This window comes from Neolamprologus multifasciatus, chromosome 13, assembly GCF_963576455.1.
Source record: "Neolamprologus multifasciatus chromosome 13, fNeoMul1.2, whole genome shotgun sequence".
Classification (NCBI taxonomy): domain Eukaryota; kingdom Metazoa; phylum Chordata; class Actinopteri; order Cichliformes; family Cichlidae; genus Neolamprologus; species Neolamprologus multifasciatus.
Window position 1 is genome coordinate 22,540,877 of NC_140451.1, and position 72,089 is coordinate 22,612,965.

General features: G+C 40.6%; 2 protein-coding genes and 1 long non-coding RNA gene across 5 annotated transcripts; 2 read left to right on the forward strand and 1 right to left on the reverse strand.

Annotated features, from left to right (window-relative positions):
• Positions 1-551: 551 nt before the first annotated feature.
• On the forward strand, positions 552-23,015 carry dachc (dachshund c). 3 transcript variants are annotated; one of them, XM_085183021.1, is made up of 11 exons: positions 552-1,622; positions 8,640-8,749; positions 11,734-11,844; positions 14,977-15,155; positions 15,824-15,944; positions 16,083-16,217; positions 19,336-19,532; positions 20,030-20,180; positions 20,939-21,067; positions 21,260-21,331; positions 22,450-23,015. In XM_085183021.1, the coding sequence occupies exons 1-11, from the start codon at positions 1,039-1,041 to the stop codon at positions 22,485-22,487; spliced, it is 1,827 nt and encodes a 608-aa protein (XP_085039147.1). In that variant the 5' UTR covers positions 552-1,038; the 3' UTR covers positions 22,488-23,015. The 3 variants fall into 3 exon arrangements, with proteins under 3 accessions (XP_085039147.1, XP_085039145.1, XP_085039146.1); XM_085183019.1 differs by having other exon boundaries at positions 577-1,622; positions 21,221-21,331; XM_085183020.1 differs by having other exon boundaries at positions 579-1,622; positions 20,033-20,180; positions 21,221-21,331.
• LOC146505565 (uncharacterized) lies at positions 15,095-16,581 on the reverse strand. The gene is made up of 3 exons (XR_014877630.1): positions 16,365-16,581; positions 16,055-16,133; positions 15,095-15,208 (listed from the first exon to the last, which is right to left on the reverse strand). It is a non-coding gene; the product is annotated as an uncharacterized LOC146505565 (long non-coding RNA).
• Positions 23,016-25,935: 2,920 nt separating the features above from the next.
• ubac2 (UBA domain containing 2) lies at positions 25,936-34,317 on the forward strand. The gene is made up of 10 exons (XM_085183033.1): positions 25,936-26,153; positions 26,536-26,660; positions 27,670-27,789; positions 28,547-28,653; positions 28,966-29,089; positions 29,182-29,229; positions 30,957-31,065; positions 31,819-31,961; positions 32,439-32,585; positions 32,665-34,317. The coding sequence occupies exons 1-10, from the start codon at positions 26,123-26,125 to the stop codon at positions 32,770-32,772; spliced, it is 1,062 nt and encodes a 353-aa protein (XP_085039159.1). The 5' UTR covers positions 25,936-26,122; the 3' UTR covers positions 32,773-34,317.
• Positions 34,318-72,089: the final 37,772 nt, after the last annotated feature.

Genomic DNA, 72,089 nt, shown 5'->3' on the forward strand with positions numbered 1-72,089 from the left:
ATATGTAAATGATGGAAGTGTGTGTGTGTGTGTGTGAGTGTGTGGATAAGGAATCAGTTTGGGGTAAAGGGGTCAATTTGTCAAGCCAAGGTTACTGGCCCCTGTACGAGCTCTTGTACAGCCGCTTTGCATTTATAAGAGAGAGGAGGTGCAACACAAATTACCTTTAAAAAAAAGTTATGCCTTTTTTTAATTGATTTTTAAAATATTTTATGATTTTTTTTTTAATCCACCTGTGATAACACTATCAGATTCGACACTGGCGGGGTGGTATTTTTCCAAATATTTAATTTTATTGACAGATCTGCATAAATCTAAAATATGTCTTTTTTCATCAGCGCAATTAAAAAAAATAGACTGCACATAAAAGTCAAATACTACCACTTCTACATACTTATATATGATATATTAGAGTGAGGCGTTCAATACTTTATTTAAAGCACTCTGCTTGTCATAATCAGATTTTTAAAAGTCCATCTGATATCCATAAAGACTAGTATTTGGGCATAATACAAACATTTTCTCTCAGAAAAAGTCATTTACTTCTTTCCCCCCCGAGGATAAAATAATTATACCCAAATATGTTATAGGAAGATTACCCTAATATGGAGATTTAAATGTTATAAAGCTGGAGATTGCATTGCTACAGACATCAGAGGCGTTAATATTTAGGTGTCGTTTCGTTAGGCGTTCATAAATAGGCTTATCCAAAGTTTATGTAGGCTAATCTTTGCTCTCTCTCCCTCTCCTCTCTCTGATCGCGTCTCTCACTCTCTAAGAATAAGCCCAGGCTCCTCCTCTTTATGTTAATGTGACAGTAGCATCTCCAGCTCTGAGACAAGCCTCCGCTCATTCTGATTCAAGTATGTGATCTGTTTTTCCACACACGGACCCCGTCTACTCTTCTTTCATCCCCCTCTCTCCTCCTCGGCACGCTCCATGCGCAGTTCACACTCTCCAAAGTGTACGCGTGTGTTCGGCCAAGTTACTTTCTTAAATAGTTGACTTTGAAGTTTACTTATTCTCCAGTTCTTGGTCATGACCACTATGGCAACTCCTGCGCCTCCGGCTTTGCTGCCCGCAGCTCCACTCGGGCACCACCCGGCGCCAAGTTCCGTGTCTCCGGCCACAAACTCTCCGCCACCTGCGGCCACCTCCGCCGCTTCTTCCCCGGCTCCTCCGGTGGCGCACCCGGCGCTGCTTCACCAGTTCAGGGCGGACCTCTTACTGCCGAACGGGACCCCGTTAAAGAGCGGAGGAGCTCCGGTGTCCAGCAGCGCTAAGCCCGTGTACGCCACTGCGTCGCCCGTAGAGAGCACGCCGCAGAACAACGAGTGCAAACTGGTGGAGGTGAAAGGTGCCAAACTGGCGTCGTTCACAGTGAAAGACAAGGAGCTCATCTGTTTGCCTCAGGCTTTCGACGTGTTTCTCAAACACCTGGTCGGCGGGCTACACACCGTTTACACCAAGCTGAAACGGCTGGACATTACCCCGGTGGTGTGCAACGTGGAGCAGGTCCGGGTTCTTCGGGGACTCGGGGCCATCCAGCCCGGGGTGAACCGGTGCAAACTTATCTCCAGGCAGGACTTTGAGACGCTCTACAACGACTGTACCAATGCAAGGTGAGTCAGGGGTCCGGGGAGAGGAGAGCGAAGGGAAGGTGGGGAGGGTGGCAGTGTGATGGAGGGTTACCCAGCTCATTATTGAGGGAGGGGGAGTGCAGCAGGTGGGGTTAGCAGATAGCTACAAATATATCAAATTTGGGGGATCAAACAGTCAGCAGGTCATGAAAAGAGTCACAAAAATCATTATTATTAAATATTATTAATAATAATAATATTTTTAATAATATTATTAAAAACATTATTACTAATGACCTTGTGTTATTTTATATCTAATAGGGTATCTCTACAGAGTGTGTCTGTTATGTTTCAGAACTTGCCTACAAATAATTCCACTAATTTAAAAGCAAACTCAGTTTCCTTAAAGCTGCTGCATGAGGGAAAATACATTTTCCATATGTTTATTTATTTATTTTAGCTTTTATTGGAGTTCGTGTTTGATTTGATAACAACTGACTTGGGTCCAGTTAACCCCTTCTCATTTGCCACAGCACTGCTGCTGCTGGGGCTGTTACTAATTACCATTTTTATGGATGATAAACACTGTGATGGTGATTATGGTGTTGGCGATAATGAATTTTAGTAATCCTTATGAGAAAAACACTCTTAAAAGTTTCTCATGTTATCTGGGAGTCTGATCTCTCTCGCTGACATGCACGCACGCACTACTTCCCTTTCTCTCTGACACACTCACACTTGCACACATTGAATGTGACACTGTCATTCTGAGAAATTGATTCTTCACAGAAATTAATTAATTTTCATTTGGCCCCAAGCGGCAGCTTAAATCAGAACAAGCTCACTCACTCACTCACTGATCCCTTTACTCTCTCCCTCCTTCTCTTTGCCTCCCTCGCTCCATCCCTCTCTCTCTCTCTCCCTTCTTAATAACTTGCTGTCTTATCATATCAACACTCTTTAGCCCTGAGCATCAGAACAGAGGAGATGATTAAATGAATTCTCGGTATTTATGATGCGATTATGTAAATTAGCCTGTTTTGCAGAACTCTGATGGTGACCAGCTACATGGGTCATCAATCCAGTGTGCAGCAGATATGTTTGGATAAAGGGGCTAAATTGGCTGGGATTTGTGGTTTCCTGGTGCCTCAGTCTGCTGTTGTGCAGACCACATGCTCATAACAGCATGAGTTTGAATCCAGAGCAGTGTGGATTAGTCTTAGTTTGGGGAATTTATATTGTTTGATGGTTAATCCCAGCTCCTTGGAGCATGAATGATCCAATTTACACCTGCCATTAAATGGAGATGGAGAATGCATCTAGATGTGCGCTGATAAATGCCAAAATACAGATTCTGCAATGTTTAAATTACTTTTTTTTCCCCCAGTTCTTTATATTTACTGTTTGTAGGTAAGATCATTCCAGTGTTTTGATATGCCCTCATTTTATTTAATCTTTAAGCCGTTTTTGGTTTTTAAGTCAAAGTGTGGGATTTAAGACAAGCTTTGACTTGTTGAGCAAGCCCTGAAAAAAACTCCAAAAAGAAACATACTATTGTGAGAATCAGCTTCCAGCTTTACATGCGTGGATTAACACCTGCGCTTAAGCATTTGCGGCCCTCCAACCAAGACAAAATCCAGATGCATCTTCTGGCTGCTTGGGGATTTCTTCTATGTCTGGTGTTAATGGGAACGATGTTATACAACCCCCGAAAAATACACATCCTCTGCCGTCTCTAATTATCCACACAACACTCAAACAGCCTTTACTTAATGAGATCTTAAAACATCACTCGTCTGAAATCTTCAAACGACTTCTGTGATTCTTTGTCTGAAGGCTTCAAGTGTGCTGCGGTAGCCATTAGTATCAGCTCCACCTGCATTAGAAGTTTCTAAGTAATCCCCGGCGTGGACGGATCGACATACAATAGCAGGTAAAAAGTGAAACTCAAGATGGCTTTTGTTTAAAGATTTCTGACCAAAGCGAAAAGTTTCAAGAACATCTCAGAGATTTTGATGATACAGCTTTCCGACCACGTCAAGGCTGACTGAGGTTCCTGTTACTGATTAAGACAGCCATCACTTATTATTTTCCAGTTCACTACAGTGAGACAGGCTTGAAAAAAAAAATAGCAGCCTTGTCTGATAGTTTAACATGACTAACAAAATGCTTTACATGGCTTTCATCCTGCTAGTTATTCTTTGGGCTGTTTGTTTATTCATTGGTTCTTTTTTTTAAGATTAAAATGAAGTGGTTTTTTGAAGCAGTGTCCTCTGTTTACCGTTGTCTTTCCTTCTCCTCTTTGTCTCACTGTTAACTCCTGCTGTGCACACACACACACACTGACCACTGACTCATCAAACCATGAAGAAGGGCCGACTTCACCCTCACTCAAAGCCTAGTTATAATTCATGCATAGGTGACACACAAACACACTCTCTGTTAACACGCACACACAGAAACTCACATGGTCACGCCTGTGTGTTTGCTGGCTTTGCTGCTAAATGACATTAGTTCCACAGTGAGAACATGGCGTGTAGGAGGCAACCTGATCCTCCATCCTTTTCTTTCTCCCTGACAAAGGAACAGTTTCATTCTCTGTTAGTAACACACATAAAATAGCTCGCTCGGGTCAAAGTGTGTGTGTGCATATAGTTTACAGATGCCCTATAAGTATTCATTATGCAGTGTCCATAAATGCCTACCCTCCTGAATGTTACATAAAAGTAGTGTAACATGCCAAACTGATTATGTTAATAACAACACACTTGAATAGTAACACAGGATATATATTTATAAGTAATGGTATTTAAGGTTTGCAACTTATAGTGCATTTTTATATTATTTCTATATATGCATTTTTTTTTACTTAGCACCTGATTTGGACCATGCAGATAGGTTTGTTTGCCCTCATATTTGCATTAAGATTCTTGCCTCCAACCCAGTAAAATGAGGTAAAAGTAATTGTGCAAAGCATTGGAAAATGACATTTAAAAAAAAACTTAATGGCAATTTTTCCAGAAAAAAGTCCATGTTAAAGATAACAACTGGACAGATAGCAGTTTTCAGAGGACCTAATTTCTTCCAAAGAAATAGTCCCTATTAATACTGCTGATAGTGTGTTATTTTTGATGAACCACAGTACCAAGGTCACATTTTCTTGGGAGATACTGCTGAAAGAGGCCCCTTATTTTTCTAATAGCAGAAATCCTTTTTTTGGGTAATTTTCAGCTCGCATTCACACGCTTTTCTTTGCAGCTCATGCAGCAGGGGCCGTCAACAAAAGCAGAGTCAAATATATGAAGCAGGTGTTAATGTTACTCGAACTTAAATCAAACGACGAATGATGAATGAGACACAGTGGTATGTAGAGTACAACAAAAGCACCCTCTTTGTGTTTCTCGACTTGGCAGTGTCGAGCCAGTGTTTTTGTGTGTGTGTGTGCATGGGAAGGTGGACTTCTCAGAGCTGAGCCCCACTGCCATGCCATAACTCACTGTCAAAGTCAGCAGTGTTAGGATGAAGGGGAGGAGGGCTGTGTGTATGCTCATGTGTGTTCGAGTGTCTGTGTTAGGCTGGGGCGGTTAGCTCAACTTTAACCTCATCGCTCTTTTGATGTTTTATAGAGACGAGCACGATGAGATAGAGAGGGCCTCCATGTCTTCCACCGTGACAGGTTTTAATGGAGTACACATACTTTTCAAACGCACAGACACACTCAGTCTTGACACAGCTTTGACCCTGGAATGCGGGACAGGAATGTGAAGCGGTATCAGTTTAGGAGATCAGATTTTTTGCCATGATCAAACGTCCTCAAAGTCGAGCCCCACTGTGTGTGTGTGTGCGCACGTCTGTGTGTGTGTTGTCCTGCCTGCTTCTTTCATGACATCATCACGCAGGCTTTCCTAATAACAATGGCGCAGAAAGCTTTTTCAGCCCTCGATTTGAGAGGAAGATCACAACATCAATCTTTCCCTGCCTTCTGTAACCACCAACATAAGTCTTCCTGCGTACAGCAGCGACATTATGATTTATCAAACCGGACCGTGACGGCGAATACAAACCCATGTGATAAACACAGATTGAAAGGATGGGAGCATGGGAGCTGTAAAGCGCCTCTAATATATTCAAAACAAAATCTTGTTTGAGCAAGTTCTCTTTTTTTTTTTTCCCCTCGCTCTCTCTCCCCACACATTCATATAAACACACACACACACACACACACAGCTGCTACCTATCACCACCTCAGTCCCTCCAAGCTAGTAGCTGTTCCACTGTTCCACTGTTTTGACTGTAACACTTCCTCTTCTTTCATTACTTTTCTCTTTCCCCTGTGTGTGTGTGTGTGTGTGTGTGTGTGTGTGTGTGTGTGTGTGTGTGTGTGTGTGTGCGTGTGCGTGTGCGTGTGTGCGTGTGTGTTAGCAAGGATAGAGATCTGTCATCTTTGTTGTGTTTTGTTTCTGTTCCACCTGCACTAAGCTCCAGCTGCCATGTTTGGCGTTTCATGTTTCAGGTAACATACACACACTAAGCTTGGAGGGCAGAACTCAATGTACAGAGTACCTTTATTTAAAAAAACTGTGTGAGTGTGTGTGTGTGTGTGTGTGTGCGTGTGCATGTGTGGCCAGAGCGTTGGCATGAGGGAGGACGTCTGGGTGAGATTTTAATTAAAGTTTGAGACAAAGAGGTCATAAGCCATACACCCCCTCCTCTGCACACACACACACACACACACACTCTCTCACACACACCTTACACACACACACACACACACACAATGAACTGTTTTCTCTCTCCCCCCTCCTCTCTCTCATTCCATCCCCTCAGCTTGATGACTTTTCCATGAAAGGCTTTTTCATTAATCCTACCTCAGGGAACCGGTGCTCTCCAACCACACACACAAACACACACACACACACACACACACACCATGTACACACACACAAACACACTTGCATGCACAACACACACATAGACCTCCCTCCATGGGTCACTTTGATGTATCAACGCACTTACAGACTAAACACAAAATTAGGTTTGAGTTCTTTATGCCCCCTAAAATGCAACATATACAAAGGCACACACACACAGACGTACACACATACAAAACACACCCACCCATCAACGCAGACACGCAGAGGCCATTAATTAGTGTGTGCAAATAAACAGTAGTAAGGGAAAGGGAAGCGGCTGCAGTAAAAACCAACCACGGTCTTTTGGTCTCTGTGTATTTTATTTCCCCCCACTGATGTTCACTACTGCGTTTGTGTGTGTGTGTGCACATCTGTTTGTGTGTATGTGTGTGTGCGTGTCTGTGTGTGTGTATTCATTTAAGGTGTTTCAACATCAGTTGCGGTGGAACTGTTACTTTACCTTCAAACCTGAGACCTAAAAATACATTTCCTGCTTTTGTTAAGCCCAGTATGCTGCTCTATAAGGACTGCAAAAGAATATTGTTTGTAATTTGAATGCGCCCCCCACCTTCACAAAAACTGCACATACTCCCACACAAACACACGTGCATGCGCACACGCACACACGCACACAAAACACATACTTACAACTTTATCCCACTCACACATCCCTGCTGTATGTCTTTCATGTCGTGTGCGTGGGTATGCGAATCTACCTGAGTGTGTCTGCATGCTTGTGTGCGTCTCTCACCGTCTGCGTCCCCTGTGTGTGTGTGTGTGTGTGTGATAGTGTGAGATATCTGATGTCAGCTGTCACATCCCAGTCGGTCTGGGCCCATAATAAGAGACAATAATAACAACTCATTAAAACCGAGGGCAGGAACTGTGGAGCTCATCGGCTCATCAAATTAACCTTTGAACACTTCATACACACGCGCGCGCACTCACACAAACTCGTACACGACCCCGCACATGCACACACTCACATTCCGATGTGCACGCACACGCACGCACGCCCACACACACACTCACAATCTACCTGTTTTTCTCCCACAGTTAGTGACTACACAATCTTCCTCTCTGTCTTTTTGTCTCTCTCCGTCTCCCCCCTTCTCAGCCAGTGGGTGTGTCAACAGGGGATTGGTCCTTTCTGCTGTGTAATTGATGAATTATATGCAATATGCAAATGAGGCGCCATTAATCTCCTGACTGACAGCTTCGTTTATGGGGCCTTAATGACGGCTGGATTAGATTCTAATTAAAATCTGCTCAAAGACACCCCACGCTAGGAAGCTGCTGCTGCTAGTCTATCTCTTCCCCCCCCTTTTTTTTTTTTTTTACTCTTTCCCACCTTTTCTTACAATTTCAAACTCTCCCTTTTATTCACCTTTTCCTCTCGCTTAACACTCCTTGTCTTGCATCAACTTTTCAACTGTTCTCTGTTTCTTCAGCTCTCGGTCACTCCGTCTTCATCTCCTCTTGTTTCCCTCGCTCTGTCTCGCACTTGCCCACAGACTCATGTTATGTCAGGTTGCTATGAAAGGCGATGAGGTACGCTGGTTGTCATTAAGCCTGATGTGGCCCGTGTCATTTCCCCTGTCAGGACATTCACACCGTTTAGTCAGAGCCAAAGTGATGCCTGACAGCTTTTCACATACTTCCTCTAAGATTGATTGAGCATGCCCGGCTCAATCAAACCGCACACCCGCGCACACAAGACAAGAATCCATGTGAATCTGCTTGTAGTCAGTGTTTATTGAGGAAAAATTGTGGCACGGCGGGGAAAGACGACTGAATGAAGGAAGGATTGAAGGAAAGAGGAGGCGAGCAAACACATTTAATAAGCAAACAAATGAATGAGTAAGCTGAACAGTAATGAGGTGCTTTATTGATGCCATAGGGAAACTCGTTTTTTGCTTGCTCGTATCCACAGGGAGGTCAGATTTGCTGTACAGCAGCCTTCCTGGAACCGGTCGGGTTTCAGTGTTTTGCTTGTTGACACTTCAGCAGGATCAGAGGTTTACAGGCTGAAGGACACTTTCTTTAACCGGGCCACCCATCTCAGTCTCGGCATGAAAAAGTGACTAAGTGGGTAAAGTATTAAACTGCCTAATTATTAATGCATGCTTGTGTTTTCCGCCTGCAGTTCAAGGCCTGGACGACCGCCCAAGAGGCTGCAGAGTGCGACAGAGGGCGGGACTCACCACATGCTGTCTCACAGTGGTCTGATGCATGCCGGGATTATACCTCCTGCAGGTGACCACCCAGACTTACACACACACACAAACACATAAATCGAGCATATTTTCTGAAGAAACAATATCACAAAAGTGCATGAGCACAGTAAACTATTATGACAGTGTGTGTCTTAAATTACCAGTATGGCATCATGTGCAGTGCAGGGCATGTTCTTAAAAGAGTATAGGAAAGAAGCAAGTTTTGTTTTACACATATCACAATAAATTTTTTATTAAATTTTGACTTTCACCTTGTTTAACTGGCTGTGATAGTTTAATAATCAATATTTCCAGATTCTGGTAGTTTGTGGTTTTTTTTTTCAATAATTTTTTGTCCACAGTAAGCGACTCACAAACGATCCTGATGTGTGCCCTTAGTCGGCATATTGATATAAAAAAGCTGCTGCACGTAGAAAAAAGATGATTTGTTTAAGCAGGACAATCAGAGGAGGAGTACATATGTAGTGCAGTCAAATAATCGTCAATAAAGACGAATGAACAGTTGGTCCAACCACCTGGTCTTTCAGGAACAGAAATAGAACGGAAATAGAAAGGAATGCACATTTATTAATTAAAAAAAGTGAAAAAAAATGTAATTACTGACACGTATGAAGTTGCAGTGTGGGAAACAAATTTGAATAAATGAAAATGCACTAATCAAAATAATATTTTATTGCTTTAATGTATATATATTAATTTGATTTTAGCGCAAATAATATCTATAATCAGCTTTTTTAAGGTTTGTTCACATAGTTTCATGTATTTCAAGATTAACTGTTTAATATGGTGAGAAAATTACTTTAGCATAGCTGTTACTTATAAAGACATTAATATGTAAGCAAACAAAACTAATATTAAAGTTTAATAATGGAAACATCTGTGATTGTATTCCGTATTCAAGAAATAAAGGAGAAAGCCTGTGTAATCACCCCTTTACACAATTTTTTTCTGATGTCAGGGTTCACCAGACAAATCCCTCCTAGTGACACGTTGTTGCTTCAGACAAGAGTAGCGGTCAGCAAAGTTCAAAAACTGTTCTTGCTTCAGCTTTCAGAGTGAAAGCAGTGATCTGGCAGCCAGCTGAGTTACCCCATCAGTTTCAAAAAAAAAAGAACAGGTTGCTTATGCAGAATGGGGCGTGTTTCACCGCTTTTCCAAGCAGACCCCCATGATGGCACATTTTACCCCTCATCAATAGTATGAGGAGGTGGGGTTCGGGGAGGTGACCGCTGTGTTGATTAATAAAATTAGCATACGCACTGCTGACACATGAGAAACAACTCATAACTTGCAAGCTTGGTCTTTTTTTCTTGAATTATAAGTACAGCGTTCCCTGTTAAGCCCTCTGTTGAACTGGGTTAGAATCATAATCTCTAAAAGCTCTGAAACCTCTTTGAAATTCATTTTATAATTGAAGTGAGGATGTGTTTAGCTTGGTACTGTAAACCTTTAAGTTCTTATTGTGTAAAGGAGACTTTAAATTGTTATTTGTGCTTTTCAGAATTAGAATTTATGATCATTTTGAAGTGTTTGCACATCTGGCACTTAAAATTTTACAATCTGAAGCTGCATGTTACATTTATATTCTGACTTTCTGCAAACAGTCTGCTAAAGGCCATGGCGCTGCTTGTTTTAGTCACAGTTTTGTGTTTGAGTCCCTTTTGTAGTCTGTGTGTGTTTGTGTGTGTGTGTGTGTGTGTGTGTTGCAAAGAGAAAGGGAGAAAAGTAATTGTTGGCACCTCACCGCTCTCAAAGTTGCCCTTGGCTTTGTGCTCTTCACTGCAACCTGATCTTTTCATTCCCCGCCTCAAAAGAAGCCATTTTCTATTAGCCTCCGCTTCCTCTCACTGTTCAAAGGTGCTTGAGTGTGTATGTGTATTTGCGCGTGTGTGTGTGCGTTGTGTCTGCGCGAACGTTCAAGAGCATCTTTCTCAGTGGGAAAAAAGAGTCTTTTTCCACCAAAGGAGAGGGCACGGCGGCAATGTCAGTGCTACTGATTAGAACTGGCCACATGAGAGGGGAGAAGGAGACAGAGAGAGGGAGGACATTTGAGCGTAAAAGGCAGGGGAAAATCTTTGATGTGATCCTCCTTAGTCTCTTTTTCTCGCCCTCGTGTACTCGCGCGCACACACATGCAGCACAGTGGCTTATGTCCCGCTGTGATGCTGACATTTGAAAAGGTAACGTAAGGAGAGGGGATGGGAGGAGAGAAGGGGAGAGGGCAGGAGAGAGAAGAAGAGGAGACGAGAAGAAAAAGGAACAATTTTGTTGTGGCTGTCGACGTCTTCAGCTGTTCACCTCAGACACCCGCCGTCTGATGGAAGCGTAGAAAATCACTCAGCAGTTCAGTTTGTTGCAAATGTTTAGACGTATTGAAGGCCAGGAAATTAAGACTTACGGTCTGTTTGTGTTTCCTCTGCCGTGTTTGCACAGTTGTGTGGTTTGTCTGAACTTTAATAATTCAACGTGTTTGACTGTGTTAGTGCAAGACATATTTAATTTTCTATTTTACAGGGTGATCTGAGGGTCAAACTACCTTCTGGGGTTCAACACACAAATTAAAACGCGGCTCGCATTTTCTCACTCTCTGTTACACATTATCCAAAAGTGCACAACCCCCATTAGAAAGTATCTTCACTTTTTGCCTTGTGCGTCTAATTCGTACCGATAACGAAGTTCTTTCAGGATGAAAGGTGGAGCTGCTGCTGCCGCTGCTGAGTGTTATCCTGTGCTCTGTGCTGTGGGATGTGATATCCCTGTGTGGGAGAGATGAATGTCTTGGTTTGTTCCTATCACTGCTGATTCCCTGGCAGACTAAATGGCCAGTGCAGCGGTGCAGTCAGAATGAATGGCTGGCCCCTGTCCTCCTATGACAACCTCCTGCCTACCTACTGCTCTAATCCTCCACCGGGGGCCATTGATCTGGCTCTTATTGATTCTTTTTCTTTCTTTCTTTCCCTCTTTTTCTTCATCTCTGTATCTGTCTCTGTCTCTCTCTCTTAGATCTCTCTGCCCTGGCCAAAAAGATCAAACTGGAGGCGATGGCTGGTTACCACAGCAACCAACAACATGGCGGGCGAAACGGAGAAAACGGCGACCACAACCCCGGACTGGGTGAGTCTCATCCTTTTTTTTGGTACGTGCATATGTGAGTGTGTAAGTGTTATGTTAATTACGACCCGCATAACACTGTTGAACACATCTGTGATGCCAAGTCAATACAGCAGCTGTGTTTATGAACCAGGCTGATTAAAACCAGGATGTGACATCACCTCTGCAGCCTGTATGTTTCCTTTGAGAGACAGTTAGTAGAAAAACAAACAACAGCAGCAAGATCTTGAGATGAAATTCAAAAAAGGATATCTGGGTGAGGTAATCCAAACAAATATATAAACACACACATACACATCTATATAAATCACTGCTTCTGTGGTGTTTTTTTCCCCCAGTTTGTAATAATTGACTATAAGGCTGAATATTTTCTCCAGCTTGGATTAGTTTGCATATATGTGGTACTCAATAAGATTCAGGAATCATTTCCTGAAAAACGCAGTTGGTCATCTGCAAAGTGGCCTCAAAACATTGCCGGCAAGTCATTAGTACTTATTAGTCATCCCAACGAGAGAGTGTCGACTCAGACCAGCTTTGTTAGTCACACTTGTTTGCCATAAGGAGAGAAATTAAACCAGGATTTTTCTGGAAAAAGTCTTGCCTTTCAGAGTTGACAAAGGAGTGTGCTCTCATTTACAGTTTGCCCCTGGAAAGCAAAGAATCACCTTCTCATTTTTTTTTGATCTAATTCCTGTTGGCTGCTCATTACATGTTCAGATATTCTCCTATTTTAGTCATATGTTAGAAAAACCCGTTCCCTTCACAGTGCCCATCCCTGGCTTTGCAGCAAGGGAGAGCAGCCAGCAGATCTGGAGCATCGGTGCACGGTAGTAAGCACACGGGGATGATAGAGAGATGAATAAGATGAGAGGCTGAAGCCAAATCAATAGTCTTCTCTCTAATTCACTATCCTGAATGCAAACGACAAACGCTGGACAATCGATGGCGGGACGGGCACAAGCACGCGCGTGTGCGCACACACACAAACACCCCCACCACCACCACCACCACCACCACCACACACACACTCACACACTGTTATCGACAGGTTAAAGCGACATCAGTGTGTTTAGACAGATGACTGGGCTTATGGAGGTCTGTGTGGAATATGCTATCAGCCAGACACACAAACACACACACACACTTAACATGTGGAGCACAGCACAAGGCTTTAGGACAGAAATGTCCTAAAAAATGTCTTTACAGTTAAATCACTGTATGTTTAAACCCATTATTACCTTTTTTTTTTTTTTTTGCTTTGTGTGTACAGTGCTTCTGTCTGTAAACAATCCCAACATTAAGCATTGTTTACCATTGTATACACTCACTTACAACTGCCAGCATCTGTGCACAGTTAGATGGCATGGTTACCACCAGCCATTATAAACCTGTAAAGCTTAATCACTGTTAATGATAGAGTCAAGTGGAAACACACACTCTCTCTCACACACAAACACACACACACACACACACACACACACACACACACACACACACACACAAACAGCACAGGCATACATACACACATAAGCACAATGTGTTTTTTCCATACCGCCACCCACTGCCTTATGGGAAGGATAGGCCCCTACCAGAGCTTTAACCACTACAAAGGCAATCTCAGATTACACACACGCACACACTCACAAATGCTGAGTGTGACACCTTATGGGCTGGGGAAGAGCAGGGAGCAGCCATTTCTGCATTTAACAAGATCTTCTGGGAAATTTACAGTAACTGTGTGTTTACAGTAATGGTTTGTTTGGATAAACATAAGAGAGGCACTTTGACTTTTGATGTTTTTTAATGAAACATAAGAGAAAGTGATGGGAGGGCAGAGAGAGTGGAGGGGGGGGGGGGGTAAAACAGAGTTAGGATGAGGGATAGAAAAATGAAATTTATGGAGGCAGGTGGGATTGGAGTTGGGGTTGAGGGGGGTGACAAAAGTGGAGCGCTGGTTTCAAACCAAGGCTTAATATTTAGAGTTGGCTCATAGTTGATTGTTGGAGCATCTGGTTATTCAGCTCCATTCAGACAGATCTTTTGTTTGGATTTGTTTCTGCTTTGGGCAAGTGAGAGACTAATCTGCCAAATGCACAAAGCACTGCACATATGTCCAGCGAGCTCAACTCATAAAGTCAACGCCTCGCCCTTTATTTCTTAGTTTGCCTTTTCCCCTTCTTTCATTCTCTCCCCTTTTTCTTTCTTCCCTTTTCTCTCTTTATTTGTTCTATTTCATCTCTCTTCTTTGGATAGCCTTTTTTTGTTTCCATGCACTCGTTCTATTATTTGTGACAATTGTGCGGAATAGAGTCCAAGATTTTTTCCTTTGTGTTTATAATTACCCAGCGTGCATTGCTGGCCCAGCACCAGGACTGCCATCAGCTTCTTTTGTTCCACTTCCTCCCTGTGTTTCTTTTGTTTTTGTTTTTCCTTTTATTAAATGATAAATATTTATGTCATTTTCTACCCCTCCCCCCCAACAGGATTGTTTGCTTCATGAATAGAAGGACTGCAACAACCCACTAGGGTGCTGTGGAGAGGAAGGATTTTCTTTAAAGATAGTGGATGCTTGTCTTAAAGAGAAGAGCGCGAACGACAGATTGGCCGAGATAATAGGAGTTTAGTTTCAACTGCTGAAAACGTGTTAATTTATGGTAAAGAACACCGGGGTGCTAACAGAAAAGTTATGTGTTTTTCCCTTGACTCCAGCAGGGCTGAATTTGTAGGTTTCTTAGCGCTCAGAAAAAATCTTGAGGCCATCAAAGCCTTTGAGAAACAGCCGTGTCTTCCTCTACTCTGTTGCCTTTTCTTCCTTTCGACATTTTTTTCACGCACATTTTCAAGTTGTGATTTAGAAGCAGAGCAGTCATCCAGGTAATACAACAAAGAGGAATGACACTGGTTTTCAGATTTATTTCTTGTCATGAGAGATGCTGTGTTCAGTAAACGACATTGGGCCGAACAGAGGAAAGCCTTTTAAGATGTGATGGGTAAAAAAATGAAACAAACACAGCTGAAGGTGAAACGAAAGAAGCCCCACATTTATGACGAGCCAGCCTGGTCCGACTTATGAAAACCAACTGACTGTCTTACTCCATCTTGTTCTCCTTCTTTTTTTATTCTTTTCTACTCCAGTTCTTGAGCAGTTGCCCTTCATGATGATGTCACATCCTCTGATCCCTGCCAGCCTGGCGCCAGCCTCCGTTTCCATGGCGATGGGCCAGATGAACCGACAGAGCATGCTGGCCAGCATGGCCAACGTGGCGCATCTCCACGCCAACCCCCCTGCCAGGGCTCCCACCTCCGTCATTAAGGTGAACTCAGAGGCCCATCAGCCTGGTGGATCTGACCATGAGCCAGTAATCGCCTGAGCCCGCGTGATAATCAGGGAAGAAACCAGAGTTTAAGATTTACATCGAAATCTTGTTTCAAAACAAAACATTTGCTAAAACAAATTTCTCCCAACGTTTAACATCCAAAGAAATAGTTTCTATATGATTCAATCTCTCTATCCTTTACGTGCAAAATTAGGAATCAAGTTATGGATCGCTACCAGAATATAATTAGTCGTTTCTTGGCTTCAGGTCAATCCAATATCTATTTATGCATTTTTCAGATGTGCTGCATACCAACAGAAAATGCAACCCTCTTCGCCAAGTTGATGACTTTGCTTAAAAATAAACCGCTATGTATAATTAAAGAAATTGAACCTGTTAAAATAAATTAGAGTTTGAAGAGACACATGAAAAAAATTAAGAAATCACTCAACACAGTTTTCCCAGTGTCTCATCTCATAATGTTATTAAGTATGGTTTTGATGATTGGTTAGGATGGCTTAAAAGACCTGAAAGTAGATTTCTGGATTCTGGATTCTCGTTTTTGTAAAGTTAGATTTTTGTGAGCTTTGTGTGTCTTTTTATTAGCCATAATTTCAGTTGAATTGAGTTGAGTTGTGACCGTGTGCCACTTTGGTGCTTCTTAGGAGCGAATGCGTGACAGCCCCTCCCCGTCTCCCTCACTGGAGGAAGCTCAGCTGTCGTCCAATCACAGCAGCAGTGTGTCAAGTTCACCATCTCACACAGAACGCACTGCAGAAACTACACGTATGTACTCACAGTATTGCGGCAGGTTCAAAAATACATACATATATATATATATATTATTTATATTTTATTTTCTTAGTTATAACAGGAGCTGTAAGTCCGTTAATAACCTTTTTGCGTTGTATGTTTTCTCTCCAGATCCGCTCCATGACGGCCTGTCGTCAAGTCACAGTGTGTTGGGTCATTCTCCTGGTTTGGTGCAGGGGGGCAGAGATACAGATGGGACTTCAGTGGAATACAACAAGGAGAACAAGAGGAGCCACTCTGACAGAGGTAAGACAGTCAGCACTTGAAGTTCCAAAATCTTAAAGAGGTGTGTGTGTGTTTGTGTGTGTGTTGACCTCACTGCAAAGGTCAATTTATAACTGCTTTCTGAGAATATATTGTATAGTTAGTCATTAGTCATTTAATAATGCTTACTGATTATTTCTCCGACAGATGAATTGCCTTTGAAACAGGTCTGTCAATGCAGAACAGCAAGCATTCAGTTTCCTTGCAGTTCACCTTCATCCACAGCACATTGTTATTTAAAGGCGATTTAAACACCTCCGTCACCTATCTGAGAGTTTCTCATTAATTATTTATTTTTAAAGAAAGAGGGTTCAACAAGAAAGAAATCAGTATATCAGTAACAGGTCAATGAGCATTCACCGTCTTACCCTTTCTCTCCACTTTCTCTCCTTCTTGCTGTCAGTGGCCCCCAGGCTCCCTGCGGGGAGCAAAGACAAATAATTCTGCAAAACAGGACTCCATTAGACCAGGAAGCGGTGTTACATTAGCGAGCCATTTGCTGGGCCGCGGTCTAACGAGCCAGGCGGCCTCCCGCGCTCTCAGCTGGACCTCATCTGCATAACGACTGCCTCCCTGTCGTTAGGGCCTGCGTTGCCACGGCGCTGCAACGTCAGTTGTTTGGTTCTCTCTGTCAGGGAGGTTTGCATTAGCTTAATGAGGACTGCTCAAGGACAAACAGTCAGCAGAAATCTACTGCGAGAGAAAAAGAGAGAGAGACTGTTTGTATGCGAGTTTGTACGTGTGTGCGTGCATGTAAATGTATTCTAATACGGAATCGCATTATTCAGTAATTGAATCTAAAAATCACAAAGGCCTCCCAGGTACGGTTTCTGATGCTGTCAGGTGTCTGACAGTATTGACAAAGCAGCGAGGGCACCAACAACGTGAACGCCATGCATCACACGTTGCATTTATGTGATTGATTTTCAATTGATTTTCCTGCATGCAAATGAAACGCATGTGCATTTACTGGATTGCAAACTTTTGTGCTTGACCTAGAACATCACAGGATAGGCTTTATCGTGGATTGAGCAGAGTTTCAAAGAGCACTTCAGCGCTGTCATTCTGTCAATCCATTGTATGATAATCTGCGAGTGTGTGTATGCGAGTCCGTTTTTGGCTGTGTGTGCTGTTTTACTGGTCTTTGAACAACGTATCCATGCAGCAAAGATCAGAGGCCATCCCTGACACCTCACTCCCATTAACCAAACATCAGCAAAATTTTATTCTCTCACTGTCTCTCTCTTTCGCTCCCCCCACTCCCCCTTTTTTCCCTCTTCCGCTGACTGGCAGTCTTCACGTGGTGAAGTTCATTAGCCCTGGGGACGGGTGGGAGAAGAGTAAGAGAGACGGGGTGGGGGGGGAAGAAGTTGGGAGAAAAGAGAAAAACAGACAGTGACCTTGGTTAGAGAGATGGGTAAATGATCAAACAAGCTGGCAGCTGTGTCTGTGTGTGTATGTGTATGCCAGACCTGTGTGCGAGTGTGAGGTAAAGTAGGCGTAAAACTGTAACTCAATAAAGGATCAGTCACATCCAAGGAGCCTGGGGAGCCCACGCTGCTGACTGCGCACTTCAGCAGCTTCGAATATGCGTGTGTGTGTGTCTGTATGAGAGCCACAGGAGTGTAGTTGGATGCCCTCCGCTGAGCTCGCCAGCACCTGCTAATTACCTTTCTCTACAGAGCAATGCTTTTAGCAAGAAAGAGGGAGAAAGGGGAGGGGGGGGTATTGCTTCTCATCTGTGAAACACCTTGAATGTGACAGTTGCCAAGACGTGAGGCCGAGGCAGTGTGGGGAAGGTGGGTGGATTTGGAGCAGAAGATGCTGTGGTCAGCTAAGTGGAGAAAACACTGTCATTTGTCACAGACAGAGAAAACTGCCAGATATCACATCGCACGTTCACACTCGTCTCTGCTCCAATAACTGCCGAACTCCCAGGACGTCTTCGTCCTCGGCGGCTCTGAAGACAGTAGACGCATAAACCGAGCAACTGCCTGATGCAAGGGGAAAAAAAACATGCAGGAAATGGCTAATCTTCATCTCCCTCTCTGTCACGAATAGGGTACACGCAGTTCTCAGGTTTACAAACAGATGGTCATCCATAATGCAGGTTCTTAGCTGGTTTTATGGGAGATGTCAAGCTGTGGTGCATTATCAATAGGCAGACTGCCATCTAATAAAGGGTAACCACATTTTTAAAACCCCAAAACAGGACGTTTGTGCATGTGCGCACGAACTTGCACGCAGTAATTAGTGTAAACACCTATTTGCTGTTGGGCTTGATGTGTTTACAAGAAATTAAGTAAATCATATTAGTAAGCTAGAAATTTCTGTGCTTTGATTACATATTGTCGCAAGAATGAAGATCTTTTTTGCTGATTTTAAACAAACATTAACCAATATATACTATACTAATAGGATTGAAGCATACACTTGATAAAAGAGACAGTTGTCAGACAAATTACTAACACAGTAAGTATTGTCAAATATGCATACCACTTTTCAAAGGTTTGCTCTTTTGGAAGGAGAATAGATGTTAAAAAAAACAAAAAAAACAAAACAGTGCCTAGACCACAAAATACATTTGGAAGCTCAAGAAAATCGAATCGATTTTTATACGTGTACATTATTTAAATCACTCCTTCTTTGCAGGAGGCTTTCAGTTGAAGTGTTTTGCTTTTATAATCTATATGAAATACGCTTTGTCAACTTGTATTTAAAATTATCAACTATCAAGATCCACTTTCTAGCTTTTTCCAGAGCTCTCTATTGTCTCTTAGTGGATGAAGAATATATTAGAGTAAATGACGTACCAGTTATCATGATAAATATAAATGTGTAAATTAAAAGTCTCATACACTTATTGCCTTATCTTTGTTTTCTCAAAGTGGTATTTAAAACAGTCAGTAATTTACTTTTCTTGCTCTAATAATTTTGTTATTGATCCTTACTTCACATAATGAAGTGATGGCACCCCTGTGTGTGATTTCTTAAGAGTCTGTGTGAAGGTGAAAGCCATGGGTTCACTGTAGTAAACTGATTCAGTCAGATGTGCATCAGCCTTACAGACTAAACATCAAACTGTCTCTCTTGCCTCCAGATAACACCTCCGTGGCCGCTCAGACAACCAGGGAGAGCTGTGATAGACAAGTCTACCAGAAACCCCCATCAAGCAGGGAGGGCTGTGAGAGGGTTTCTTACCCGGCAGGACAGAAGCTCCCAGCAGGTCTTCACCACACTCCCTTCATCTTCCCGGAAGGCTTGTCCTCCATAGAGACCCTGCTCACGAACATCCAGGTGAGGCTCTGCCGGGGCTTTATTGTTATTATTATACCCCAAGATGAATAGGAAGAGAGATGAGCCACTCTTTGGGATTTCCTGAAATGGTAAATAGTAGACATTTAGGATATGCAGTAATTCAGATGGGCGTGTGCTGACCTGCTTCTCAGATTTTACATCTTTGTTATAGTATAGTCACAATAAAAGCCCTCTCTAGTTGGGTTTTCACAGGGAGAAAATAAATAACCCATCTTACCCTGAAGTGATGGCAGTTAAAAGACCAGCATTTTTTCCCACTCGGTAATCCTAACCGAATGTGATGACAGACAAGAATTTGCCCCTAAAAAAGATTAATTGTGATTGTTATACTTGTACAATTAGGAGACTTTTTATGTTAACATTAAATGTTCAGAAACACTGTCTTTTTCAATTTGTATTAGAAAGGTTCAGCTGGTAAAGAGTTTACTTTTTTAATGTTGGTGTAACCTGTTGCTGTGTGTCTGTGTGTCTCCAAGCAGGGTCTACTGAGGGTTGCCATAGAGAATGCCAGGGCGCAGGAGAAGCAGGACCAGCTGGAGAGGACAGAGTTGAAGATGGAGCTGGTCCGAGAGCGGGAGCTCAGAGAGACCTTGGAGAGACAGCTTAGCATGGAACAGAAAAACAGAGGTAGGCTGCTCGTAATACAGATGAGTTAGAAACAAATGTCAGTGCTAACTTGAGATTTTGTCTCTGGAAATTATTCTAGTTGGCAAGTGTTGATTGGAGTGTTACATTTCGCCCTCGTGAATTTATTAACTCTGGCACTGTGTGGATTTTACCGTCGAAACACTGACAAAATCGGCCGTGCAGCTAAACAAGAGTGGTCTAATCCACTTGTAAAGCTGACAGGACGTCCATTATCGGGAAAATCAGATAAGGAAGTGAGGACACCTACTGTATATTACCCCTCAAGGCATCTGCAGAGGTGAATTAGACTAAAGTTGGCAGTCTGCTACAAACTAAATCAAGTTTGGCAAGTTTACAAAAGCTGTCGTTTACGGCACGGTCAGAGAAAATTCCAATCAAGGACAGTTTGGTTGATGAGGACACACCAGGTGGGGAAGCATGCAACTTGTGGTGGAAAATGACCACAAAATACAAAAACTAAAACAGCCGCGTGATGTTGCTTACCTGTTGCAGGGGTTTTTGAGCAAATGCAGAGTTGGCTATACTTTAATAGCATGTTGACCTCACTTACTAAGGTCAAAGTGCCATCAGAGCTTTTGTTGCAAATATCCACCAAGGTCAGAAAGCATCCAACACTGCATGCAAGTCAAGCATTAAAAAAAGCACCTAAATATTTTGATTGCAAAGTTTGAACTTTTCTGACATCCTTTCACACTCTTGGCCGTCTGCTTGTTCCTTTCTTCCTCTTCTTTTTTAAGTTCTTATCCAGAAGCGCCTGAAGAAGGAAAAGAGGAGTAAAAGGAGACTACAGGAGGCCCTGGAGGAGGAGGTGAAACTCCGTGATCAGGCAGAGCACAGTCTCCTGCACACTGCCAACACACACACAGGTACAGAAACGGTTTTGACTCAGAATTTATTTAAGTGACCAAATCCTTCGTAATTCTTCTTTTCATATCTAATATTGCCCAAGCCTTCACTACAGTGTAGCCTTGACTGTTCATTAGCCTCTAATTAAGTGTCTTTATTAATTAATGGCCAAGCTACAGGCCATCAATCATCAGCAGCCCCTCCCCACACAGAGCCTGTGACCCAGGACTCGGATGGGAACAACCACGATGACAGCAGGGTGGACACTAAGGCAACAGTACAAGGTACAAGTGACCAGATAACGAAGGCAGCTTTCTCAGTATGTAGAGGTGAAAACAGGCGTCGCATTGTGATTAAAAAAATTGTGGTAAAAATGCTGCACAAAAGCTGTCACTGCTTTAATGTTCTGCCACCAAAAGACAACTTAAATGTGATTAATACAGGAAATGCAAACTGTCTCTTTAGGTAGAAATGCACTAAACTTAAAACTTTAAACAAGCGGGGACTAATTGATTTAATATTAATGGCTAAAAACTGATGTAATGCTCCTAAAAAATACATATACGTAGTGGCAGGAATTTATTTAGCAGCTATCGACCAAGCTGGGGAAGGAGATTTCTTTATTTCACCTACTCACTGCTTTTGATGCTTAACTGACCGGTCTACTGGAAGAGTTTTCGAAGATTTCACAGGGAGACCACTCCTGAGAAATTGAACAAAATGAAATGAAGCATAAGACAGTTTTCTGAGGTTGCCGGTTTAATGGAGACAGGCATTTAATATATTTATTTTGCCACCTTTATTGTCTTCATAGGGATAGATTAATGAGAAAATCCCACATGTAACATCTTAAACAGACAGAAAAAGAAATGGCCATGATCTCTAGCTCGGCCTCATCAAAAGAGTGCATGGTTTCAGCCCACCTCTGCTCCGTGCTGTGCCAAGACCGCCATACCAAACAGCGTGCTTGTTCAAAAGCAATTTTTAATTGAATGTCAGTGAAGCAAGAAGAGAACTGGCCACTAATTAATGGCTGTCTTAATTGTCCTCATGACGAGTTTGTTTGGACATCATTTGCATAATTAACACCCAGTAATAAATCATTTAAAGGGGAATTGTCTGTCAGACAGCAGGGCAGGATGTGCTTCCTTTGTGCCAGGAAGTTTTATCGCCAAAAATGGAGATCAGCGGCAGAAAAACACTTTCAACTGAGCCTTAATAATGTTCTTTTGTTAATGATCTTTGCTTGTGGCTCTATAGGACCTTCTCAATATTGAAATTAGTAGTGAATGAATTGGATCCAGCACCGTGCCTTTTACTGTTAGAATAATGCTTGTCTCCCCTGAAATTGACAAATGTTATTGTGCTGAAATTTTATTCATTATCGTTTTTATTGTTTCAGACGGGAGAGTGTTTCTGCAAACCACTGGGATGTACTGAAGAGGATGGATGGATGGATGGATGGATGGATGGATGGATGGATGGATGGATGGATGGATGGACAGAGTAATGAAATTTCTTCATTCATGGGAAATACAATCGACAGGCATGCTCAGTCGCGCAGTGGCATCTCCACATCCCCAAGAGGGCCCCTTCCTACATTTTCAAGAGTGACATTTGAACTTTCCCATTGTTCTCTTGTTTAATTTATTGCATTTATCACCAAATTCTAGTGGGAAAAGTACTGATGTTGTGTTTGACTGTGTTTCTTTCAATCAAGGTTTTTAGATCCTAGACGAAAATGACCATAGTTGTTTTTTTGTCAGTGCTGTTTTTCTCGACACAAGTGATCGATATAACTTGTAACAGAGTTGTGTACATATATATAGTCATTTTTGTTATCGCTATCAGGAAGAAAAAAAAAAACCTCATAATGGCATGTTGTACAGTCAGGAAATGACTTGTATTGTGTATGTTATGCAGTAGTGCAGTTTGACAATACAAACAATACAAATCCTTTTTATTAAATTGTGTCACTGTTTCTTTCTTTATTTTACTAGTGTAGTCTCTGATGACATTTTTCATTTTGTTTGTCTTCATTTCAAATTTATGGATTTATATTAAACTTTTTGTAAAAAGTTGCCTGAGTGGAGGAAGAGATGGTCCATGTTATGCATTGTGAGGGTATGGAGAGGGACGTGGCGTTGATTCTTGCTCCATCCTTAAAACCTTCCACGCAAGTATTGATGGCAAAGAGCAGGGTCATAAGTGAGCTGCTGATTAATGACACATGTTGAAAAGACACAATAGTTCTCATTAAGAATGGATCTTTTTGAGTCAACAATTAGTAGTTGGCACCTTTTTTTGTTAAGAACTTGACAACAACTTGTTGGAGAAAATAGTACACTTGTGGCTATTTATGGTCTTAGTATTTATGCAGGAGACAGAACCCTTCATAATCAAACTAATCAATAGGATTTTTTTTAATTGAACTCCTGTAAATGTCTTATAATATAAATCCAATGTAGCTTAATTTGCAATTTAGAATTTCAAAAAAAAAGTGTGTGCCTACTTACAGGTAGGTATAAGATATATTTGGCTCATAAAATGAGGTCAGAGCAGTGAAACCAATGTGTGTGTGTGTGGTTTAAGAAGTGTTGTTTTACTGATGCAGATGTTAAAAGCATGGATATATAATATATTAAGAGGCATTACAGATCAAAAGTGCCGGCAGTTTAGGGACTTTAGAAGCAGTTGCCTTGAAGACATACTCAGGAACTCGGCTCAGGAGGAATATTAAGTTTTCTAAAATCCCAAACAATACATTTCTCATTGCTCTGAAACCATTTGTTGTGCCAAAAAGAAAAGGAATCTTTGCACTCAGCCAGGCTTTGCTCGTGTAACCTTGTCTAAATGTGCAGTGTGCCATTTCCTGGACACAGGCAGATAAGCTGTGATGCAGGACGAAAACAATACCTCTGTTATAAGCAATTCTTCCTGAATACAGAATGGCTGACAAGTGAATAGCAATGATTCACATAAATGAATGTATGAATGAGTCATCAGCTTTTCAGATGACCACCTCAGAGGCTGTCTTGACTAAAAAGGTTTGTGACTTCATTCAGCAGCGCACTACTCTTTCACACTCCCTTGTATCTCTCTCTGTCTCTCTCACACACACATACACCCACACACACACACACACATCCCTCACAATTCACCGAGTGGCATTGTCCTGCCGAGAGATGTGTAATGGAAAAGATAAATGGAGGATAAAGCTAAGGTGACAGGACCGAGCATGCATGTGTATATGTGTATTTGCATGTGCGTGCGTGTGTGTGTGTATGTGTGCCTGCATGTGTGCACTGCACAACAGACCAGCAAACCATCTGCTCATCTCCTCTTAATGAACAAAGCAAACAGCAGGAGTCAAGGCTGTCTCCAAATCTGGAGTCTCTTTATTGGTAAGCACACACAAACACATACATACACACATCTCTGTGCTGTTTAATCTGATTATCTTTGATTGAGAACAGGGGCAAAGCAACCTTTTTAGACCTCACTCCTACATCAGTGACAGAGAAGGTCTGAAACACAATTAGCAAGCTGTTACTGAGCTCTGCTTTGCAGTCACATCTGACCACAGGCAGCCAAATAGACCTAATGGGTGGGAACTAACCAATGGGAACTAACACAACTGCATCTGTTGATGATGGGGAAAGTGCAACACTATTAGACAGCTGTTCGCCATATCTTTTCAAATGCACTAGGCTTTGGATCGACTGGTTCTGGAGCTATCACACCCAGGCAAGAAGCTATATACACATTTTGATGTGACTAAAACTGGCAGCAATTGGACAATAAGACAAAGCAGGGCCTCTGCAAAGGAAGTCTGGACCTTGACAAGATATGACACTGTGTGCATGACGCCAGATGACCATAAGAAAAAGTCATTAAGCTAGACTTGTGTAGTTACATCCTGCTCAAAGGCCACAGAATAATTTACATGGGTAGCACTCTTTGAGAAAGCTGAAGTTATAAACATCTGCTGTGCTGCATAAATGCTTATTACATACCTAACAATAGTCATAGGTGACAAGGTTAAAGATCAGACTTCAGGCCTTGATAATCCCCTTGGATTAGTTTATAAAATAACAGCAAGGGGGCACCGTGTGTAAAAAATACTGCCTTTCTGAGGGTCATCCAGCTGCAGCATGTGTTGAAATGCCTGATATTTCATCGTGGATACAAAAATCCAGTTGTTATTGGAGTAGCTTTTAACCTGAGTCTTCAGGAACTGATGGCAAAACGAATCAGAAAACGTTCACAGAAACGAATGAGTGTGAAGCTGCACTTATAAAAAGGGCATCAGCGACTGCCGTGCATGAGAAGGTTTTCTTGTTTCCAGATTGATAAAACCACGATGGTATTATTTTACTGTGCTTTTACTGAATCTGTTTTATCCCTTTCCTTGGTCTCACTTAATGAAATTGTTAAATGGTTTGACAGGCTGAACCCAGCATACACCAGATGGTTACAGCAGTTGGTTTGATTTTACTTGATGATTTGCACCGTTTGCATAGTAGGTTTCAATTTCTTCCTACTGGTTGAAAGGCTTTTGGTCTCAAAGTGCACAACATCAAATTTTAAAAACAGCTTTCTTCCATCAGCTATCAGTCAGATAGACATATTGTAGCTTTCCTACACGATGCTATGCGTATTCTCTAAGCATGTGTTTATCTGTGATCTGTGTATGTATCGAAAATGCACACGTAAGGATGAATGACTCACTACAGCAGACCAAACCTGCCTGTGGGTACAAATAAAGTAACCTGAAGCTGAACCTGAATCTGAAGTTCATCCATAAAAATGTCTGAGCAGCGAGACTTCTCCCGGGCTCAACACAGAACAACAGCGACCCCCACAGGACGAATTTCTTTTAACATTTGGGGCTTCTGCGAGAGAAACCTTTTAGCTGTTGTCGGGCTTCCGTAGCGGAGTCCTTTGCCCTGCCTTTCCTTCCACGGTTACAGCATGGATCGTGTCTCCAACTTTATTTCGGTGTTTTAGTGTCACTTTGGCGCTATATTTGGATTGACAGCCGTCGCCTGGACACCGTAACGTACCTGGACGTCATGTTCACAACCACCGGTTCTCGTGGCCTTTGTAAGTATCCTGAATTTGCCGTTAAAACCACAGCGAGTCTCAACGGACTCCTAGCTTAGCTACCTAACGTTAGCATTGCGCTGTCATTCATTTACTCCGAACGGTATCTATCAGTTAAGGCTTCGGTTTGTTAATTAGAACCTTATGTTACACGTTTCCAAGTATCCAGTTTGTTCAGCTAAGGCCTCAAAGTTCAAATAAAGTGAATATTATGCTAACTTCGTAGTACTGAGGTGCCTGTGTGTCCCGCCTCTGTATACAAATAAGCCCTTCCATCTTCACAACTCTTGGGCAATATTTAAAGAATATTAGATAAATCGATGAACAAAGCGACGGTGTTACTATATTGCTGTTAATTATACTGTGTGTGTGTCTTTGACAGACAAGGCTCCTCTGTCGAAAAGCCTTCTTCTGGTTCTAAATGGGCTAACTGTGATGCTCACCCTGCTGCCACAGTACCAAGACCTGTTTGTTTACCACCTGCAGGCTATCACACAGGAGCATCAGGTACGGCCCGGCATCTACAAGTGTGTTTGGGAGTGAAACATAGAGGGAACGCTAAAACCAGCACTTAGTGCCATCTGATAGTTTACACCAGTGAAACAATAAGGATCCAGGACTAAAGACCCTGAACAAACACACCTTGTCTCGGAGGACATACACCAGCTCTGTTGGTCATTCTGAAGTTTTGCTTATAGACTGTCTGTTGAAGAAATCCATTTTACCCGTTGAACTGCAGAATAAAGCTGTGGAGTAAAATTCCTGTTCCAAGAATATGGATGTATCCTGGCGATGCAGAAAATACATAAATGTTTTTTATGCTTGTCCTAATTTGTCACCATATTTGTTTTACACAGCTAATAGAACACAGGTTAAAACAGATTAAGTTTGTAGGTTATTTATCACAAAGAATAATCAGTCAACAAAGTTACTTTCTTACGTTTACTTTCTTAACTGAAAGTTAACAAAGTGATGTCCATGCTTCCTGCTTCAGGGGGTGGGACAGTGTTAGACCTGAATATACTGAGTAGCATGTAAGATCCCGAAGCAGAAAGCATGGGTTGACAAAGAAAAGTGATATACACTGTTGTCAAGCCTGCTTACACAAAACCTGGTTATGTTGCTCAGTAGTACACCATCAACCATGCAGAAGTGTGTGGTGTGACAGGAATTATCTTATCGTCATATGTAATGACCTGTTATCACAAAACTAAAATTCCCCGTTTAGGTCACATGATTACATCTGAGTCTGAGCTTGGGGAGATGTTATTTGTGCTAAGAGAAGTTGCTAAATGGATTTTGAGTTTGTTTTTTGTTTTTAATAAAACCTTTGTTGGAATTTATGGTAAAATGTACTAGTATTTGGTTCAGAAATGTGAGATACTATGCCAAATTTGGGACACATATGTATATAATATATATACATAAAAGGCATTATTATACAGGGGTTTATTTGTTCTTCATATGTTTTGGATGCAGGTGTCTGTGTATGACTCTTCTGTCCCTTCTGTTTTAGGTGTGGAGATTATTGTGTGGCAGGCTGGTGTGTCTCGATATCAAGGACTCATTCTGCAGCAGTTTGCTCATTTACAACTTTCGAATTTTTGAAAGGAGGTTTGGCACCAGGAAGTTTGCTGTAAGTATAAAAACTATTGATAGATGAAAACATTTAAGGAAGGAGTGTAACCAGAGATTTAGCTGAACCAGAGTAAAGAGTGGATGGTGCTGTATAAAGCGATTAAAAATTATTCTCCAAATTGGCTCAGGCGATTAGAGGATCATCAGGGGGTCCTTTTGTCCCTCTGTGGGGGGATACTCCCACTAGGTTTAAATCTGGGACTCCCCACCATTTGACCTTAGAACTGATTGAAGCTTCTCGGATGAGAGGTGAAACGTCTTCAAGCAACTTAAAGAAGTCCAGACGCTTTTCTTTGCAAGCTCCTTTGACTCTCCAAATTAGAATTATTTCATAGGTGTGATCATCAGTCAGAATCAGTATGAGTTTCATCTCAGTTTTGAATTCACCTTTTAGGGAAGAAAATGCATAACTTCCTCATTTAGGTGGCTTTGTGTTTGTGCAAATGTTTGAAGACTCATGGGCTGTATATAAAAGAGTGATTTAACATCTCTGTGTGAACAGTAAAGATAAATTAGAAGTGACTTAAACCTCTAGTCTTTGTAATGGCCACCAATAAAAAGAAGCCTGATTGTAGAAGTCTGTGGGAAAGTGAAACTCCCCAGCTGTGACTTTAGATAGAGACCAGGTTTATGGTCTCAGTCACTTTTAACTCATCTTACATAATACAGTGTGAAAGGGTTTTTTTCTTCTTCTTTTTTTATAGCTATGTACTGCTCTGATAATCTTATATGGTGCTCTTTTCTCCCTTTACCAGTCCTTTCTTTTTGGTACTTGGTGTCTTTCTGCACTGATGGATTTCTTGCTGGCAAAGGCTTTCCAGTTTCTGTTTTACTATGAGGTGGAAGAACTGCCTTCGGGACTGTAAGTAGAATTTATTATAACGCACATGCAGCATCACTAAAATAAAAGTAAAATAAAAGAAAACTGACTTTTTCAGTTTTATGGCCTGCGACAATTCTGCAATCAAACAGTTTTCATGACCATATTTTGTTTCATGATTCATGATGTATTAGATAATCAGTTTACAATCCACCTCCACAAAAGAGGCAATGGCAGTTTTATTTACATATATGTAAACTTAACATAAAAGATCAAAATGCATAAAAATCAATATAAGTTCACAAGGGAGCCCAAACCTCAATCTTCTTGATTTTTCCCTCTCGCCTCCCACAGGCTTGCACCAGTCTTCTCTCTGTTTGTGCCTTTCTACCTGTCGATCCCCAGGATGCCAGTCACACAGGTACTGGGTCGCATCCACATCACCAACAAGTCCCTGGTCTACATAGTAGGCTTACAGGTAAATCCCTATGGACACGTGGAAGTCTGTTTCACTTTTAAGTTTGAATTCTTACTGATCTCTGTTTTTTCATCCTGTTCTTTGTGATACAGCTGCTGACTTCCAGTCCTTTTATGTGGCTCCTTGCACTCAGTGGATTGGTGAGTAAATAAATTCTTCTTGTCTTTTGAATGTATATCTAGCACGTGTACCAGCATTTAAAACATAATAAGCTATTCATGACCAGGAGGGATAAATAATGGTGATCATCAAGGACTCCGTGTGCAGTATGAGTCAAGGAAATCAAAATCAAAGGATACCAGCATTTCAGTATTAATCAAACAGTTGATTGATTGATTGATTAAAAAATATATATAGTCATGTGAGAAAGAAAGTCTGCCTACTTTCAGTTCCAAGGTTTTAATGTAAGTATTATTTACAAGTAGTAACAGATGCTAATCTAAGTGTGAGCACCTCTATAAAGGCAGAAGGTTTGTCAGTGGAGCATTCAGGTGTCTGTTAATACAATGCCACGGAAGAAGGACATCAGCAATGATCGTAGAATAGAGAATGTTGCTGCACATCAATATGGGAAGGCAATTGCAAAACGATTTGAAGTCCATCATTCTCTAATGAAAGATTATTCACAAGTGGAAAACATTTCATACAACAAATTCACCCAAGGTCACATTTTACATGATAAAAATGACAAAACACCCGAGAGCTAGATCTCAGGGCTTAATTACCATATTAAATGTTAAAGTTTATGACTGTACAGTTTAAAAAACTCAGAAAATATGGCTTCTTTGGAAGAGTTTGCTAACATGTCTTTAAAAAAAGATATGTTAGCAGAGCTTGTGTTTGCAAAGTTGAATCTAAAACAAAGACTGCTGGAGCAATGTTCTGTGGACAGACAAGAGCAAAGTGGAGATGTTTGGCCATAATGCACAGTTCCACATTAAGCAAGTATCAAACACAGCATACACGTCTCATTCCAACTCTCAAATACAGTGGTAGAGGGGTGATGATTTGTTTTGTTGACCATCAAGTCCTCTGTATACCAAAGTATTCTAGAGTCAAATGTGAAGCTATCTGTCCAACTGCTAAAACTTAGCTTAGCTAACTGTGTCATGCAACAAGAGAGTGTTCCCAAAGTACAGCAGAAAATCACCAACAAATTGGCTGAAAAAGAAGAGAATCAAGGGGTTGCAATGGTCCAGTAAAATCCAGACCTCAGCTTAATTGAAATGCTGTGGCAGGATCTTGGAGAGAGCTGTGCTAAAACAAATACCCACAAACCTCGATGGACTGAAGAACCATTGTAAAGAAGAGCTGCCCAGAAATCCTCTGCAAGGAAGTGAGAGCCTGATAGTCAAACAGCTGTTGAATCATGAGATGGGATTATTTTTTTTCAGACACTGGTTATCCAATTTGGCTTAAGTTTTGTTAAATAAATAATGATTAGGTGTAATATGACACGTGTTGTTCATCTGAGGCTGTGTTTAGAACTTAGTAAGGACATTTTTTTTATTATGATGATTTTCTTTATGCCTAAATCCTTGGAATAAAAAAAGGGAAGGCGACTGTCTTTTTCACATTACAGGGTTTTAAGATTTGGAAAGCTGATTAGATCAAGCAAAGCTTTTGAAGACATGATCATAGACTTTGACATCTTATCACTAAAGCAACTGAGAAAAATAAACAAAGGATTTATTGGAGAGGAACTTTTTTAAAACTCCAGTTTTACTTACAGCCCTATACTGATTTATATCTATGGAAGCACTTAATATTGTTGCCTTACTTTCTACTGTGTAATTTAATCTGTATTCAGTAAAGATTGCTATTTCTGTATTATGTCCACATGTACTTTTATAAATATGCCTTTCAGATCTCAGGTGGACTGTACCACTCCAGCGTCCTACGGTTACAGAAGATCCTGTTTGTCCCCGCCTGGGTGTCTCATATTGGACAATATATTCTGGAGCCAGTCTTTTCAAGTGAGTCCATCCTTTCGTAATAACAAACACAAATCCTGTCTAAATCCTTTTTACAAGGACAAGAGTTGCAGAGCCTGACGTGGGGTTGTTGTGTCTTTCTGCCTGACTTAATGATAATAATAATATACATACCTTTTAGGCATTTGACTAGTGCTGTGATGCAGAGTGACTTAAAATGATAAAATGTACCGCTGTCACTGCTGGCTAATCTATAGCTGAGAGGTAAAAATCTAAAAAGATTTTTACCTCTCAGCTATAAAAGGCTGATGGGATATTGTCGTCAGCTCACCAATCTATGAACTCATAGATTAAGTTTTATTAAATAATGTGTGAACAGATGGAGTTGAACTAAAAATGAGCTTTTTATGTTAATGTGCAGATTACTTTTACCTCTTAAAACATTTCCTCGATAGATTACTTACCTTTTAATGTTCTATTTTAAGTAGCTCTTCCTCTCTAATCCCTAATGTCCCGCTCACTGATTTTTAAGCCTTTTAGAGTGCTTATCGGCCTCAAAATAGTCAGTTCTTAACAATGTCAAATTCCCTAACTGAACTATTGTTGCCTGACTGAAGTGAAACATGATAATAGTAATCTAGTTTGTTCACCACTATATAGGATATGAGGTCCTGAAACCTCGTAGGAAAAACTGAATTTGTGCTAAATGATCCTTCATAGCACTTATCCACTCGTGTACAGATATGTTATGATATTTTTAAAATGAATCTGTTGTTTATATCTGTGTTTGTCAAGGCTCCCAACCTACCAGCGAGACACCTCTGGGCATGGGTGCCACTCTTGACGTTCAGAGGCAGCAGAGGATGGAGCTGCTCGACCAACAGCTGCTACTGGCCGAGTACAACGAGGCCAGGAGGAATGCCAGACATCAGCCACAGGTAGATACACACAAAGACTTAAAACTGAACCTATGCATAGACCACCCAGTTTCTCAGAAATTGATTTTGCTTCTAATGCCACATGACAGTATGCGATACAGCAATGAAAGAAAGAGGGAAGTATGCTTACAGTTACGGTTGTAGTCAGACATTTAACCATGATCATTTAAGTAGGTAGTTGCACAAATTTGAAGTTATCAAAGTTCCTGTGTAGCGTCTGTAGGGTCCAGATATCAACTCGTGCTACCAGTAGTGACACTGAACTTAGGCAAATGCAGAGCTAGTGAAAAAGAGTTAGAAAACATGAGAAGAGGAACATTTTTGTTTTACGTCATTAAGGATGTATGCTGTACAATCACTGAGCTATCAGAGTATCTGACAGATATCTGATTTTGGTATTCAATTGGTTCTTGTCTAGATGGAAGTGATTAGTATTACAAAGTATTAGATACTGCTTTTGTCTGTGTATTTGTGCAGAGCGGGTTGCTACAGTGGACAAGGTTATTCCCTTCACTGAGACACAGAGGACAGAACCGCGTCCCGGTGCAGCCCCATCCTCAGCCTCAAGCCCACCAATCCACACAGCCACCTTTTCTGGACAACTCCCCTGTAGCAGAAGAACAGGTAGATGCTTACTTCAGTGTTCCTGTATGTGTGTGTTTCTGTGCTTAAGTTTGAGCTGATTTTATCTTGTGTCCTACAGGTTGCACGTTTAGTGGAAATGGGCTTTTCCAGGATCGATGCCCTCGAGGCGCTCAGAGCTTCAAATAATGACATTAATATGGCAACAAACTTCCTCTTGCAACACTGAGGGAAGCAGCTCAGTGAGGGGAAAGAGGTGACAGAAAGAGAAAGCAGGAACCAAAGCAGACGAGCGAAAAGCTAAGCAGAAAGCAAATAATTCAGAGTCGAAGAGAATAAATAAAGGAAAGGAGACGACAAAGAAAATTTGTACAGATTATATGAAGGCAGTGTCACTGCTCCCCTGAAGCAGTGTTAGGCTGCCCCAACAGGAGCTGAGCCTGATAGCAGGCTGATGAATGAAGTGTGAAGCACAGAGTGGATGACATTTGCGTCATCGCTTTCTGATGGCTGTTGTAGTGTGAAACAGACGTCATTGCTCAAGGAAGATGAGTCAGGCCTCTAACTTAACAAGATGCCCGAAAAAAACTAAACAAAACACAAAAATCAAACAAGTCAAGAGCTTTTCTAAGAGTACCTCTTAAAAATAACATTCTCCAGTCCATTGGTGGAAATAAAAAGTAGACTACTTCTTTCAAACAGAGTTGACAAATCAGCTGCCATTTCACAGGCCAACATATACAGTAGTTATGTAAAATGCAGTTTGTATCCCAATGTTTTGTCCTGTGTATCCAGAGTTCTAGATGTTGATAATTGGTTAGAAGTGAAAAGGGAAAAAAGTGCAAGATTTTTGTGCACTAAATGATCAGCTGTGCTGCTGTCATTTTATTTTATTTTAATGCTGGGAAAATTAAAATAAATTAGTGGGGACTCTGGAAAAAAAAATCTACATGAACAATATAACCTACTAAACAATGATTTAACTACACAGGTTTTACTTTTTTACTTTGGCAGTGTTTCATGGAAGTAACAGATTGCAAGATGCAAGATTGCAGATTAGCCTGACTGAGAGATACTTAAAGAGCCAAACTCTTGTGGGGTTGGCTGGTTTCGCCCATTTTAACTCTACAAGTACTGTACAGTGTTGTGGACAGACGGGCTGTTTGCTGGCTACATGGGCTATCTCAGGGTCCCTGAGGAGACTTTTCTGTTAATGACATAATCTTAATCACATGTGAGTGCACCTACACAGATGCACAGAAGGCCTTCAAGGAGGTCATGTTTCATGCCCTTGACCATTTTTGTTTCTTTATTTCATGCTCTTGTATGCACAAACACATTGAAAGGTTATTTATTGTGTCTTAACTGAGTCTTTTTTTTTTCTCGCTGCCAGCACATCTGTTTAATGCAAACTAAGTCTTAGAAGTCGGTTCATATTTATCATGGCGAGAGGTTTAAGAAGACTATGTGTTGCATAGTCACTAATTTTGTGTATATAAACATACATGCAAGAGAAGTAATACTGCATCAGCAGTGTATCGATTTCAAAGATGGATGCTAGTTTTATATTTTGTGCATAATAATATTGATAATATATGACCACTGAGAAGAGTCATTTGTGTTTGTATTTTTGGAGAGTGATTTAAAAATATATGGATGTGATGACAGAATTGTTGCATGGTCAACTTTTTGATGGACTGTAATGAATAATGTTTGGTCTGTCGAATAAATCAACTTGATGACCGAATTATGTGTTATTGTGATGAGTATTTACCTTTAAAAAAATAATAAAATAAAACAAGCCTGTGTTTAAAACGAGTCATAAGTTGACAAAACATTAATCCTAAAATGACATTTAAGTGTTTGGTTTGTTGGAGTCATTAAACCATTTTTAACCCATATAACCCACATTATAACAATTTAATCTATGTAACAATTATCGCACCATTCTCTGTAATCCCTAGACATCATTGTGTGGAATGATTCCAGTGGCTCAGTTGTTTCTAAAATAGAGTGAAATTGAAACCGTATGCCACATTCAAAGCCACTCTAATCACCTTTATTCCCCATTCTGATCCTCAGTTTAAACGTCATCAGGCTTTTCTGAACATGTCTATGTCCTTAAAAGGCCGATTACATATTTCCATCAATGAGTAGCTGAACAGGTGGACAAAGTGGCCAGCAAGCATACATTATGCATTTATTGTGGGCTTAACAGTGGATTGCTATTAGGTAATAATGCTACTTTTTAACACATGATGGCAGCCTTTTGCCAAGATGATACATGGGCTCAGTTATCTGCTAAAAAAAAAACAACTCGTATTTATTTTCACTGTTTTGAGTTTGTAATTTAACTTCCTCTTGAGGTATCAGTGTCTTTCTTTTAATAGCACAAAAAGCAAAAGGAACAAAAGAGAATTAAGGGAGGCATGCATGAGTGGTTTGCAAAATATAAGCCATTATACATTACAAGCTAAAGCGGAAATAATGTGATTTATAAAGATCAAAATCCAGGGTTAAGATTTCTATCCTTTTGTGCATATTAGAGCAACTGTGCTGTAACTGTACATAGCTTCTCTTTTTTTTTTAATGAAGATCAATATATATCACTTAGCTAGATGCTCAGTAGGAAACCCCCAAAGTGACTGCAGCAGATATTACTTAAAACCATTCAACTGCAATCTAACAATACGCGATTCAAAAACGTTTTTTTTTAAAAGGTGGTCATAATTGCTGTTATTGATTCTTTTTAATGTACCTCCCCATGATAAGCTTCATTTGATCACTAGATGGAGACATAGAGTCAGACCCGTGGTGTTGTTATTGCCAGTTAGTTCTCTGCCACACCCACCCGCTCCCATTAAGTAGACAGCTCCAGCAGACAGGCTCGCTCCAGGGTGACTGAATATCAATGCGGAGAAAATATGCACGTCTTCACACCAAAGAGTTTTAAAATCACACAGTTCATCAACTATTTCCTAAAATAAATAAATAAAAATAAAGGACAGATTATACTTTGGGCCACCTAAATTTCTCACCACGCGTTTATTGGACTTGAAATCCCATCAGAATTTTGTAGAGATGCCATTTAAAAAACCACAAAACAAAACAAAAACAAAAACCTGAAAGACCTCCTGAGCTCACAGTGACACAGTTTTATTCAGCCTCAGCTGATATATAAACCAGTCAAGCGGTGCGACTTTTAATGGCTCCTGAATTGAAAAGCTGCTTAAACCTCAGTGATTGAGATCTCTTTGTGCTACTGAGGTTTAATTAAAGACAATGATTAATAAGAAACAAAACTTCACGGACAACCAGCCTCATTATGGAGATCCTTTTGTGAAATGCCCATTTAATGCGCAACATTAATCACGCATTGTTTATAATCTGGAGTTTTGGGAGATTTTTTTTTTTTTTTTTTTTGCCTTGATCTCATGTGTTTATATTAAAAACCACGCTTTTCGCCAGGAAGATCAGCAGCAACAGTAACAGAAAGATGACGTAGATCATAGCTACATTCAGGGGGTTTCTCCTTGTCTGGCAGGAAAACCACTACCATTTATAGTACAGCTGACTGTGACCTTGAAGCATCAGCAGTTGTGTGGGGATATTTGTCATTTCAGTTAAGCTGTCTGTGACTCTGTTAAACAATGCTTACTCTATTGTACATCATGATATACTTTAACTTTATGATAGACTGTAATAGGAGCAGAATCAGCTGTGTACTTGTGTTACTGCACCTGCAGGTGCTAGTTTTAGTTGGTTATTGGTGCAGATTAGCTTTTGAGGTAAATTGCAATAAGCATTAGGATACAGGCGTAGATAATTAATGCATAGGTCAGACACATTTAGAGTTAAATCGCATTGATTGCCTTGTTAGAGTTGGATGATAACATTGATACCACTCTTTACTCTGTTGGATTAGTAGCTAAAACAAAGAAAGACTGAAGGTGCTGCCACCTTCACTGAGTAAATAAAAACAATGATGTTTGAAGGTGACATTGTGACCTAAAATGAGAGTATGGAGCGGGTGGAAGAGACCCTGGAAATGTGGAGGTATGCTCTGGAGAGAAAAGGAATGAAAGTCTGTTGAAGCAAAACAGAATACAGTTTTATGTGTGAATGAGAGGGAGAAAGGTGTATCATTGAAGCTGCAAGGGGTAGAGTTAGTGAAGGTAGATGAGTTTAGATACCTGGGGCAAACCATTTAAAGCAATGGACAGTGTTTGAGAGAGGTGAAAGGCAGGGTGGAGTGGGTGGAGATGAGTGCCAGGGGTGATTTGTGACAGAATGATGGCAGCAAGAATTAAAGCAAAGGTTCACAAGATGGTAGTGAGACCTGCTAGGATGTATGATTTGGAGACGATGGCATTAACAAAGAAACCGGAGGCCATGCTGGGCAAGGGTGGCAGAGTTGATTTTCAGTGTGATCAACCAGAATGAACAGGATTAGAAATAAGTATAGAGGGATGGCCAGGTTAAGTCGTTCAAAAATGAAGTTAGTAAGATTGTTTGTTAAGCCTGCCTTACCAAGCCTGCCTTACCACACTGAAGCAGGTTGCGTCGGCAAAGCTGTGCTGATGTGTTTCTTTGATTTAGGACAGCAGCATAGTTCTGTAATGACAGACAGACTGAATGTGGAAAACTGAAACTGAGACATACTTGACTATTTCTTTTTCCTCAAGACACCTCAGGCGTTGTCTAAATTAATTCAGAATACACTTGTTCTCATTCACACTTGAACAATGAACAATTCGGAGCTACTTAATAATCCAGCAGTTTCACAGGTCAGCCCCACTGGAGATCAGGTTATGTTATATGTGATCCATGACCTAAAATGGGTTTGACACTAATGTAAAAGTAATGCCTAGTTTTAGACCTAATAAATCCTATTTTTGTTAAAAAATAAAAACAACAACAACAAACAAACAGTGACCAGGCCTCTGCAGGAAAATAGCTAACGTCACCTTGTAGAAGTGAAAAATTAATATAAAAAACCCACACACACAATAAAGCTGTGTAGGAGAGCAACCTGACCCATTTTTTTAATTACTGGATTCATCCAGTTCAAATTAATTTATTTATGGGGAGAAAGGGCATTGTTTACCCACTAACGTAATGTGTTAGCGTTTATGTTTCGGCGTGACTGAATTGCTTGCTGATGGCCCGCGTGTATCACTTCAAACACCCAGAGGCCATCACCAGCTCTACCGATGTCTCCGCTCTGTTGCCATGGTGAGTGCATGCCGTTTTGTGTGGTTGCCATGGGGACCCCGTATTACAGCCCGCTGCCTGCTCTCTTCATGTTTCTGCACGATCATTTGTATGCCTTCTGTAGGCTAATGCTTTAACAGACATGCAAAGGGAAGTGCCCTGAGGGAGCGCCTTCTGCAGAAACACGCCCAGGTATCCCTGACGTTGTTTAAGAGGAAGCTAAAGAAGAAAAAAAAGGGAGGTTTGGGGGTTGGAAGTGTCTCACTGTGACTTTGCATGTCTCATAACTAAAATGTGAAATATCAGCTGTATGAGTGTAATGTTATACAGAACAATGCTGTCTCTTTTTCTTTCCCACTTGCCAGTCCATCATTATGGAAGGCAAGAATGCCAAATGTCTCCCACTAATATGGTAATAATATTCAAGCTTGTGCGCTTTGAGATAATGACATCATTTATTTGCTTGTTTCCCTCTAACAAAAAACACTGGCCATGTCTTGTGCACTTGCTGCTTGATGTGTCTTTGCAGCAGTACTGCACGTACTCGTGTATGTCTGCCTGCATGTACGCACTTGAGTGCTCTGCGCACCACATGTGAGATTGTTCTCATCTCATTCCTAGGGCAGAGAGTGAGCGGCAAAGGCCACTGATGTTCTGCTCTAGTCTTTTTTTTTTTGGAAACTTCATAGTTAATGGGGCACAACTGTGTACCTGCCTGCAGGCTATTCAGAGGTTTGGCATTTCACTTTCATTGTGTGCTTGGTCCTGTGTGCCACTTATGGTCTGTTTAGTCTGTGCTTGTTTTGGTTACGTCAAAAGAAAAGCAATCTTCTTTAATCATTAGGGCTCGGCTAGGTTCACATTGGAATCTGTGGTTTTGTTCGACCTGTTTTTCATCTTCTAGCCATGATGACAGCTTGTTGATGTGCAACTTTTTTTTCTCTCTTTTTTTCTTTTGCTTTGGTTTGTTGACATCGCTCTGTACAGCTGCACCTGGACCTGACCAAGCCCAATTATAAGAAAGCCACAACCCCACAAAATCTGGTAATTTGCAACCATGGGATACAAAAAACCAGTAAAAAACACCATTTACACCATTTACTCCGTCTTCAGTCACATGTGACTAGCAGCTTTCACTGAATCAAGCTTATTCTTATTCATGTCTACAAGTTTCGTCCTTCCTCTAGGGCAGATGAACAGCATTTGTGTTTCACCGAAGGCATGATCATCTCCCCTTTTTATAGTGTGACAGGGAGGAGATTAATTTGAGGTGACACCTAGATAAACATGTGCAGGAAAATTCATATTACAACCATGCGTGTTTTTAAACTGGTGGATAAAAATACATGCAGGCACAGGGAGAACATGCAAACCTCGATTACACCACCATTTGGTTAAGTGGTGATTGTATATTGGCCATAGCTGTGAATATAAGTGGTTGTCTGTCTTTATGTTGGCCCTATGATAGACTGGCAGCCTATGCAAGGTGTAAACCAGCTCTCATCCAGTGATTGCTGGGATTCACTCCCCATCACAATAAATTGGATGAGTGGCTACGAGAATAAATGGATGCATCAGAATTAGCTTTTAGGTTTTTTTCCCCCCACCACCTGAAAATGCAACTGTCCTACACAGTGTTGTCTAAAAATTCGGAGCTTTTTCTGTTATTTCTTTTCACTCTATTTTACCCCCAATGAATTTCTAATACGCCACAGACACGCTCAATAAATCTAACATTTGCTGGATGTTGACCAGCGTGGAAACACTGTGTGGTACTCTCTTGCTTCTTTATAAACTATACCTTGCTCTTTCAGTGCCCCTGCACAGCACTGAATACACTCCCAGGAATCTCTTGGTGTCCTCTGACCTTTAGTTAGGTTCACTTCCTCTGTAATTGTACACACACAAGGTATGGCATGAAGGCATGCTTCCTGCGTGAGTGCATTTATTTTTATGCATCTGTGCATGCTTGTGTGTACGTGTGCGTGTGTCTATAAATATGATGAACACAAAGTTCCCATTCATGCTTGTAGTTAAGGTGAAGGTGTTAAGCTGATGAAAGCTTTCTTTTCCGCTGCTTCTCTCAGTAAACTCATACACAAACACAGCAGATCCATTACATCCGGTCTAAAACCAACTTCACTAAACAGTTCCAACATTGTCCTGACTGTAGAAACGTTCAGCTGTCAGTTCATTTATCATGGAACCTTAGAGCTGATCCTGGTTTCTTTCTGCACAACTAATAAACAGCAGGAAGATGTTCTCTTGACTGAACAGCAATCAGTGAGGCCATCTCAGCAAACCTCTCTCCTTCTACCCTGTCATGTGTTTTCTGCCTACTCATTACTTAAACCTACCTGTGTTTGTGCTCCATCAGTCTTTCTAAGTAGTGCTAATTGGAAATTCATGCTGCCACCATCATGCTTAAGTCAGTGCAGCCTGCAGCAGCTCTACCTTCAGGGCATAAAAATATCGTTGACCTATGTTACAGGAAATCAGATGATAGAAGTAAAATTTTCAAGCAAAACATGGAAGAGGGTCTGAAATCTCTTGATCAAACTAATTTTAGTCATGTAATTCACATGAAACCTTATACATCACATTTCAGGATAAAGTGCAGGTGATAACGAAAGTACGCCCGCAGGTCCTTACAAGATCTTAAAATTAGGTATATCCAACTACAGATGGACAGCAACACATGGCATAGCAGTGTGTGGAAAACCGAGTACATCCTCAATGCTTTCACAGTAATTACAAGGGTAAGTAGCAGCCAGGTGCTGCTAATCAAATCCACTTGATTAGGTGATCATCACAAATGTAAGCACCTCTACAAAGGTACAAGTTTTGGCAGTTTGCTGGCCTGGAGCATTCAGGTGTGTGTTGATACTGTATCAAGAAGGAAAGACATAAGCAGAAATCTTACAGAAGACATTTTTGCTGCCCATCAGTCTGCGAGTTTGCAAACAATTTAAAGTCAGCCATTCTAGGATGGCAAAGATTACATAGATGTGGAACATTCAAGACATTTACCAATCTTTTCAGGAGTGGAAGTCCCAGAAAATTCACCCCAAGGTCAGATCAGGTAATGCTCATAGAAACTGAAACTACCACAGAAACAACTGAAAGAGAATCGGGGTTTTGCATTGTCATAGTCAGTCCAGGCCTCAATCAGTGCTATGGTGGGACCTTAAGAGAGCTGTGCATGAATGCCCACAAACCTCAGTGAACCAAAGCAACTGTATTTTGGCCTAGTTTTTTCTTCAATAATGTAATATGTGGTTTTAGAACCTGACGAGGACCAGATAATTTTTTTATTAAGTGTAGGAAGCTTAAAATTGAGAGACGGTGTACTCTATTTTTCACACGACTGTTTGCTGAGCGTCTTGATGCTCTCGTCACAATGAACAAGCACAGTGTGCGCAAAGACTGGACTGTGCTGAACGTGTAGACTCAGACCCTACAGGTGGTGCTGGAAAAATGTGAAACTTATGAAATAGATTGACAAGTACATTACAAAACAAAACAAAAACATGAAATACACAAATATTCACATAGATGTGTAGCTGAAGTGCAATGAGTTTCATTACTAACTTCAGTTTTTGCTCCTTCAGCAGGGTATTTTGCATATGCATATGCAGTTTGACCAACCCACAGGATGACAATGCAGTCGCTGGAGCCATGCCACTAGCATAACTGAAAAACAAAGTACAGTATAGACTAAATTTTCTTTAATGGGATGCCCATAGTTGTCCCACTTCTTATTACCATTGCAAATTTTAAAATCCAGTCACTGCTTTTATGAGATCTGATCTTTTTGGGCGAGTGAAATAAAGGGATTGTTCTTTTTAATGTAAAACTGAAATAAATCAAAATGTGAATAGTAATAATATTGTCAAGTCATGGCTGAATGAAACCTAGCTTTAATAAATTGAAATATTTAATACACTACAAGCATGAAATCTCAAAATTAGACATTTTTTTTTCAGAGTATTGCTGGTCCCTTTTTCACATCTGTATGCAGGAGCACTCGGACACTTTGATCACGTCACTGTTGGGACTACGATAACACAGAGCTCACAGTGTTCTTTCAGTCATGTTTAAACACAAAGAGACCCCCTCCCCATCTTCCGTTTTTAGTCTGTGCTGATTCACAACGGTCTGGAGCCAGCCAGCTCTGGAAGCTTGTCTCCATGGAGACAAGGGTAGGAAGGAGAGTGATGATGTTGCTGGCAGAACAGCAGTACCGAATCAACCATGTGTTACAATGTGTGGTTGTGTGGATGTGTGGGGATACAGGAGACAAACAGACAGATTAGATTTTTTTTTCTTTTCAAAAGAAGGGTAATTTGATTGTCTAGCACTACGTGCCGGGGTGGCTTTTTTTCTGTAGTATTTAGAGGATCATGATGCTTCAAATCCGAGCCAAAAGACAAGCAGCTTGTATTGATAAGCAATGCCATGCTCAGATGTGATTGACAGTACAGGTTATGACAAGCAAAGAGTGCAACCAATTTCATCTGACACAGATATTCTCACATTTTCAGATTATAGATAGCAACGCGTAAAAAAGACACACTTACAGACTGGCTCTCAAATGAAATGCCAAGAAAAGAAAAGGTTTGGCCTCATCTTTCATCTCCTTTAAATTGAATATTGGTAGACACAATGATTAAGTTGGGACAGTTAATAATAGTGTTCAGACCAGCCAATAGAAAAGGTGGCATCAAGACTTTGCATGTGGCTAAAGTAATTTCTCATCTGAACTCTAAACCACTAATTATGTAAATATCACATGCCATAAGTTCGCTATTGAACTGTGATGACAGTGATGATGATGTAGTTGCACAACGTAGCTGATGAGTCAACATTAAAAGCGGCACAGGCTTTGACACTGAAAACACTGTTTTGGTGACCTACTGTGAACCCATCTAACTAAATTTAAGCTCAAAGCTTAATATGCCATGGTTATAGAGAAATGTTAATGGAAATTTTGTGTGGAGCGGAGGAGGACAGTGAGGGGAAGAGTGGTTAGTCATTGTTTGGTGCATGTTTATGGGACACAAGTGAATGGCTTTCATTTGCAAATGAAAATGGAGAAACTGGTTGATAGCACGAATATCTGTAACATAAATGTTACTTCTGCGTTCCATCGTTTTTGCATTTCACATCTTGAGTTACATATGCACAAAATGTTACATTATGGTGAAGCGCCTTCAGATTTGCAGCTTTATTGTTAAAATATGTAAATCTGTTTGCTTTCTGAAAGCAAAAGAGAACACTCAGAGCGTGCAACTCTCTCGGAAGGGCAAGGGCTATACTAAATTTGATGTTTTCTTATGTTTATATTACAATATGATGACATCTGTTTGTTAAGGCAGGGGGAAAGAGGTCCACCAAAGCAAGTGAGATGGCAGGTAAAAAAACAAAAAACAAAACAAGAGACCACTTGGTTCCATGTATAGTGTTTTGACCTGTATGGATGCATGTTCGTATTTGCTAATATTATCACTTCTACAAAGTCCATAAAGACCAACTTAACCCAAGTTAATAAAAGCAGATGCTGGCCCGCAGGTAGAAGGGGGATTCTGCACATTTATAACTCAGATGCAGTGATTTTATTTTCAATAAATCAGTGTGATAGTGGCAAGATGGATAACACATTTTTACAACGCCCCCTGTGGTCATGAGGTATATGCACTGTCAAGACTGTGTATTAATGGACTCAAGACAAATGAAAAGTACAAGTTTAACAGAGAAAACTGTGCTTAACAGAGAAATAGAAAGTACCATGCAGGCTGGAGAAAATATACAAGCCCACCAGGTAACAGACTGAGCCTGACACTTGAAGGTAGTGTTGCATTGTAAGTAGGATATATTTATTAATTTTTTTAAATCTTTTTTTTAATTCTTTTAACATCTTTTTTTATTTTTTATTTTTATTTGACAAAAGTGATGCCAAACATTGTTCAAAGAGAGGCTGAATGACACACGGGAAATTGCCAGAATGAGCTATAAGTAAGCCTTATAATAATTAGCATTAGTCAGAAGTGCAGGGTAGTTTGTGGTCACAGTGTTGGCAGATAATAGGCTAGTCCTGTGAATGCTAGTGTTTTGTTTCGCTGTTGTTAATCTATTGAAAGACAAAAGCCTTAGTGCTGTAAATTGCAGCAGTGTCTCAGTTGTAAATCTATGCTAATGCTAACGCTAGATAATTTTGTATTCACTGACTACATTTTCAAAACGCCTACAGATAGAATAACTGCTAGTAGCATAAAGTAAATAGTAGACATTTAACTACTACTTTAACGGACTTGAATATTGTATGTGCATGTGTGTGTGTGATTAACAAAAAAAGGGGGAGAAAAAGTTTAATTAGCTCAAAGGCATTACAATCTTTGGGCATTCAAATAGTTGCAGGTATGCAAGAACAGCCCAGTTTCCATATATTTAGGTTTCTCAATACTAAGATGATGACTTATCTAGGTTTCTGAAATTAAGATATAATGTTTGCATGATAAATAAACCATTTCATACGTGGGATACTCATCATTAAACACAACTAATGATGTTTGACTGCTTAATTTACTCACCTTCAAATTCATTTTGTTCTAACTCAAAAACAATATAATTTTTCAGTTAGTTTAGGATATACACTGTGAGTACTTCTATTAATGAAGCCACTGAGATGCCAAGTTGGGCACTTTACTGAGATTCTGAAATCAACTTTCCTTTGTTAATGCTGATTTTATTAAACCAAACAGGAATGACAGTAGTCATGAAGCAAGAGTGATGAGATAGTAAACAGAAAATATTTGAGCCCTACTCACCCTCTCCCCTGCATGCCAGGGACCAGGTAGGTAATGTGAAACCACACTCATTGTGCCCACTACTGGAGACTGATATCACCATAGTGACAAATGAAGCTCAAAGCAATAAAAGGAAAAAAACCTAATACAATACAATCCGTATTTTGATATTGATTTAAATGGTCCTGTTTGTGATGCGAAACGCATGCAGTTGCACCAGTGTTTTTAAAACTAAAATCATGTTTAAAGATTCTTACCACATACGTTAAGTGAGTTGTTATTACAGAAGCAGTTACTTTGACTCTGTTGAGCCTCTAACTCCCTGTTTGCCAAAGTGAGTATGTGTAGAGTTCTTAGCACAGCAACACAACTTGCCAAAGGGCCGCTGAGCGAGGGAACACAGCAGAATAAATTATGATGATACTAACCAAGAAAACAATGACTGACGTTTCCAGCTGGAGGGGTAACAGACTTCTAGTATAAACAGATTTCTGAACAGCCCAGTTCAATGTGGAACATACTGCTGTAGTGGCCTCAGGGGGAAACAGATTATACTTTAATGTACATTAAAATTCGTGTCTCATGTTTATAACACCCAAACAGCAGTCATTAGCAAAGACATGGGTTAAAAGTTGTACTTTGGTCTTTATTTTAACCTAGGAGTGACATCTTTTTGTGCGAGGGCTAGCTCACTTTTATCCTCTCACCACCTGACTATAAGTGCTACATTTGTTTTCACTCTCTGTGCCCTCCTTGGAAATGAGAGCACTTTCCATCCAGTTGTCCATCTCCTGGGAAGGCCATCCAGACATTAATGGACCATTTAAGCAGGTAAATGTAATTTCATGCTGATTCAAACAAAGTTACACTGTCTAAAGCTGTAATGGCATGTAATGCCGCTGCGTGCTGAGTCATAGAAATAAGCATACAATGCTCCGATCCTAATGTAGTTTGAGCTTGCCATGACTCTGTCATGCTGTTATTACGGTCGAGTAAAACGAACCACAGAGCAGCACTGATTATCAGCTTTGTTTTGAACCACAACGGATCATTCATGTGACAGCAGATTAAAGCTATAAATCAGCAGATACATCCATCTAATAACTATAAATCTAATAACTATAACTATTATTTTTGACAAGAACGTGAGAAACACAAACAAAAATAATGTTATTAAAGATTTACTGGTGGTTTTCAGATAAATGTTTAGTCTCAACACTGTAAATCCTCCATTTAATGAGGTTTTTTTGTAGTTTAGTCAGAACTCCAAGCACAGCTTGATCTAAACTTTTGTTTCACTACATAGACAACAAAGATGAACAGCTGAGAAACTGGGTCAAAGAAGAAAGGTCATATGGAACAATGGGAACTTGGCAAAGTAAATCCCTCATCACAACTACGGCACCTTAATTACTTGATTCTTTTTTATTTTCAAGGTACAAAGTGTTACTTTTGGTATTTTTGTGAAACTGAGTAGAGCTGACATGGAAGATAAACACAATTACAGGCCAAAGAAGGAGAGCGATGACAATTTGAATTATAGATACTTTCCACGCTAACCTTAATTACATGAATGCAAGACATGACAAAATGTTGACAAAAACATATCAACACTTGAAGTTTAAAGTAAACCTGACTTCCATATCAGCTTCAGTAGTTTTTCTTTTCTTCAGCATTTAACTTAGAGACATCATCAGTCATACTGGAGCGCAGACACGCTATCGCGATCACAGAGGCACTTGTTTTTTTGTCAAAGCCCTCTGGCAGTAGTTAACATTTCAGTGCTCCGTGGCTGTTCTAAGGGGATTCCTGACCTAGAGTACAAGTTTCTTCAGGTTTCATCATACGTCAGAAAGAGCTGAAATGAAAGGAATTTGATTTTTTTTCGCAGTCAAAAACAAAACACAGACAAAAATACATGTTGAACCTCACCTGTAATAATTGCACTGTTATTGCCTTGCTCTGGGAATGGCCACTTTATCACGATTATAGTTCCTGTCATGGCAGAAGAATTCTACCGTCTGCCTGTTTTTGTACTTTAAGTAACTCCCTTCTTTTGCTCTGCTCCTCCATAGCAACCTCAGCACACTGAGACTGGATTGACTGGAGAGATCGGGCAACCTCTGGACATTGCAGTGTCAGCAACAGCGAGGCAAGACTCTCAGCATATCTACCATTCACACTGTGCTTGCTAGATATAGGCCAAGATGGATACACAATTTTCTCATAAGCCTTCTCTCTCACTGATACACATAGAGAAAGGGAAGATGAATACAGATATTTGCATTTGCGGCATATAAATGTATGCAGAGACACGGGGAAAGCCTGTCTCTGCAGCCCGGCTATAAAAGTGCAAGACACCTCAAGAGGAAAATCAAAATGCTAAAATCAATAGATGCCTCTTTGTCATGTTTGCATTGCAGGCAGCATTAATTTTCACAGAAGGCAGCCACCTGTGATGGGAGTGTTTGGCATGAAAAACACTATAATGAAAAATACAATACAACATCATTGATGGTTTTTCCTTGAATACTGCAAGCTGAAAGCACAATGAGTCTCTGCCAATTAAAAGACGTCATATTTATTTACTCTACAATCATAGGTTTCTATGAGCTCTGCGGTGTTTGCAGACTGGATTAAATGACTATGAGAAGGCAGTTCATTTGACTACACCTCCAACAAAAGAAACTTTTCCAAAATGTTAGAAATAATTACGCCGAATGTGTTTTCACTAATGTAATAAAATGGAAAATAAAATAAAACTTACTTTAAAATGTATGTTACTGTAACTGTAAATTTGTAACAATTTTAGAGGGCTTAAATAGTGCAGGTTTTTGTCTCGTGAATTAGAGTGAGCAACTGGCATCATTCGTCCCGCATGTCTATTTGGGGAGCTCAATCACATAAACCAAACTGAGGATTTTTAGATAGTTTCCGATATGGACTACTGTCAGTTGGGTGCTACATGTTAAGTAAAATCAACTCTGGACAATGTCTTGACCTGATTCCTCCCACAATGTCTGTGATTCAATTGTGACAACAGCAAAACGCGATAAGCAAAAATGATAATGAAACAGTATGTTGCCTAAATTTGGTGAAAAAAGTGACCAAATTGTTCCCCTTTCCCCTGCTCCCTTCTCATTCTCTTCTCAAATCACAATAAATCCTTATAAATTCTAAATAAATAAAAGGTTCACTAAGTTGTAGCCCTGCTCAAGACAATCCAGTTGCTTGCTCTGCTCACTTGTGTATTTACATTATTTAGTAATGCAATTCACACCACAAACATTATAGCCACCAGTAAAAGAGGAGCCCTCAATCCCCACACCTCTTTATCAGTCAGGGTGCACCTGTCTGGACCTGACCTGATTACTGAGGAAAGTAGGTCTAAATTTAACACTCATTGTTGTCAGACTACCCGAAAGGACAAAAGTAAAAACGAGCCCCTCACTCTTCCGTCTACAGCTTGGATACAGTTTCTGGCTCCTATATTCTTGTCTTTGAAAGAGATGGCATGTGGACAGTTGTGTAGATAGGTTGGATATTTGCTTTGGTTAAACCGTAGAACTTGACTGCAGTCATTGTAGGGTGCTTATTCGTTGAAGTAGATGCATGTGTATGTACATCTAGGTGCCCATTAAACACTTTATCCATGTTTGTGTGTGTGAGATGTGTTGATGTTAGACAAGTTTGTTATAGACCACAACTAGCTTGCTGGTATTGATTTAGATAATTTATATCTAATTGACTGACTAATTTAAAAATGCAATATCTGGGCTGCTCCTTTCTAGTTCTTACAACAGTCCTCTGTTAGTTTTTTTGAGGTAGTTCCCACAAGCACCAGACAAGGAACTAGCTGCCAGAAAGGAAACATAGCCCAGATAATAACATAATAACAATATGCTTCTATGGTGATTAACTGACAAAACAGATTTAAAAATTAGCTTTTAAGGTCTTGGTATTGGTGTTGGTAAGGTCTTGAAAATGATTTTTTGTGCTGCAGGCACAGTTTGCTGCAAAAGGACAAGAGCTTAAAAGTTATCGTCATAATGTTAACCTTAATTCAAGATATTGGTTCCTCATACTGAAATGTGAGTTGAGATGATGTAGACGTTTAAGTGGGGTCATAAATGAATGGATACTAAACATGACGCTATACATTGGAGGGTTGTTTCCATGGAAGGAGCAGCAACCAGCAGCAAACGTAATGATTGATTTTTTGCGAAGCATTGCTTAATTAGTATGGAGCTCTTCTCTTTGTGAGCCTGGGATAGGAACCCCCTGTAGAGCTGTCTGTCAGGCCCTATCTGGCCTCTGCATACAGCACATCGATCAGTGACGTTCAATTCAAAGCATGATGGATTTGAGAAGACACTTAAATGCAGTTGCTTGCAGCGTAGTTACATTTCAGTAGCTTACATGTCTGAATTACTGCTGTGGTCAAGATTATGCCTGAGAGATGCATGGTCAATAACAGAGCCTAAGCCATGTCAGTGGCTCAAGCAATGGTTGGGTAAATGCTGCAATGTTAGCCTGTCGTCCATTCAGCCCCTCTGTTCCAACTGAAATATCCCTATAGCTTCTGGGTAGATTGCTATAAATTGTTCGTAAGCATTCATGGTCCCCGGAGGATGAATTATGTTCACTGTGATGAACACCTGACACTACTTGCCACCATTAATTTTCTGTTTTTAAATTTTTATGAAATGTCTTAAAAGCTATTTCATGGAAAGCCAATGCTTCTGGTCAATCATGATGTCTCCAGAGATCTCCATGGATTTATCGCTGTGTACTAAAATTGATGGGATTCCCAAGAGTCTCCAGTATCCGCTTTTTGTTTAATTAAAGTGGGTAAGGGCAATATTTGCTTAGAATCCTGGTCTACTTGTCTTTTTGCAATCACACAGGAAAATTAATTGCAGTAATGTGGTGACCAAAGAACATAGAAACTCAATAATCTTTTCTCAACTTCAAGGCAAGTGACTAAAGGAACTACCATTGACAGCTTAGGACATGACTGATTGATTGACACATGACAGCATAGTAAGTATATTCTGTTATTACCTTGGCAACTGGAGCCTGGAATTTTAGGTAACAATCAAGCATCAACACAGCTGCCGAAGCGATACGAGAGATTTGTTTTGTGTGTGGATGCAGTTTTAGTGTTTAGATTCTTAAACTTTCCCGCAGGGCCACTAGCATAGCTGTAAACTCTATAGATACTAAAGGGACTTCAGACCCAGCCATACACTCAGACAAAAACTGGTTCATCCCAAAGACAAAACTCCCAAATACAAACTTAACAACGTAGTGTATGCTGTACAGTGCAGTGAGGAATGCTCAGACCTCTGCATTGGAGAGATCAAACAGCCACTTCATAAACGCATGGCACAACATAGAAGAGCCACCTCAACGGGACTCAGCTGTCCATCTGCATCTAAAGGACAATGGTCACTCTTTCGAGGATGGCAATGTTCACATTTTGGACAGAAAAGACACATGGTTTGAATGAGAAGAAGCCATCTATGTCCACTGTGAACAACCATCTTTGAACAGAGGCGGTGGCTTACGACCAGAGATGGGCAGTAACGCGTTACAAGTAACGCGTTACTGTAATCCGATTACTTTTTTCAAGTAACGAGTAAAGTAAGGGATTACTATTGCAAAAAAGTTAATTAGATTACTGTTACTTTTCCGTAAGCACGCTGCATTACTGCGTTACTGAAACTGTGGGGGTTTTTTGCGAGAGTGTCTCATGACATTGACGTAAGCGAGTGCGACGTTCGTGACAACACCTGTGTGCAGATCAAGAATGGATCATATATCAGTGCGGGAGAGAGTATGAGTCTGCAGCGTTTAAAGCGTGGAAGTACTGAGCTTACTTTGAGTTTGATTCCGTAAAAAGTGACAAAAACATTAGCGTCCGCTGTTCACTGTGTGGGAAGAAAACTTCTTTTTACAGCGAAAAAACCCCTTAACTTCCGAGCAAGGACCGAGTACGCTACCGCGGAATGGGAAATTCACAGACAAACTCGCGGATTCTTCCAATGATCGCCACGGCACACCTGCACCAGGGACCGCTGAGTCTTTGATTTTATTTATTTTCTGCTGTGTTTCACTTGCATTTATTTGAAAGAGTGAGTGTAAACACAAAAAATATATATTTTATTTTATGTGCTGGAATGTGCAGAAAATAGGTTTAAATGTTAAACAAATTTCTTCCAGTCAGAGAATGTTGCATATAATTAAATTTTTGCTTGATGCATAAAGTTAAAAGATTAAAACTAATAAAACAAGTTTTAAAAAGAGACTTTTTAATTTGATTACATTTTGTATGATGGATTATGCAGAAAAAGTAGAATTGGGCTGAAAGATCTATCACTTTATCACCTATTCTCGTTGTAAATCATGTTTTTTAAAAAGTAACTAAGTAACTAAGTAATTAATTACTTTTGAAAATAAGTAATCAGTAAGTAATCACTAAGTAATCAGTAATTAGTTACTGATTACTTTTTTCAAGTAACTTGACCAACACTGCTTACGACACCAACTGTCTGCCATCCATAAACCAGTTTTGAGATCCCTTCCCAGACGCTTTAATGCCCACTCACATCCTGGACCATTTGACCTCAGTAAATCACATGATAGGGTCTGCAGGTTTCACAGTGGGTTCACCTGAAATGTTGGCTGATTGCGACCCATACCCATTTTCACACCTTGGCTTGTGTGATGAGGTAGAGGATCAATAGGGGGTCCATGACCCTCTTGGGGACACTTCCACTTCTCAATTGCTCTTAGAACTGAAGAAGCTTCTTGGATGAGAAGTGAAACGTCTTCAAGAAACCTAAAGAAGTCCAGATGCTTTTGTTTCCAAGCTCCTTAGACTATGGTGACTCAAAACCTTCACAGACATACTAAAGGGACATTCAAACAGGAAGCATTTTCCTCTCTACGCATTGCTTTGCTGCTGCCTACTGACACCAGTTTCTTAGGTAACCCTTTAATGTATTTATATTCTTTGCTGTCACTGGTAGCTGCTTCAGTTGCTCAATGCAAAGTTGAGAAAAGTTTAATTCAAGACCCATGCAGGTTTGTTTGTTTGTCTTTTTACCCTAATGAAAAAAGAATGTCAGCAACATTTGGGGACTTGATGACACAATTGTCATCAAGTCCCCAAATGTTGCTGACCCTCTGTAGCAGGAATGGGCACTTCATCTACCCAAGGGGCCAAAATTAGGGTATAACTGTAACAAATGCTCTTTCCAGGAACAGTTTAATAACTGCCCATCCTTCTATGGTCTCTGGGTGCCACGTTGCTGGGAATCACTCCCTTTACACCAAAATACAATTCCCAAGGCTATATGTGTTTATATTTTCATAACTGTTTTGTAGCTTTTGTTTTAGTTTCTCCACATTGCCATGATGTTGAAACATCCTAGTATTTCTGCATCTCTAACTTCGGATGTCTCAAAGCAATAAGAGCAAAATTAGATTTCCTGGCATCACTTCATGTGTTCACTGTATGTGTAAGATCAAAGTCACAGTAATGACAAATCTAACTGCAGCCAAAAGATCACAGTCTGTGACATTGTCTGCACTTTGCCTCAAGGACAGGACACAGATGTGATCGGTAGATTGTTAATTGCCCAGTAAATATTTTGTTAGAGCCATATTTTTTTTTAAAAAAAGGCTTAAGCATATTGTCTTATAATGCATAAACAAACACTTTTTTTTCTCCAAATAACTGTCACATAATCCTTGTTTATTAGTGCAGCTTATGAGATTAGTATGGAATAGTGAAATCTGCTACACCAGTCTCACAGCAAAATATGTATTATTGCTCCACAGGAAGATATAGTCGTACCAGTGTTATTAACATTTTTTTAGACGTAGTTTTGTATTCGGTGTTGCATTTACTATCTGGTTTTTGCAGTTGCTGTGTGGTAATCGTTGCCTCTTTGTACCATTTTTACACTCTTCTGTTTAGTAGATTTAGGCATCAAAACATCTTGTTCTGGTTTATGCATGACATATTTATGCATATATTAATGCAAGACATATATCTGGCTTAGTTTGAAATAAACTCTTTGACAGGATTAATTATATATTGCGAAACTCCATTTCCATTTGTCTGCATTGCAAGGGTGAGGATCCATACAAAAATGCAAAAACTAAATTAAAAAAAAAAGTTTGTAAAACTGCTGAATATTATACTGCACAGTCCTCCATTCCCTAAATATTACTAGTATTAATTTCTATATACTCACTGTTTTCTTCACTTTCTAGTTGCTAGCAGCTCATTAGGGTTTTACAACAACATGGCGACTGTAAACAGTTTAATATGGATTGGTAATCAAGATGACTGGGATTGATAGCCCTAGAGATAACCTACTTACTATAGTAGAGATAACATAGTGAGTGTCCTTACAGTGATAACCTGCGTGCACTTTGACCATGCACGTATTCAGATTCACACATCTGACTAGGAGTATATATGGAATAATTGCTCCACAAGGTAACAGAGGTGGATAAATGCAATAAGTGCATGCTAAAACAAATGGTGTTGATTAGTGAACATGGGGAGAAAAGGACAGCCTTCTGTCATCAGCTGGTTATATTACAAGCTGTATCTCTTCCTCTCTTTACTTCTCCTGCCTCTCTTTCCAGACAGTGTACTGGGGATGTTTTGAGACATTTGGGGAGGATGTGACTTATTTAGTTGATTACTGCAAAGAGAGGAATATGTCTTTTGATATGGAAATCGCACATCCCCTCCAAACTCGTATAACTCCATGCCTACAAAGCACAGCAAGAATTGTGCATATGTTTAGAAGTTACATCAGCAGTTACAGGCACTAAAGAAGCTGAGCTAAGTGTGTCCTTAAATCAATTTCCAAGATTTGTCAGGCTGACATATGGCAATATATAAGCAAAAAGCTTAAAAAACAAAAATTAAAAACATTATATATATAAGACCTAGGCTTGTCATTTTACTGTGATGTTCTTATATGAATTTATTTTATTGTGAAACTGAGTATTTTTCCAGTGTGGTGTTTATATCCTGCTTTTAAGACAGAGAAAAATAATTTACCATTTCTGTATGAATTTGTAGTGTTTCCCAGTGCAATCTGTGGAGCTTATAAATCGTAATAAATCCCTTGCTGATGGGGCTGCCTCCTGGCAATCAATAACAACCTCTGCTGGCAGACAGTCAGTGGAACCACACCCTGCAACACACACGCATGCACACAGACCAGCAGACAAATGCTTCTGCTGTAAGCATCCACATGTGCTCACATTCCCATCAGCTTTATTACATATACACATTAAAGTGAGGTTAGAGTGAAGAGAACATACCCGGCTACAGATTAAAGTGTGAAGCGCTGTGTAATCCTTCTCTCCTCTCACTCCGAGGACTGGAAGTTGTACATGGTGGATGCTAGAGTGGTAAAAGGATGACAGAGAGGAGGAGGATGGTCTTGACTTGAGGACATCATATGTCACTGGTGAGAAAGCAAATAATCCAGTGTGAGCTCTCTCTGTGGCATTTAGGATATCTTTATTGAAAGTGACTCCTTATTCAAGATTCAGTCCAAATGTTGCAAAGACTCCAGGAAAAAAAATTCACAGCTCTTTTTGATAAAATTTCCTCTGACATTGGCTGCTTTTTCCACTATTTTTTTCACTTGTATCTGGCCACCTTCAGAGGATTTTTTTTAAGACACTTGACAACTATGAATCATTCAAGCATAATAAAGGCCCCTAACTTAAAGGATGAGTCAGTGTTATGTCTACAGAAGACAGACAGCTTAGCAAATAACCTATTTTGAGGCTTTTTGCTACAAGCAGCCTGTCGTAAAAACAACTTATTTGGTCCCATTTCTTTAGTTGAATTTATGAAAATTGCCAAGGATAAGACATTTTATTTCAATAGGTATAAAATAGAATTTTGGCAGCAAAAAGGTGATTCTCAGAGAGCTTATATCAGCGTGGTGTACTGTCTGTATGCCAAAGTACGCAAGAACTGCACTGAAAATCAGTGGCACCATATCTTATGGAGTCCAAATTTGAAATTCTTGGCTAAAACCATCATCAGTATGTATGAAGGAGGTCATGAGAGCAGTACAACAGTAAGTCTTTACAGTTTGGAGCTGAATTTCACCCAGTGGTGTTGTGGATCTTTTCAAAATTGATGAAATTACAAATGGAGAAAAGTATCATAAGATTTTGATCCACGATGGATAGAAAAGATAGCTAGAAAGAAAAGCTTTGAATGTCCTTCAAGAAGCTTGAAGAACTATCCCTGAAGACTATTTAAAGAAACTACAAGAACGCTTACAGGTCCTAAGGTTTTGACACCTGCAACGTTTAGTCCATTTAACTTAAACTGTGGGTCATTTTCCCACTTGGTGTGACTCACTTGGGATGCAAACCAACACAACCACACTAGAAACCTTTGGAGGGTGATGATCTCAGTCCAGTTCCAAACAAACTCCGGAGTGGTTTGTGACATTACAAGTCTGAGCTAAACACCTTCCCTTAGCCATGTGTGCTCTCCATTCTGGGATGCAGCAGATGGGCAAAGGTCACTACAGGCTAGCAACTAGATGTGAAATGAGAGTCAATTCTCAGTGTTTTCCTATTGTCTAGAACACAGTACCTTCTTCCTGTATTTACTTTTGATGCTTCCACCCCAGACACATCTGGCAAATAAGCGAACTGAACAGTTTGTAGCTTTTTACTGAACATGTATGTTCATACATGTTTCAGAAATTCACGATCAATATATCAAGACATTTCCACAGTACTAAGTAAGATAATCGATGAATAGCACATTCATTTTCTTTAAATTGGACTGAAATTTAAATAAACTTAAATTAGACTTAATGATATTAATGGCTTAATAATCAGCAACTCAGAGATTGCCCTCTAACTCTGTGATGTTATTATAGCCTGACCTGTATTGAAAAGAATAGCAATTAGGAACAGCTGATCTTTTTCTATGTTGTGTTTGTATATTTAAAATTCAAGATATTTGACTATATATATATATATATATATATATATATATATATATATATATATATATATATAATGTGTGTGTGTGTGTGTGTGTGTGTGTGTGTGTGTGTGTGTGTGTGTGTGTGTGTGTGTGTGTGTGTGTGTTTTCAACTGAGTCATGTTTTTACATGGTTTCACTGTTGGTGAACAGCATGATTGTGCTCGTCAGGAACAGGAGAGAGAAAGAGCTGGTTAACAGCAATATACACCCCAGAATAAAGAACCTGTTGTTTAGGGGGCAATCGTAGCAGTCCCTGCCTCTCTGTGCCTCTGTCGGCTGCTCATTTGCTTTTTCATTTGTTCTTTCATTCTTTCCATGCCTCCCTGGTTTCACTGTTCCTCTGATATCACATTGTTTTTTCACCCTCCCTACCTTAGTCTCCCTCATTTCCCACTGTCAGTTTCTCTCTCCTCTCTGTGTCTCACCCTCCACTCACCCCACCCCTCCTTCTGATCTCTCATTCTGTGACACTCAGGGCTTTTTGTTCCCATTTTCTCCCCTTTTCCGTGATTCACTATCTCTCCCACTGCCTCATTAGCTGGATGCTTCATTGGTGGAGTGCTGTAGCTTGTTGAAGCCGAAAAAGGCGTGGTCTTCATGCCTTTTTGAAGTCTGTCTATGCCGAGTCGTTACACGGATATTTCAGTGGTTACTGGTTGAATATTCTTTGGATTACGTCAAGCTTGCGTGCATATCTGTATACTTGTTTTTCCTGTCTCGTGCACACATTTTTATGCGCACACCTTAACTCAACCAGTCAGTCTGTCAGACAGTCAGGGCTTGGTACAGTTCTGTTCTGTTCCAGTTTCCAGTAAGCTGATCCTGTTGGCAAAGGCTAGTGGGGAGACTTCCTTTTCTGGAAGGACCTGATGCATCGTGTTAATGATCCTCTCTCTCTTCCACCCCATTTCTTTCTCCCTCTCTCTCTCTCTCTCCGTCTCTCTGCTGGCCTGTTCGAGGAGAGTCTCATTTCATATTACAACGTCTGGGCAGGGAGCGACAGCAGAGATCATCCAGCCGGCAGAGTGAAGTGGATCACACCCCCTTTTCAACCTATTGCTCTCTCTCTCTTTCTCACACTTTTTTCACTCTCGTCTTTCTCCTGCTTTACGTCTTAACCACCGTTTTTTTGTCTTTTCTTTTTCTGTCTCTCTTCCCATGTAGCATTTTTGTGTCTTTCTGAAAGTGTGCCTCTAGACTCCACGCTCAGGTAGGCAGCACGACACCAAGTCAGGAATACACTCCTTCAGTCTACTTCTCTATCTATCTTTTCTTTCTTCTTGCATCACATATATCAACACCCTCCACCTCTTCATCTTCCTTCTCCATCTCTATTTCTCCACTTTCCTCCTGCCTCCACACCCTGCCTCAGTGCGCGTTGGAGAGAGTCGCCAATTGCGCACAGAGAAGGCAGCAAGTGGGAGTGGACCTCAGTGAGCGTGCTTGCAAGTGTGTGCGAGTGTTTGTGAACGTGGAGAGGAAGAGGAGAGAAGAAGAAGGAGGAGGAGGAGGAGGAGGGAGTGAGCATCAGCACAGTCCTCCCAGTCTCTCCTCGCTTCACGCGCACTCCCACTTTGCATGGAACAGTCCTTCTTTCACTGCTTCTAAATGGACATTTCTGTGGCAGCGTTTAAGCAGTGAAGACAGCAGCTGCTGCCACTCTACTCCATGAGCTCCTACATGCTGGATTAAAAAAAGTGAAGAGAGGGGAAGAACAGTGGGAGATCTCTGAATATGAGTGAGGAAGCTAAGGAGAAACCAGGCGGTGGGAAAGGAGCCCATCGCAAGAAGAAAGGCAAAAAGGTATGAGAGAGGAAGCGGTTTCTTTGTCTTGGTGTGCCTGGCTTGTCACTGGATCATTTGCTTTAGGCTTAGCTAGTGATTTTTCATGTGGAAGTAAAAGGTGGTTGGATGAGGTGAGATTATGGGTGAGGTTCATGAACCAATTGCAAAAGGAAAGTAAAGGTGTGTCTAACCACGTTGTTGAAAACGATCCTTTTTCAAGAGCAGATTTTTTTAGATGTTTAAGACTGAATACTATGTTAATTCTTCCATGAAGTGCTCACAGATTTATTTATTTTTCCTACTGCCTACGACTCTGTCACGAGAGAGAAATGTTTGTTTAGCCTTACCTGGAATGCTTCCAAAGCCAACTGAAATGCGCCTGTCAGTCAATGGTTATAACCCTGACGTTGCAACTGGTCTGCCTGGTTGTTTTGCTGTGGCTGAGGGAGCAGTTGTATGTAAAGTGCAGAGAGAATGTGTGTTATGGAAGAAAGGGGATGTCCTCAGGGGTTAGGGTGGGGGCAGTATAATGCACGGATTGCACAGGCATCTGTCGTACAGCCAAACTCCTTCACAGCTGTGTATGTGCGTGTCTTTGTGTTACCGTGTGAATGTGTGCTTATCTGAGAGACATCTACGTAGTCATCCTGTTATGATCCTCTGAAGTAGCTATTATGGTTTTTGATTGAAGGTGTTCACCACAGAAACAGGTCGTGACTTATGAAATGTCGGTAAGTTTGTTTGCGCACATGTGTATACTTATCTTTGATTTTCCGCTTGTGGTTGGCCGTTAAATATCTTCAGTGTGTCTGTTGTTGGTGGAACCATTATTAAAACACTTCTCTCTTCTTTGCTTTCCATGCTGGTGTGTTAATGTGACTAGCCTATGATAAATATGTTCTGGCACTGAAAGCAAGTGATCAGTGCAGAATACACACTTCGGGGCACCAAACCCACAAAGATCTGAGGTAGCCCCCAAGATCAGGGATGTAACAGAGAAGAGCTACAGCAGATTTTAGCTATACGTTTTACACAGTGTTGTTGAGAAGAAATGTATTCTGTGCTTCTCATTAAATAATTTATAGCTGCTGTAATATGTACTACCCTCAGTGGTAAAGCTGTCAGTCTGGCTACTCATGAATAGCGAGAGACACAATTTTCAAATTGCAGACTTCAGTAAATGCAGTAGTGTTGAATGTAGAGAAATGGCATTTATCTATAAAGTCGTGTATGGTTTAATGGTTACAAATTTGAATTACATATGGTAATACATCTTCACGAGCGCTAAAATGATAATTCTATTCGTTCTTATGGAAGCAAAACGTTACGTTCTGCTGGGAAAGATGAGGCCTAGCATTCATGCAGATGTTAATTTGACAGTATCACACGACCACCCGACTCCCCATCCCCCTGCCAATGGCAATGGCATTCCCTGACGGCAGTGGCCTGCCTCAACAGGAGAGTCTGCACCACCACACTGTAAAAACTGTTAAGGATCGGCTGGAGAAACACAACAGGAGCCCAATTCTTTGACCTGGCCTTCAAACTTCAGATTCCAATCCAATTAAACGTCAACAGGATGTGCCGGAACAGGCCATGTCTATGGAGGCCCCACCAGGACCCAAAGTACCTGCTTCCTGTGTCCGGGGGTCAGACACTACATGTTCGAACATGTTGATGTCCTAGCACATCAAAGCTGCTTTGGTGGCAAAAAGAGAAGATACAAAATATTAGGCAAATAGTTAAATGTTGTGGCTCAGTAGTGTGCCATAAGGTCTAAGGAAACATTAGTGATTATATTGTCAAACACCCTCCCATGACATTTTCTGGAGGGCAAGAGGATCACTATCATCAGTAATGTTGCAAATGAGGGCTTTGCCTTTAATATCACCAGATACATACAGAATACATCATATATATTACATATAAACTATGTCTCAGCTGAATAAGTTCAAGAATATCAGTTGATGGGCTACCATGATGGGCTACACTCTTCTTCTTCACACAGAGAAATTGTGATTTTAAGCAAAATCTTAAATATCAGTTTGGAATATGCAAATATAAGGAAGAGTCTCCAACTCCATTTCACAACGGATTAAGATAAAGCGCATTTGGTTAAATTCACCAATAGGATTATGAGCGAGGCCTTAAGTTCTCTGTTGACATATTTTCCCCAACAAGACTCAGTCCATTATCTCTCTCACACAAGCTCCAGACTGCAGCCATGCAGCTGAAAACTGCACACCAAAAGAAGAATGCATATTAATGCTTTTTACATATGTATGCTGTTTAGTCGTTCTGCGAGCACGCATGCAAGTGTGTGTTCGTTGGCTGTGCGTTTCTCTGCGTGAGCATGCGAACGCCAGATAAATATGCCAGATGTGTTAATGATTGTAGCCATGGCAACCAGTCTCTCTTCTAAGCAAAAGATGTCGAGGGTGAGAGCAGAGGGAGAGGAGCGAGGAGAGTGAGTGAAGAGGGGGTGGACTGGTGAACTTGGTGGCCAGAACAGAATTTATTTTTCATGAGGCAGCTGCTGTGACGGGTGAAGCTCAAGGATACAATCAAACATCTTTTGACTCAAGGTCCCCCGACTTATACTGATTATGACAGGCGTCGTGAATCAACCCCAGATTCAGTGTGGTGTTTAGGGGCTTTTCCCCCCCCCTGATTGTTTTTACTTATCTGGGTGTATGTGGGCGTGTTTTTAAGTGTAGCATGTCTGGTGTGTGCGCTGAATATTTGTCAGCATGTTTGTGTAGCACTTTGATGTTCCTCCAAGTGCTCTATGATCTCAGAGAGGCTTAATGATAAGAATTCGATGTAGTGATAGAGATAATGAGGTTTACATAACATAAGCACACACAGTATTAAAAGGAATTCAGTGGCAAACATTTCCAGCACAAGGAAGCTGCTGGGTGTATGTGCGCACGGCGGACGTGCACATGTGCATGCACACAATTGTAATTGGACATCTGGTTTGAAGCGCTGTGTTGAGTTATCGTGTAGTTAGTTTAGCTGCTTAAACTACACATAGAATGATTTTCTTATGCAGGAAATAAGGAAGAAAGGTTTGCTGTGAGGTAAAAAGACCCCAGAGGGCTTATATAGAAGTATGTCCCTTTCAGAATCCCAAAAAACTAAAACTAAACTCAATAAAAAAAAAATTAAAAAAGAAAGAAAATGATGAAAATGCCCCTTTTAATCAGATTTTTTAAGCACAGACTTTGTACAGGTTACTTAAGGAACTGGTGTGGTTCGCAGTTAAAATTCAGATGTTTTGCAGTCTATGAATTAAAGCAGGGGTGCTAAGGATATCTGTGCATTTTGCCCACAGCAGTGGCTTCTCCATATAAATCTCCTCAGAAACGTAAACGTAACATTACATAAGAAATGTTCACGCTAAACTGAAGAAGCACCACAGTATGGGGTTATACCATCCAAAAATAAGCTGCCCTTAACTGCAAGATGTACTCTGTGTTTACACTTCCTGATGATTGTGTAAGGATCCATGGTGTTTCTGTCAGAAAAAACCTAAGGAGAGCTGCTCCTGTCAAAGCTTCTGACAGTCCAACATGCTGACAAGTGGAGACAGCTGAGAAGCACGGTATCACCGAAACACTAAAAATTTTGTCACAAACAAGCCGCTGCTGTTGATCAAATTTCCCCACCGTCAGTATATTCTGCCTCTGCTCCTCGCTGTGTATTTCATTCTCACAACGCAACCACAAGTGGCAGTAAGAGTTCATTTACTTGTTGCTATATCTTTTTGAAATGAAAGCTTTTAGGGCTGTAGCTGAAGCTTTCGTTGTGATATAGAAAAAGTAATGATGACTTCAGCTCAATTTCTACCATCCTTCCACTTTTCACTGGGCTGCAAACATCCCCGTTTTGTCTCGCCTCTGTTGTCTTGTTTCTAATGAGACAGCCAGTCGGCCAGGCAGCAAAGCTTGGGCAGCTCTGTTCTTTGTCTTGGATGGAAAAACCCTGCCAGAGACAGAGAGCCCCGCGTCTGGAGGACTGGTGAAATAAGCCGTTCTGTGACATGTGCACATCACATCCCCCAGATAACAGCAGAGCACTGGTGAATGTGCTGATGGAAGATGTGAAGCGCGCGCGCGCACGTGTGTGTGTGTGTGTGTGTGTGTGTGTGTGTGTGTGTGTGTGTGTGTGTGTGTGTGTGGAGACTAACAGAGAGCAAACAAAGTGCTGCTTTTGTTTTTCAGATTACACTAATGGACTTGGCACAGATAAAATCCTTAAAGAGGTGAAGGTTATGCTTCGTGGGTTTGGGAGGAAGTATGCGGTGAAAATTTAGAGGAAATACAAGTAAATACTGTATAATGCCTCTGTAAATAGAGGTGAGCTGGTTCATTTTTGGATTATGAATTAGTCACTTAAGTCATATCTAAACAAAAAGCCAATGATTGTCCTTTCCCTGCTCTGCACCTATGGGAAGATTTGCTGTTTCTGTCACACATAATTAGACCCTGAACTGAATGTTTTTGGCTTTTGGATGGTAATGAAAATAAAAATGCTGAAAAGATGTGACACTGGAGTTCATTCTAACAGAGATAATTTAATGTCTACTAGCATTTTATTAATAATTATTAGATTAATCACAAAACAGCCAATGCCAAAATGACTTGCATATAAAAAATATAGCTAAGACTGAATGTTGAATTATATTCAGTTTTGCTGAACTATTATATTGTGTTTGTTCCAAAAGGTTTTTCAGTGGCGCACACACAGAAAACCCAAGAAAAATCTACTGAACCTGAATATTGATATTGGTATTGGGCCAAAAAACATGAGGTTCTTCATCACTTCACCTCCTTGGCATTGCTTTTGCCGTATATTCTAGGTGCAGCATAGAAATGTGATGACTTATATATAAAACCACACACACACAAACACACGTGCTGTTGGACTGTGGAGGTGTGCGCATGTGTGGTCCCTCGGTAGCTTTATAAATGTATGCGTGCATGTGTGTAGGTGGGTGTATTCCTACCATTTCTGTGTGAATGTGTGTTTGGGTAGGTAGGCGTCACAGAGCCCGGGCACAGCTGTGCGCCCTGGGGAGAGGGCAGTGGGATCAGCCTGTCAGAGTTCCATCACTTTCAGATGTGCTGTCTCTGGTCCTCTGTTTCCATTGAGGGAAGAAGAAAAGGATGTGGAGGAAAAGAGCGCAAAACCATGAAAGAGGGCAGCTATTGAGGATAGAGGAGATGGTGAAATAGAAGTGAGAGTGAGGTGTGAGCAGATGGAGTGACAGAGGAAAAGATGGAAAGGAAAGGGATAAGGAAGTATGGAGGAGGCGTGCTCCTCTGTCAGTCCATTGTTCTGGAGCACTCCCTTAATCCCCAAACTGCTTCGCCGGAGGTTTGAAAGGGTATTATGTTATATCAGGAGTAGTTGTCCGATAATCAAGCTTCACAAAGTGTCTACCACCACAGTTTTCCACTGTCTCAAGTAGCTGTGAAAAATATATTCTTAAGCATAAGAAAAGCAAAACAATCACGCCCACATTACAGCGATGGCACAGGAGGGTGAAGGTGAGAATATGCGTTTAAATAGAGAGGTTCAGGAAGACTTTTTTCATTACCCCCCTTTTTTAAATGATTTAATGTTTGTTGTCATCTCCTCACCTGTTATAACTTCAGATCTGGCCTATTGGAATCTATCTTTGTCTTTAACCATGATTAACAAGCTGAACAAAGTTTAGCATAGCTTAGCCCTTATGAATCCAGCATAAATATGCGATTTGCTGTTTATTTGGTTGAGTCACTGACTGTTTAAAAGGCTGTCCAGTTGTATGACTACAGTTTTAATCACATAATCATAAGTCAGCTTTCTGAGGCAGTGTCAAAGAAATGCTCAAACTGACCTAAGTACATGCAAAAAAAGCACACACACACAGACTATGGATATAGATTAAGGGGCCTTGGCCAGGTAGCAAGGCTGTTGAACGAGACCCAATTAACAAAAAAGGGACTTACAAGGGCTTGCCACTTTTCACTCTGTGTATCCATCCCCCACACAAACCTCTCTCATCACCCCTCCTCCATCAACAAAAGCAAGCAATTTGAAAAAATGCCCTCATTATTTTTTTTACGTCTGTCAGCGAGAGTGAATCAATATCAGTGAGTGCTCAGTGCAATTTGTGCAGAGTTTCTCTTCCCGCAAGAAATAGCAAGAGGCCGTGTTGTGCTGTAATCTCATATCGGAGCACTTCTTATTAGACACATGTGAAAACCTGGCTGTAATTATTAAAAAACAACCAGCCCTTAGTCAGAAAATTAAACTTCAGATCTCTGAATATTCTTTGGGGTGTGCTTTTAATCAAAAGACAGCAAAAATAATGACTTGCAGCAAAATTTGAATGTAAAAACACCCAACATTTTGAACCTGGGCTGCTTGGTGACCCAGACTGCAGTTGCTTTCAGACGTAGACAGTGCAATAATACATGTTTTCATATCCACTCTACTGGTATTTTCCTCTGCTGGCAGTCACAGTTCCCTGAACTCCGGAGCCAATTCCGTTCCCCACAGCTCCGTCCGGAAGGCTCTTTACATCTTACTCAGTTGTGCTCCTTCCATTCCTCTTTCCCGTCTTTTCTGTCTCCTTCAAAAGGCTCCACAATACGAGTCAGTCGTGGAAAACAGCAGAGGAAAAAGATGGTTGAATGCAGAGTTTCACTGTCAGATTTAGACACCTCTTTTATCAAGTTCGGGATCCTCGTTAAGCCTTTCCTGGCCCAGTGTTGCCATGGCAACTGTTAAATGCAACAGCGCGGGATAACAAAAGCTTTTGTTCCATACCAAAAGCAATAACAGTGGTTTATGCTCACGGTATTGTCTGCCGACCCTGTAGTGACCGCTTCATTCTCCCACCTTTTTCCTCAGTTATTTGACATCAGTGGTTTTTACTATGGCACCACATGAAAACAGATTAAAGTCCCACAACTTTATTTTTAGTCCATATTTAAAAGACGTGAGTCACAGATTCTCTGGTTGTTAATTGTTCTGCACAGGAAAAAAAATGCACTGCTGAAACTGATGTATGAGTTGTTAATAGGGTTTTGGTCATGATGCAGGGAATAACGACTGACAAAGATCACACTATTCCCACACTAATCCCCACAGTGAAGCAGTAGGGAAAAGTGTCATGTGATGTAAATTCCTGTTTATTATGTTTGATGTGCAGACTGATTGTGTTTATTCGCATAGCAAGCTGTCGTGGGTGCAAACAGATTTCAGTTTCAGATTTCAGAGCAGTGGCCCCACCGTGACCTGAACGGTGCCGTTGACAGTTACGGTACAGTGTTTGTAAGTGAAAGGACTTATTAAACACAATTTAATGAAAAAGGAGAAGTAGGGGTCTGCATACCTCTCTGTTCCTTTGGTTCTCAGGTGTTGTTTATTTAAATCGGATGATGTATTCTAGGATCAGGAATACATCCACAGTGGAGGCAAGCCAGATGGCTCACCCCTGCTTCCTCCGTGGGATGGAAAATGACAGCTTGCTGGTGAATAAAATAGGTAAAGGAAATGAAAAGGGAAATGTGAGCAGATAGCTGCAGACTCTCTTTAAACTGTCGTGTGCCAGGACCCTTCTGCTGTCTCTCTGCTTGAAGTTGCACTTAACAGCAGGATCTGGCTTCCACTGAAATTCAAAATGTCTGACAGATAGCCACAAAACAGAGGCTGTGTTTTCAAATCTAGAGCAGATTGCCAGTTTAGCACTATTCATGCTAAGCTGTTTGGAAATCCAGGTGAGAGAGACGTCTAGAGACTTTTTTCTGTGTTATTACAGATGATTTTCATGGTGTAGCATTAGTGTTTTTAGTAGCATGTTTTAGGCTATTCCAGCTTCTATAAATGTTGCTGGTTGTTTTGTTACTCTTTGATAGATATATAATTGCTGGCTGAATTATGATGCATTTTATTCTAGGAGCAAAGTGCAATGTCCTGTACCGCATCAAAGTTGAAAAGAGGCGGCTGAGAGGGATGGTGAGTGCAGAAAGTGCAACACTTACCCTCGGGAGTTCACAGCCTGAGTCCTCCTGTGCTTGTGATTAGTGAGCAAACACACTTTGTTTGAGGTTAAGAAAAGATTTTGGTTTCCTTTAAAGTGAGAATGTGCCTCACACTTCATGTCACTGTTGACTTTTCTGAATATTAAGGTTTATAGGTGACGTGGTTTTTCTGGGTCTGAGAGAAGAGATTTGTTGAAATTAATCAGAATCATAGTGAGATAACATGTTGCCTTGAAAGGTTTAATTTACTTAAAATAGTGAGCCATTGTTCTGGACTTCTTGTCAAGCACTCATCCTGCTGAGAAACAGTAATTTTCTTTTCAGGGTCAATGAAATGTTGAATAACAGTTGTCATTAAACCTCTGGTGGTAAATTTTGAAGGAGCAGTGGGATTTTCATCAGCCTTCAGTGGGGATTCCATAATGCTACCATTCCCTTATTCATAATTTTATGGTTTTCCCATGCTGTCTGGTGGGCTCTTGGATCGGCATAGGGAGGAGGTGCGGGGGTGGACTGAGGTATGCCAACTGGGGGGAGAGAGACCATGTTAAATGTGCCCATTTTTAGATTTCAGGTCAGGATTGACACCAGCAAAATGTGAGCCCAAAGCAACACCACCTGAGCCAGACGGCTCGATAGCATTGGAAGGCAAGAATAGGCAGACAGAAAAAGAGAAGGTGGAAGAATATGGAGAATGAGAGGCAGTAGAGGATCAGGAAAATTACATTTTTTAAAAAAGAGTGAGGCGTAGAGATTCAGGACAGGTGAAACCAAAAGGGAATTCTGTGATGTTGAGCAAAGGAAGGAAGCTGTAGGAGAAGTGCACGGGGTTATAAATGTCTATAAGCAGATGTACACATGTACACCTAAAATAAACACCTACAGGCATGTATGAGATCCACATTTCCAGGGACTTCAGTGACAGAGATGGCGCCACAGAGTTTTCTCTATTACAGTATTATGTAACCCAAGAAATCATCCCCTCTCTTCTGTAGTAAAACTGTGACATTTGTCAGCTTTCAGTGCAGGAACAAAAAATGTTAACCTCATCTATTCTCCAACTCTGCCTTCTGCTCTCTGTTTCTCATACTGCTATAGAGCTGAGGGGCCAGACACATGGAATTGGCTACATATTTTTATTGATAACTCAGTTATTGGTCTGTTGAAGAACAGACCAATCTTATTTTGAGTTGCTGATGTTCTGTGCTTAAGGGATGCAGCAAATGCCTGTTTTTTTATTAGTCTGGCTCAGCTTTTGACCATTTCCTTTTGACTTTGGATTTTGTGATCTAATCTTTTGCTGCTGCAAACAGACATTATTAAGTTATTAATAATAAGAAAATTGTTACACTGACAGCCTTCAGTGTATCTCTTACTGCATCCATCCATTGCATCATAAATTTTCCACATCAGTGACTTTAACGAGAAGCCGGCAATGGTTATATGCGCTTCGCCACATTCCAAAACACTCTCAAAAACACACCTCCTCAGATGTTATTGTCGTTTTTTTGCAAAGGCCCATTACATTAAAAAGCTGCGTGCCATTGGGCGTGTCTCATATTTTCTTCCAAGCCATCAAGTCTGTATGATGGCTGAAGGCTATCATCGCCACATTTTTTTTAAAGTACTGTCAGATGATTTGCATGAACCTTTAATAATGAATTGACTGAAGGCGATAATAGTTCCCTGATAACTGCCAAACAACAATTCCTGACATCAAGAACCTTGTCAAAAAGTTGGGTTCAAACTATTGCTGCTATGCACACTGACAAGTATATCAGAGTGCCTTAAAAGCTTCGCTTTCTTTCTCTATTTAATGTGAGGTGTTTTCTTCTCTGGAGGGTATGCTTTAAAGTTCAGTTTTCTCCCCTGCAAGGCATCGCTTTAAAATGGATGGTTACCTGGAAGAGAGAGGAAATTATAGATTTTGAAATTGGGCATTGATTATAGCCACAGTGAAAAGTGCCTTCTAGGCACAGTTGTCATTGTTGTATACACATACAGTAGCTGAAATGTGTTTACCTGACTTGCAATAAGCTGAGGCACGAAAAGTAACATTGCCTAAGGCTTTGATGAAGCACGTGGGAGTCGTACAGTGATAACACGTGATTTTTATACCTTTCAGTATTGCTTTGTGTGTTTGTTGCCCCAGTGGTTGCAGAAGGTTGATGGGTGAGTTGTTTATTGCTAACAGTGACAGGGTTCCTCCTGCCCTGTGGTCAGTGTCAGCACACACACAATGTGACAACCTCCAGCTGTGAGGGTGTGAGTCTGCTAATGAGATACCCTTTCGACCTGCCTGTGTAGATCTTTGTGTGTGTGTGCATTTATTTGTTAGTGGAATAACCAGAACAACAACCATCGACATCTTACATGAAGCGCTACAGAGATCATTTTGTCATTTGCTGCCACATCACAATAATAATGATGCACATACATTATTCCTCCTCCAAGGTGAGAGCTGAGGCTGGGGAATATGTGTCAGTGCTGTTTGTCTGCAAGCTCGATAAAACAAAACCCATAAAGATTAATCTCATGAACCTTTTCGGAGAGGTGCCATTGGAAGAATACATTTAATCCTGGTGTGGGTCCTGAGGATTTTTTGAGGTGGCCTTTGTAGAAAGGTTCTCAGTTAGGCTGTGGAAATAAGAACTGTTGTAATAACATAATACAGAAAAAGTCATAATTAAAGCTTAAGAGGAATACTTTTTTTTATTATTGCTGTTATTACAGCATGTGCAAGATATTGGTAGGAAATTTATGTTTTTGTATTAATATTTTTATCCCCAGATGGAAACCATTATTGTATTCAGTAATTAGGAAGCTATCACCAGGAGCTAGCCCTAACTGGGATGGATTTGTACAAATATAAGCAAAGCTGCAGGTGAAACTTAATGAATTTCTGGTCATGTAGAGCAGCGGTCCCCAACCTTTTTTGCGCCACGGTCCGGTTTATGCCCGACAATATTTTCACGGACCGGCCTTTAAGGTGTCGCGGATAAATACAACAAAATAAAACTAGTACCGGTACCGAAAAAAAGAAGATTTCTTCATAACACACGTGAAAAGACCCAGGAAAACCGAGTTAACGATAAAAACGATAACAAAATAACGCTGAAAACCGATAAAAACCCTGAAAACCATACATTTCACACCTGAGCCTCAACTCTTGCGGCCCGGTACCAAACGACTCACGGACCGGTACCGGTCCGAGGCCCGGGGGTTGGGGACCACTGATGTAGAGCATTGATAACTAAATAAGCATAAAATGTCACACTTTTCCTTTAAAGTTATTTCCTACAACTCTTTCCTTCTTTTTCTTTTTCTTTTTTTTTTTTGCAAAATCAGTTTTGAAAAAAAATTGAACATATATATGTACATATTTTAAATCCATCAGTTTGATGTGATGATCCCGCTGAAATAGCCTCTCTCCATATCCATGCACAAGGGAGTGTAAATGAATTGCCCCTGTCTCTCATTGATTTAATGTGATTAATTTAAGTAGGTAGTAAATGAAGGGAGGGGAGGAGGAAAGTGGACAGTATGGTGAAGATACAGACTAAGAATGTGCGGATGATGTGAGGGAACGAGGAAGCTGAGGGAGTAGGGAGTGGAGAGGAGGGCTCCGTCATGAATAAATCACTGCTGAGATCTCCTTGCTGTCTAGCCCAGTGTAGACCAGTATCCTTTCATAGTTATAGCTCATCCCAGATGGCCTAGTTTACCCACAGAGAATAAGCCAAGTCGTAATTTACCAGCTGGGGATTTTTTATGATTGCTTCATCCATCATCAATTACCCAGCTCAAGTGAAGTATGAAAGGAAACAGTGTGGGCATCCCCCACTGTTTAATATTACCTGCATAAACAGAAAAAATGTGTGAAGGACAATAGATAGAAAATTAAAGTCTTGTTTAGAAAATTACAATGGATCCATTATGTGTACCTGAATCTTAAAAATGTAGTACCTTTCTAAAAATCACTGCCTTCTTTGATGCAGTCGCAGAGGAGGGTGTTATGTAAAAGCGAGTGGGAAGACGAGATCAGGGCCCAAAAAAACTGAGTCAAAATTACTCAAATGATGAAGTCTTGTCAGTTCAGTACAGTACCGCACACCCATACACAGTAATGGAGTTGTAAGGGAAGAAAAGGAACCATTTCCTGCCTCACTGTCATTAAACAATGCAGACATCCTCCTCGCTGGCCAGGACAGTAAGGGATTGAGTAAGTCTGGAAAGACCTATGTTCCACAATGGCTGTGACTGTGGAGAATCATTATGGATTGTGTGTGTTTCTTGTTTACAGGGATGTGTGAAAGACACAACGTGTTTTTTTTCTGTAGAGGAAGGAGTTTGTCACTAAAGCCTTTGTCTCTGGTAACTGACACCGTCCTTAACATATGCAAATCCAAATTGCAACATGCAATCCAGGATCATTCACTTAACATTCAACACTATTTTACTTCTGCTTCAAATTCTGGGCTTTATGTAGACACAAATCCCTCTTTTAGGTTTTATATTTACTTTATTTGCCAATGCACCTTTCTTTAAGCTAACTTAACCAGAAGTAGTGCTTCACTAAAAATATAACTGGCCCAAGAAGAAACTGAACTTCAGTGTACAGTAAATCTACTTTGTAACACAAAGAAGAAGAAGAAGTGAGTTAGGTTTAAGATCAAATAAAAAAAAAGGCATAATTAGGTGGGACTTTCCTTAGTGTACGAAAGCAGTGACACTTTCATATTTGTAGAAGATGTTACTTTATTTTCTGGTAAAACTGTATCAATGCCGACCATCAAAATGTAGCAGGATGCTAAAAGAGGAATCAATTTGTAGAAAAAGCTGAAATCTTTGGTGGCGGGTCATAGTGCTCTCAGTCTGTATTTTATGCACAGATGGCTGATTTGGAGACAGCCTGCCTTAGAAACCTTAAATCAAAAAACAGTCTACTTATGGCTGTTAAGGCCCAATAATAAAAGTGCAACATGGAAAAGACAGATTACAATCCAGCTAGATACAAAACCAACACTGGGCATCTTTTATATAATTTAAGTACAATGAGGGTACTTGTAATCAGCTGTGCTACATAAATAAAACTGCCATTCCCATTTTTCATTACCACATTTTGGGGTCTTCTTCCTCGTTTGATCATTTTGGAAATATAGAAGTATCATCATTGTGACCAAAGCTTAATTATTTTCTAAGTTTTCAAAGGTCAAAGAGATGCAAATCTATGATGTTAGTTAACACGTGTCTTCTTTATATGTACATTGTGCAGTGTGATTTACTATGCATTAATTGCACCATCTGGTATGTCTGACACAGACTGAAATCAAGATTTTATTAGGAGTCTCCTCCACAGTCCGAGGTTGTTCTCGCAGCTGCCATCTATAGGCTCTTTTGCTTGACTCAGTCATCAGCTAGTCAGGAACTTGACTTACAGTGCTGGATTACATCCCTGTATGTAAAACATGAAGCTTGACGAATCCTCTTAAGCAACTGACATCTGAAGCGAGTCTCCAGGGTTCCCTGTGCGCCCTACTTCATTCGTCCAGATGGCAAAAAATTTTAAAAATGTATTACTTACCCAAAAAGTGTGGCCAAAGAGACATTTTAAGCTGCGGATTTTAATTATCAACATATCATATCAGCTGATCCTCTGTATTACCGTATGCAACGAGAATACGCTGCGGGAAGTCTTTTTTTAAATCCCAAAATGTCACCATCCAAATGATTAGCACTGCTGTAATTCTCCAGTATGAGACCATCTACAGAGGGTGCTCTAAAACGTCCAATACATTTCAGAGAAAATATCATTTCCTAACTGAATATGACAGCTAATTGTCTTCTTTACCAGCAGAGTCACAGTTAGAATAGTATAAAGACAGCATTAGCATTGATTCTGCATAAGCCTGTGACTGGGAAGTGCTGCAGAAATGTGGCTGCCAGTGCTGTAGACAGGGCCAAATAAAGTTAACATGACTTCTGCTCCACTTTGAAAATCAGCACTAGGAAAATAATGATAAATCACAAAAAAAAAAGAAAAAAGAAAAAGAAAATTTAGACCAAGACAGGGAGATGTCCTTCTTGTGGCTCTTTTGGATATATTATGTCCTTTTGGGGATGTTTTATCTAGCTTGCAGGGATTTTCTCTAATTTCATCTGGGATAAGACAGGAGAAGGTGAAGGATCTGTGTTCAACAGTGATACTTTACCTTACAGTAGCGGCTAATTGGAGCTGTCAAGATGCTGATAATCTGTATTCGAGTGTGCCATTCAAAAAGGAACTGCACAAACTCAACATTTCTAAGAGAGATGATTAAAGGATGAGTGTGTGTGTGTGTGTGTGTGTGTGTGTGTGTGTGTGTGTGTGTGTGTGTGTGTGTTAGTACAACTGGCGGAGAGATTGAAAAGAATTATGCAGCTAGCGAGTGAAAAGGGCAAACCCAGTAGCGGTTTGTCTGACAGAAAGTGTAATGAAATTGATTGGTAATTCGAGAATTCTCCTGGGTTCTCTTGACTTGTCTTTGAACAGTTTGGGAAGCTTTAGTTTTGCTGCTAGAGAAAAGGCTAAGATTTTTGATTAAACCTTGCAGATCCAAGGAGCAGACTATGACATTTTATTGTGATATCTTCAAGCAGA

What these genes read in the sequence shown, in the direction of transcription:
- ubac2 (XM_085183033.1), top strand. Translation starts at nt 26,123, where the DNA reads ATGTTCACAACCACCGGTTCTCGTGGCCTTT. An exon ending in TCTACATAGTAGGCTTACAG is followed by an intron (nt 29,090 to 29,181) that starts GTAAATCCCTAT and finishes TTTGTGATACAG; the next exon opens with CTGCTGACTTCCAGTCCTTT. An exon ending in TCCTTGCACTCAGTGGATTG is followed by an intron (nt 29,230 to 30,956) that starts GTGAGTAAATAA and finishes TATGCCTTTCAG; the next exon opens with ATCTCAGGTGGACTGTACCA.
- dachc (XM_085183019.1), top strand. Translation starts at nt 1,039, where the DNA reads ATGACCACTATGGCAACTCCTGCGCCTCCGGCTTTGCTGCCCGCAGCT. An exon ending in AACGACTGTACCAATGCAAG is followed by an intron (nt 1,623 to 8,639) that starts GTGAGTCAGGGG and finishes TTCCGCCTGCAG; the next exon opens with TTCAAGGCCTGGACGACCGC. An exon ending in CCCTGCTCACGAACATCCAG is followed by an intron (nt 19,533 to 20,029) that starts GTGAGGCTCTGC and finishes TGTGTCTCCAAG; the next exon opens with CAGGGTCTACTGAGGGTTGC.